The sequence below is a fragment of the Sesamum indicum genome, linkage group LG8 (assembly GCF_026168435.1).
Source record: "Sesamum indicum cultivar Baizhima isolate 11 linkage group LG8, ASM2616843v1, whole genome shotgun sequence".
NCBI lineage: Eukaryota > Viridiplantae > Streptophyta > Magnoliopsida > Lamiales > Pedaliaceae > Sesamum > Sesamum indicum.
The window spans coordinates 22,945,276-23,003,911 of record NC_142664.1 but is presented as its reverse complement, the minus strand read 5'-3'; the positions used below and the strand labels follow the sequence as shown (position 1 = coordinate 23,003,911).

Here is a 58,636-nt window from a genome sequence, read left to right as displayed (position 1 = left end):
TAAAATTATTAAAATTTAGAAAATTATAAGACTAGAAAATTATAATTACATGATAGATTTAAGCCTATGAAAGTCAATAGATAAAAGCTAGTCCTAACACTTTCAACAATTGGACATAAATGCGAGATTTTGAGTTTTTGAAGAATAAAGAATTAGACCATCAACTATACAAGAGTTGTAATAAACTATTATATAAATGTAAAATTCCTTCACCCTACTTTTATCTAAATTCAAAAAGAGATACCATATTCACTAGATAATATGACTTTTTGCAATCCCTAATATCATAATCACAAGTGAAAAATCATGATAAATAGTAATAAATTATAGCTGCACAAAATCTATTAACTGATGTTTCAATAATCACAACCAAAATATCGTTAAATTTAAAATTTGCGTTAAATAATTTTGGTCATAATTAGAACCATGATAAATATTTTGACTATAACTAAAATTATAGCATATATCGGTCAACCATAGACAACTTAAGTTGTAATGTCGGTTTGTTTTACCATAGTTGAAAATATTTAACATAATTATTAGGTGGGAAAAATACAATTTGGTCTATTAGGTATAGGGATGGCGTTTAATTCAATTCCATCTGATTTGAAAATTTCAATTGAAAACTGTAATAAATAAACAAAAAAAGACACATTTACTTCAAATCTCAATGCGGAAAAGCTAAATTGACTAAAAACTATCATATGCCTTGCACGTAATCTAATTAATTTTTAAATTAAATTTTTGACTACTTTTGCTGATTTACTATGAAGACATAAAGAAAAAATATAATTTTTATCTGATAATTATAAGAGATGACACATTTAGTCGAAATTAATGCCACTAGAGCAAAAATATTATATTAGCAAAACTAGCACCAAAATTAACCCCCCCCCCCCCCCAAATTTAAAGAGTCATGAGCCAAACATGTGTAATTTTGCAAATTTTAGCTAAAATCTGAATTAAATGTACTAATTATTATTTTTAATTAGAATTCTCAATTGCAAATTTAAAATCAGAGAGTAATTCCTCATAGTTATAAGGCCAAAACTATATATTTTTTTTTTCTTTTTAAGTTGCGATTATTTGTAAGGTGAGAAATAATCAATCTTCTGTAGTAAATTAATTTATATCAAAGTCCATATTTAATTTGAACTGGTATTATGTTGGTAGAGCCGAATAGGATATAATAAGTAATAATTTCGGGTATTTATTGAGTACGAGTCGCAATAAGACAATATCCACCCATTAACAGATTCACCGATATTATCATTAGTAGGTCCGAAGCACCAAGTCGAACCATAACTATACCAACCATATCTTGTAACATAGTCGACATCCCAAGGAATTTAGAGAACCACTTCCCCATCCAGAAATACTAAGGAAGATTGGGACTCAGAAATAAATCTAAGAAAATACTAAGAAGAAACAATTAAACATATATAGTATGATATTTTCGGTCACTGGAAACAAAAAAAACTTTCTGTATAGTATAGAACTAACCCAAAAATCGAGCCTTAAATTGCAGTAATTTAGTCAACAAAACCATCCTGTCAGCTTTCAGACATGGCATACAGACAAACCTAAAATAAGGTAGCAGAGTTTGAAGTCAAAGGTTATGTGCCGGGTCAATCACAACCCTTTCGCTCTTCCGTGTTACATTCCAGGGGTGTGCCCATTCCAAATTCTATCCTAATTTTATTTAACTTATGCATTATATATATAATTTCAATTTCAAATAAAATAAATGATTCTTTTTATGTAATAGTCACGTGAGGCTATTTGCCGAAGCTTTTTCGCCAAGTATTATGCATATAATTATAAAAATGGAGCTGCTATGAAATTGCCCCGGAGAGAGTTTTGCTATTAGTTTGGAAAAATGCAAGCAATCCCCTTGTGATATTATAAATGAACAAATTGTTTCTTTATGAAAAAATAAATAGCAATTTACCTTCCTGTATTTTTAAAAATACAAAAATTTACCTTCCTGTATAAGGAGGTAAATTGCTATTTATCCTCAGTTTTAACATACTGATTATTTTGTGATAATAAATTTAATTCAATTTGTTACAGTATTGAGATATATATACAGATTTTACAATGATAAGAATGTGTAGGAGATAAGTTGATATTATGTAGTAATAATAAAAATTGTCACAATAACGTTATGATTATACTTATGCTATATGCTACAAGAAAATGGTTTAATAGTAACATAAAAAGTTACTGTCTAGCTAATTAGCATTTCATTTTTAATCTACTTTATTTAATATAAGAAAATTGCTTGCTAATTAATTTAATAATGAAAATTTACTTACTAAAGATTAATTTAGCAACGAATTGTTTAAAATATATATGAAATAATATTGATTTGCAACGAAAGTTGCCAATTTACTCAATGTTGATTTTAGCATTAAATTTTTTTCATACGTGTTGAGCATTTTACGATGGCGTTGACTGAAAATATATAACTAGTTGTTGATAGTGATAATTTATGCATTACTAGTGTTTGTCATTATTAGATTTATCATTGATGCTTTTTTGTTCCTTGTAATAAGGATTAGTTTAAAATAAGGATTAAAGGCAATTTTCGTCTCCTAATTTCAGGTCATTCTCGTTTTAGTCCCCTAAGTTACTAGGGTTTCATTTTGGTCCGTAAAACTGAAAAAATCTCAATTTTGGTACAAATTTAATTGAAAAGTTGAGTCACTTGTCGGAAAAAATCACATGTCAGACATGCGATTTTTTAAATTGGAGTTTCCATTGTAATTTGCTGAAAATGGATGCATATATAGTGAATTAGAGTAGTGGATGGAGAAGTGAATCATCCCTGCAATGAGGATACATATATACATCAAATCAGGCGTTTGTATTCACAAATAATTGAGTTCAGGAATCTATGCCAACCATCTGCATCCATAATTGTGCCTCCCCCAAAAGAAAAGGAGGAAAAAATAAAATTTATTTTAAATTTATTTTTACTCAAATTAAATTTAATTAAATCATTTAAAGAGTAAATACAATATATACATCAAGTGATTGATCATTTTTTTTTAACTGTACATCAATCACACTGTCAATATATTGTACTTGTTATATAATTGGTTCAAATTTAATCAAATTTTTTATCTTGCAGTTTAAACTTTTAGATAATGTATCAGACGTTTAATCGGTAGCAAGTGAAAATTAATAATTTTCTACAAATTAATGTGAACAAATAAAAATATTAACTGACGCAACATCTGAAAATGCTAAAATGAGGATTTGTTTTGAAGTTTTAAGACAACTACACCTCTAAAAATTAAACGATATTTGCAAGAATCCCGTCATATTTCCCCCTACCCCACCCCCTTTTCTTTTGCCTAGTTAGCGCTTATGTGGCATAGATTTTTTCAGTTATGCCCAGTTACCAATTCCACCAATTTCAAAAGTCTTAGAAATATTCGTATCTGTGTGTGCGTTCATATGGCGGTGGGGTGGCTCCCATCCTCACACCCCACTTCCACCGTCCTTATGTATTTATTATTATTATTTTAAAATATTATTTATATTTTTTAATTTCTTAATTAATATAATTTGCTCCCAAATATTATAATGACTTTCAATTTAATTCATTCAAGTTTTAATATATTCCAATTTCAACCTATAATTTGTTGATATTTTAATTTCTTAAAATTACCGATTAGTCTGTCAATTATGTATAAAATTCTATTGATGTTACAATTCTTCTCTCCTAATAAAAATTTCGTCCGCCAAATTTAACTAACTTACCTATTTAATGGAATAAATAGGGGCATTAGGGAAAATAAGAGTTATTTTATCAGGTTAAATCGTTATTGCTTATATGATGAACTGTAACTACGGAGGGGGTGTCACACTAGAGGTGGCAACCGGTTGGGTTTGGTTGGACCGAGGACCCGCCCCGTCGACTCCAAAAGGATTTGGGACCCGCCCTAATTATTTTTTGTTTATTATAATTTAATTAACATATTAGTAAACCTAATTCAAATATTCAAGTTCACAATACAAATTTCAAGTATTGGTGAATAGTAATTTACCCCCCTGTGATATTAAAAATGAGTACATTACCGCCTTATGAAAAAAATATAGCAATTTACCTCCATGTGGTTTTTAAAATGAAGCAATTTACCTCCTTATACAGGGAGGTAAATTGCTTAATTTTTAAAACCATAAGGGGGTCAATTGTTATATTTTAAAAAATATAGGAAGGTAAATCGCTATTTATTTTTTCATAAGGGGATAATTTGCTCATTTGCAATATCACAAGGTGGTTGCTTGCATTTTTCCCCAAATGAAATTATTCATAACAAAACAGTTTATAGCAATTATACATTACTAGCAACTTCTTCATCTTCCTCTTTGTTAAGTATTGTGGAATAATATTTCATTTTATCAATTGTTAAACAAATACCTAATCATAAATAAATAAAATAATATAATATATTTAATTAGTATTTATTCTATCAAAATAAAGTAAAATAATATAAATGTATTAAATAATTATACTTGGACAGGTCCTTAAGGACCTAGGACCCGTTCCGAATCCGACCGGATCCTAATTCTTAAGGCCCTCTATACATCTTGCTTTTAAGTTTTTAAATTTGGACCGAAAACCGTCTATTAAAGACGGGTTCTATTGGGTTCGGGTCCAATTGCTATCTCTAATACAGACCCTTGCACTTATCTTAATCAATGCATCTAAAATATGATTCGTGATTTCAAACTTTCATAATTGGCCACCTATTCATTCCAACCATCGTTTATGAAATTATTTCAAGCATATATTTGAGTCTTCTTGACGTCTATACGTTGTTTCATCTATCCTCAAGCTAGGATTTAATAATAATTAATTCATACCCTTTCCATCCTATAGTCTTTGTTATGTTCTCCTCACATTCCCTCTAATAATTAGTGTCGTATTGAGCTTAGTGAAGGAAACTCCATAGCTCTCTCCACAACCGTAGGAAAAATGTTGACAAATGCTGATTTTAGATCATGTAGTTCATCATATTTGGTAGCTCATAAATAAGTTCCATTAAATCTTGGTCTTACAATACCAATGTATGATTGATATGTATTTTCTTAAAAACAAATATTACATTCAATTGATGTCCTGTGGCGTGGGACATTGTCCGTTCTATTTTCATATGAATTTTACGATTTTATCTTAAAAATACGCCTTGTTAGGAAAATGAGACCTTAGCTTGGACTTACAAGCCTCCATGCTCCTATCTGCAATTAATATGGGACGCTTGCCTACATCATCATGATAATTTTTTATTATAAATTCATTAGGCTTATATGATGTCAGAGCGGATAATATCTAACCCAAGGGGACACAAGCGCAAGTTACATCAAATTCAAACACGTAAAATCAGTGTGATACCAAAGTAGAAGATTTTCAGTCGAATATGTTAGATTAGCATTGTACTTCCCTCCCTCTCTCTCTAGAAAAGAAGAGAAAAGTTGCTGATAATTTAGATTATGAAATGAATTAGGATAGATTAAGTGAGAAATTTGTAGTTTAGCGTCATGAAAACAGAGAGGCCAAAACTAGATAGACTAAAAGATGCAGTGTGGAGGAGTCTTGTACATGTGATTCTGTCACCTTCAAGCACATGTAATAAGCGCGCACATGACTTCTACCCCACCCCCATAAGCTAAGGTCCTAAATTAAGTCCAAGTACCTTTCATCTAATTATGTGGAAGACCTACATTTATATATATATATATGAGATCGTGTATCTGGGATTGGAAATATTCTTTTCTTAGATTATATTCCCCACAAACAAGTGATTGATTGATTGGTGCAGAAATTAATTAATTGAATTAAATATTTCAGATGGAACATACTTGATATATATTTATATTGATATACAAAATAGATATATGTCATAGAATATTATAATGACTATGTGATTAATTAGATTTTATTGTTTGTGATTGTTAGTCAGCTGTAAGAATTTTTTAGTTGCTGCACACAATATAGGGCAATTTCCCTTCACAGGTTTGTGGGGTGGTAACTATATCGACTAGTTATGTATAATGTAATAATTCCCTCCGACGGTTTGTGAGTCGTTGATCGGCTAACGGCTATTGATCGAGACTCTTAAGTCACATGATATAACGCCATCTTTCTTGATAGGTGGGGTGGCAATTAACGATCAACTATACATAAAAACAATTTTCTGGAATAAATTTTTGGAATGGCGATTGTTAACTAACTATAAAAAGAACTCTAATTGCTGCACAATGTAAGCACAATCCTTTCTAACTTACTTTTGACTGATTATACATAAACACAATCCTCCATTATAAGTTTGTGACGATTGTAAGCCAACTATTACACTCTAGACATTATAAGATATCGATGAATTCAATACTCACTAACAGATTTGTGGGATGACAATTGTTATCAACTATAGAAATTCAATCGCCACATAACGGAAGCACAATATTTCATAACAAGTTTGTAGAGTGTTATAAATTTTTTTTTTTGGGCACAATTCTTGATAATAGGTATATAAAGTTTAATTTCTATTTTTCTATATTTAAAATGAAAAATAAAGATATATATATATATATATATATATATAGGTGGGGAGATTGGGAATCCAGAGAGAATGAGGGGCACAAGAATGAGATTATTAGACAAGATTGATGGATCTGTCTTGTACATAAAAGTCCTACTTGTCAGGTGTTGACATGTGACCTCAACACAATAATCTTAAGTTGAAGGATCTGAAGATGAAGAAGGGAGGGGGTCACTTCCTACATCTTATCTTTGCCACACCGCTCGAATCATGCCAATATCTTTGACTATGACTTTTAGCTACTTCCACTATGTTTCCATTATTCACGCCCTTCGAATCAAATTAATTATATGATAAATATAATATATTTTTTTATATAATTTAAAAAATTATATAATAAATATAATTTATTTATTATAAAAATAATAATTTTGTATAATATACTTACGATTTAATTCAATCAAATATGATTTGAATAAAAAAAAAATTCACGTACTATGTACTTAATTATACATCACCAACATTTTTAATATTTGAATGTATTTATAGTTTTGCAAAAGATAAAAAGTCTGACCTAAAAGAATGTCGTTGTACCTTACTCTAAATATTTTTGCAAGGTACTTTTCATTCTTATAGACGAAATAAAATTTGTCATACAAAAGTTTTTGCAAATAATTTTTTTTTTAAACTTGTATCCAATTCAAACTTTTCTTTTTATTTCACATTAAATGGTGATAAGACACTCAACACGATAATATCTGAATAAAGGTATTTAAAAAAAGCACATGACCACGTTTCCACAAAAGGAGTTAGCCGATGATGTTGGTGTACAATTATTTATGCATGGCAAATATTGCAACAACTTTTGTTAGATATTATTTACTTTAACAAAAAGCTATATATCTATATATATCTATATACATATATATGATTTTATCTTAAAAAGACATCTCACGTGAAAAACAGCTCATGAGGATTAATGCCTGGCTCGATTCTTCCTTCATCGTGCAATATGAACATGTATTGTAAGGTTTCGAATTCTTTGTATCATTACATGATCTAGAAAATGCATTATCATATGGTATAAAAAAGAAAAAAGATAACTTCGTACTAAAAAATTAAAAATTCATCAATTTTCATAAAATAAATTTAAAATAATATTAAAAATTATCCAAATAAATATAATGAATTTACTAATAACATTTTAAATTTTTTAATTTCGAATTTAGTAACTCAAACACAGGAAAGTCAAACTTTGTTATAAAGTTTGTCGGAGATTTATGTACATAATATTGGAAAGATCATCCAAATAACAAACTAATTAGTGAGACATGACCCTAAGAACTAGTCAATATATATATATATATATATATATATATATATTAGTATATATATAACACATGCGGAGTCAAAAAAAAAATGATTGCATATACATGAAAATTAATGATAAGCCATACGTGTGATTGTTGATGAATTAGTGTTAAATTAAAGAGTTAATTTCATTTATTAGAACCCTTTTAAAAAATATGAAATTACATTTTTTCCTAATATAATTTCAAAATTACACTTACACTCCCTCCTAAAATTCTCCTTTTCTTTCCATTAGAATTTGGACAAAAAATGCTGACTTTAGTAAAAAAAAAAAAAATACATAAAATTTAAATTTAACCCTCATTCAACATTCCCCTAATAATATTTTATACTTGAAATTGGATAAATGTAATATATATAAAATAAAAAATGTGTACTTGTAATAAAATATTACTTTCAAATTATGACCATTGAATATAAAATAGCCGTAATTGATTAATAGAAAAACTAGTTATCTTTTGGTACCTTTTGTACTTTCTATATATGGATTGAGGTGTATACCATTGCGGCATCTATTTCTTAAAACTATTTTGTCTTGTTCAGTTACTTCACGTAGTGCTTCAAGGAATAGATGCAATAATGGTATGCATCTCACTCCATACAAGAGAAGAAAATACAAAAAATAATACTAGTTTTTACATTAATAAACGGTTATTTCTATTCAATGGTGATAACTCGAATTATTATTTTTTATTATATATATGTTTATATTTATCCCATTATATAAAAAATATTATTAAGAGAATGTCGAATGACAATTGAAAATTTATGTAATATTTTATTGATGTCAATATTTTCTGTCTAGACCTAAAAAAAGAAATTCATTACATAGATAATCTTATAGGAAGTGTAACTATAATTTTAAAATTAAAAAAAAAATGTAAATTTATGTTTTTAGAAAGGATCGAAATATTAATTCTAAATTAGATGAGGGCAATTCACACTTTTTAATGTGAAAAGAAAAACAACAATAGTATCACAGAAACTCAACACTTCAATCATCAAATCACAAAAGGAAGTTCGAAATATTCTTTTAGGGCAAGATAAATGTTTCGGTCATGTTATTTTAAGAGTAAATTTAAAACTTTAACAGGACAAGAATTTAAGGGTTGATTTGGGCCAAGATCTTGAGTGATTTGGTTGATCTGAACTGCGAATGGGGTCATAAGGTTGTCAGATAGATTCTTAAGATGGGCTCCATAATAGGTCCTCAATATGAATAATCAGGTTGACTTGCAAAAATAGTCGTTACACTTGTTCGAATGTTCCCAAATTAAAATTTCTTTATATTTAAATTAGAATTTGTTCAAAAAAAAGTACAATTGTGTCTGAATCTCTTAAATACAAATATGTCTTATGGAGTCAGACATATCTTTTAAACTAGTGTGTGTGGCCACCAAAAGTTGTGTGCAATTAATTTAAAATATTAAAATATAATTATTATATTTTCAAAATTATATATTTTAGTTAAATAAATAAAAGTATTAAAAAAATAGAGGTTGTGAGTAGTTACTTCAAAAAAAAAAATAAGTGGGAGAAGAAAAAACATAAAAGTTGAGAGAGAGGAAAAACTGGAGGTTGAGAAAAAAGAAAAAGAAAATGCTGAAATAATTAAATAAAATAAAAAATAGCAGATTAAAAACCAAAAAAGTGCTCTCCCTAAATAATATAGTATAGATAATGTATGGAGTCACGAGCCATGCTGGTATTCTTTGATGGTTTAAGTATCAAGAACATATTGTGGATATTGTGTGATTTGTGTTTATAATTAAATTTCAGAATAATTTTGCTCAGAAAATATCAATAGATTGTATTATCACAATATTAAAGTTAGAAAATAAACTAATAAAGCTATAAATTAGAAGGTTCTCCGATAGAGAGTCACGACACTTGTCGTTGTCCTAAAATCATGATTACCTCTCTCCTTGCAGGTTTTAATGGTTGAACGTGACCTTAAGATAAAATCCTATTAGTTCTCAACAGTGTCTCTCATCCCAAATCGCAATTCCCACATCATTTCTGTTAAATAATTATGGCTCAAACCAAAGTTTGGGCCCTTGCACTGGACGACCAAACTACTTAAGGCCCACTGGGCCGCCTAATCCACTAACCCGACCCACTACCAGGTTTGACCCGGTTACCTAAATACTTATACCCTATCTCTGATTAACCCTAATCCATTCCCCCTCATTCTCTTCCCGACTGCTCTTCTCCTTCCCTAACCCTTAGGGTTCTCCCCATAACCTTTGGGCTTCTGTGTTCTTACCTTCCCCAATAATGACAGTTAACGTGCCATTAGTAGACAGCCTCTTTATATGGCTGGTTTATTATGGCTCAAGGTTAACAAGTTAATCAATCCTCTTCTTCTTCCTCTATTATGTGAAATACGCTAAAAGCCTTTGTGGATCAAACCTTTGTGGTTCTCTAATAAAACTTTTTGTTGCATTCCTCTATTGATTCTGGTGGAACCTTAGTGGTTCAGAAAGCCTTTGTGGCTTTAAGTTGTTTGAGCAACCGTGTAAGGGTTGTGGCCTTCCTGAGCCGTAAAATTGTCCCATGTCCCCTGCTCCTTTATCTTACAGTTTTTGGATTTATTCCTTGTATCAGTTTTTTTGTTTATTAGAAATCTTGTAATTTGTTACAGGAAGGCTTGTAATTATTTTTTAAGTTTCTGTAATCCTTTTATATTGTAATTTGCTGGAGGTCGATCTACTTCTTACAATTTCTAACTAGTGTGGAGTGTGCAAAATTAATCTAAATAACAATGTTATTTTAAAAAATATACTTCAATTCAATAAATTAAAATGAAAAAACGAAAAAAGGAGAGGAAGTTCTATATAAGCATTAAAAAAGTTAGAAGTGCATGAAAATTGAGAAAAAAAGATAGAAGAGTAAGATATTTGGTAAAATAATATATTAAAAATTAAAAGGATAAAAATATCACACCAAATTTTGAGGACAACATTTTTCAGTAATGATTAAGCAATAAAAGCACACCCCAATATTCCTTTTTTTTTTTCTACAATAATTTAAATTTTGAGATGAGTTCAGGCGAATGAGAAGACTTAAAAAAAGAAATATTTATTAAAAGATACACAAAAAAGTAAAATAAAAATAAAAGAGAGGATAGGGATAGAATATAGAGATAGGCACCGACAGAGAAAAAGAATATGCATTGTATGAGTATGATAAGAGTGGTGTGGCTGAGTTTTTGTGCCCATCCACCACATACAAACTAGGAACCTCCCAAGCAAGTAGCAGAATGCCCTCATTTGGGATGAAGCTCTGCCTATTTTTTATTATCATACTTGTATTATAAGCTTTTTGTTTCGATTTAATGAAATGGCTCAACACATTTTTATCCTTCACCTATAAAGTTTAACATACTGATTTTACTATTAAATTATTTGGAATACTTTTATTTCCTAACATACTATTTAAGAAATTCGAAGAATAAACTCTATAATTAATAAATAAATTGAATTAATTAAACTTTTGATTAGTTAATTCACGTACCAGATGCTCGCTTCAACCACATTTTTTAATTTATTCAGAGTGAAAGATTTTCTATTCCACTCAGATATTACACAATAATATCACATCTTCATGTATATGTTATCCTTTCATTTTTCGAATTACAAATTTAATCTAATTATGTTTTTTTAATATTTTTAAAATATATATGAAAAATTCCATTCAATTTTGTTTCTTTTCTTTCTTATTTTTTCTTTTATTTTATGGGTTTTTGTTTTTTTACTACAGTTAATTATGTATGCGTCTTTTATTAGTCTTAAAATGGGATTTGTTATGACCTGGGTCCATGAAATGGGCCCAAAATAGGCCCATGGCCACATTAGAGCTTCAAATGGGCCTAATTGAAATGAATTTGTTAATTTTGGATTCAATTAATAATTATTATAGAGATCCAAATCCTCGAATCATAAAAATAAATAAATAATGATGCACCTAATCTCATTACAAGAAAGGAATATGTTAGTGACCCAATATTAAGTGATATATATAAAAATATGATTTGATTGACATAAATGCCTACTGCATTTTAATATAAGTACATTATTTTTAAGATCTACTACATCAATCTAAAAATATTTAGGATGCCGCATTATCACTATTATCATAAATTATCTCCACAAAAAATAATAAATACCCATATATACATGAGCATCCGAATGTTAATGTCTATATATTCATAACACAAAAATTCATATTGCTCATATTCAATAAAAATTACAATTAATATATATTAAGGCATGCATATATTTAATGAGAGCACTTATTAGCATATTTAAATCACAAATAATCATATTGGCATAAATCGTAATCATAAAATATTGCAATAGACATAAATTTAAACCATTAAATATTGCAATAAAAATTAGGATAAATTATAAGGATTTCTTTTGAGGTTTATATTAATTATGAATACACTCCATTGTTTGAAAAATTATAAATACCTCCATAAAATTATAAATATCCTAACAAATCCCCCCTCCCCCCACAATGAGCTGTCAGAAGGAGGTATTTATTAGAGTATTTATAATTTTAGGGGGTGATTCGTGTGATTTTTAAATAACAATATATTTATAATTATGACAATCTTATAAGAATCTGTTATAATTTATTCTAAAAATTAAGCATATTTCTAAATCATTCTCAATTTTCTATGATAGAAAATGGAGAAAAACAAAAAAATATTTCGACTTAGAACACAAAATTAAATAAATTTTTCAACCACCCAGTATGGTTGCCCTATCAACTATAATTTTTCTAAAAAAAATCTCTTTTATCTATTTGGCTAAAAAAATAAATTTTTAGGGGAAAAAAGAAAAGCAACCAAACAGTGTCTTAGCCGTGTGTAGCCATGGCTCGCGGCTAGGCGCCGGCTTGAGTGCGCCCAAGTGGCAGCACATGGCCATTGACTCCACTTCAGCAACTCCATGCCCGCATGGCGCGTGACTCATGCCCAGCTGGCGCATGGCCAGCACTTTTTCACGGCGACCATTTTCGGCAAATTCATGGGTCGAATTTTTGTGATTGTGCATATTTTTCAGACATGCATACAGAAGACTGCAAACTCAATTCGATAAATTTATCTTAGAGAAGTCCTTATTTCAATATTAAATTATGAAAATTTCAAACTCTATATCAAATATGAATTCATATAGAATTTGGGTCCACAAATCAAAACTCAATGTCCAACAATATCAATTAAAACATATATTAAAAAAATTACGAGAATTTAGAATATTTTATCCTATTTGAGCATTTGTGAAATCTTTTCCCATGATCATTTTTAGTTCAATTAGTGATCAGTGTCACCCCAGTCACAATGCATGTTAAATCCTTCCTCCATAGAGCAAATAACCATTTCCCATCATTTAAAAAGGAGCAGCTTCTGGCATATTTTTTTATCTAATAGTATTCTTGGTTTTTCTACTTTCTATTTGTTTTGTTTCTTTATTATTATGCAAATTTTCAACTGTTTAAAAGTGTAAATGACAGGGTGCGTACTTAATCTGGTTCAAAAATAATTTTTTATGACACTTTTGCCCCTCCTTTCGATGAGTACATTGATATCAAAAGTGTATTCGGTCTAGTTTGTCAAGATAAATGTTTTTAGGGTGGATATTGAAATATTCTTTTTTAATCAGGGTGAAAATGCCTATTCGAGTTATTTCCGGGATGCAAAGTGTAATTTAGCCTGAAATGACGGACAAAATTGAATATTTATATTTGGGTCCCTTTTCTAGTTTTTGGCCGGCAAATACTGATAGTGCCATTAGTATAATTTTTTAAAAAGGAGTGGAGTTTCTGCAATTACAGAAAAGTTGGCAATATCTGTATAATTATCCACATTATTTAAACATATCACACAATAAATTATTCAGTAATATAGTTGAAGCTGGGCCTCCGCCCCATCGGCCATAGCTGGTGTCATTGTTGAGAAGAGAGAAAAGGAACGCAGATCAAGAATCTCCCCCACAGCCCCTCCTGAGATCCCCTTCGCTCTGTTCATTTCTTGTCAGTGCACTGTCTTTCTCCTTTTCTCGACTTTTTCCTGCAACTTTAGGAATTCCCCTGTTGTTATTTGTTAGATTCTTCAGTATAATTCTTCTTTCCCTAGCGAATTTTTTGGTCTTCTATGTGTTCTTGCTTTGCTTTGTTTCTCAATTTGATTTTACAAGTATTTCATTTTTGAGGTTTGATTGCTGAGATGCTTACACTAATGAACTGTGCTAAACAAGATTTTATTTCATTTTCAAGTATGTTGAGTTTTTCTTGCTCTTAAAGCATTTGAGCCACCACAAACGCAATTACTGCGACTGCGTTCACCTAAAGGGTAATTGGCATATGGGTTTTGTAATGGAAGCTGGTACGGGGTGGAAAATGCGTTAAAAATTGTACATTTTGTAACTTTGGCTATATTATCATGATTTTGGCAGGTGGATGAATTCGTAATGGAGGGTTGTTCTTATTTTGCTTGTAATTCTGTTTCTTTTCCCCCTTCTCTTTTTCGTTTCGCCATGAATTTGTCCTCTGTATTATTTTTACTAATAACTGAATCTACCTAGTTCACTTGCATAAAGTTTTAATTGATCGCGCGCAGTTCTGCTTTATCTTTTTCTATTTCTGAGGTCATTGTGAGACTTGCAACAGTCGAAGGATGTTGTATTGGTCGATATTCTGGTTTATGGAGACTTTTCTAAGAATGTAATGGACCATTTTCCACCTTTTCCTCACTGTGCAATGTCAATAATGTATAAGTCTGGAAGTAGGGAATCCTTCGTTAATATACAATGGAGTTTGAAGCCTTTTGCTCCATTCTGTCATTTGCATTTTCATGACTAATGATATTTCATGCAAATATTTCAGTGCTATCTGTGCTTTCTGGAGATACAAGTTGTTTTCGGGGTACACAGGTACAGGATTAGCCTGAAACATTAATTCTACTACCCAAGATTGTTGAGGAATATTAGATCATCTTCAAGCACTGCACTGAAGATGCAGAATCAGGATGGGCATGTGGTGGAGTCTGGAACAGAGACCATAACATCCACAAAAGCTTCTGAAATTGAGGACTGGGCAAATTTCAGGGATGATGATATTTTGCAGCAGCAATCTGCCATCCAGGCTGAGGAGGCTGGGAAAATTCCTTTCGTTGGTGATAAGGCAAGGATGCCTCTAACCAGTTTTCAGTAGATACGCACATATTATATGTTTATTATCTTATGGTTGCCTTCATTTTTCCTGTTTGTAGGTGATAACTGGTTTGTAATTTTCTATCAACTAGTGATTCAGTATTTTTTGTTCTGCGAATCCTAGTATAACTCGTACCTAGTATAGTATAACCTACCCTTCTAAGGATCAGAAAAGATTTATGGTCCTGCTCGGGAAACTATTTTCAGATTATAAATCATCAGTTTCTTGACGGAGTTGCATAAAATGGTCAGTAGAACTCTTTTTGTATGCTGTAGTCCACTGATTATATGAAGAAAATAGTTTTCTCTGGTTGATGAAGATTGCTATTGTTTAACTTCATTTTAGAGCATATTTTGAATGCCTTCAGACTAACCTCAGGTACTTCAGACTAGTTGGAAGGTTGAATATATTTTAGGGTAAATTACTATAACCTCCCCTGAGGCTTGGCATAATTACGAATACCCCTTGTTGTTTGAAAAATTACAAACACCCCCTTGATGCTTGATGAAATTATGTAATCCTTTTATGGAGGTATAAAATTGTTAACTTTGCCCTTACTATATCTTGTTGTTTTTTTAAAAAATTTAAAAACTTATAAAAAAATCAAATGGGATGGATGGAAAGTTTTTAAAAATTATCCACTTAGTCCATTAAAAAAATAAATAAATTATAATTTTTATTCCACAGTGGCATTTTGGTCAGTTCACCATAAAAATAGATGAAAACCTAACGGATTGGACTAATTGTTAGACGGCCGTTAAGATCAGGAGGATATTGGTAATTTTCAAACAACGAGGGGGTATTACCTCAGGGGAGGTTGTTGTAATTTACCCTATATTTTATGGTTTCTTTAAAATTGCTTTTGATTTAGTTTGTCCAATTAAGATGTAAATCTTTGTTGTATTGTGTTGAAAGTGTCATTGGATTGTCCGTCAGCTCACAGCAGCTTCTTATGGATTCACTTTAAAATAAGTCTTAGTTGCTGTGATGATTCTGGAAATTAAAAGTCATATCCATTTGTTAACTTCAATCTTGATTTTGTTGGCTTGTGTCCTGTGTGGGCTTTGGTAGTTAATTTTTCCTTTCAGATATTAAAGCTGTTATAGACCAGTTGTAGGGCCCTGAAAATTGCAATTCAACTCACTTCTAGTTGATTTTATTGATCAATAGGAATGATTTTGGTTGTGTTATTGCAGGAGCCACTATCTTCTTTAGCAGCCGAATACAAGTCAGGAAACCCAATTTTGGTGGAGAAAATCAATGTCTGTATGATTTTTAAACGCTATTTCTCTTGATGCTTTTCGTTTGTAGCGAATAATTTTTACAAGCTCTGCAGGTTCTGACTGAACAATATGCTGCAATCAGGCGTACACGGGGAGATGGGAATTGCTTCTTTCGTAGCTTCATGTTTGCTTACCTCGTATGTTTGGTTATTTGCATTCTTGGAACCTTCCAAACAACTTTTATCCATGTGACATTTGGAGATTGGGGTTACTACATTTGTACTTCAGCTACTGAAATGATCCAACAAATGTAGGAGCATATTCTGCAAACACAGGACCGTGCAGAAGTTGATCGGATCACAGCCAATGTGGAGCAATGCAGAAAGACACTTCTCAGCTTGGGCTATGCAGAATTTACTTTTGAAGATTTTTTCGCGGTACTGATATAGTTGTCTGGATATTAGTGGTTGCTCACTATGTCATCTTGAATGAGATTATAAAAGAGTCTGTTCCTAATAATTAATGCTATCAAATTTTCATTATAAAATCTCTCAGTGATAAACATTTACTTTTTACATAAACACTTTCAAAAGTTGCTTCTTTCATCAATGAGGGCATGATGTAGTGATGCCAATTGATTGCTTCCCAAACACATAATGCACACCAACACACATGCACAAGGTATAACATGACAAAAAATTCTGGAATTGTAATGGAGACAACTACACTTATGCAAATTCCATTTACCTGATTTGTGTAACTTCCTGAAGATTAACACTCTGATTCTACCTACTTATTTTCAGCTATTCCTTGAGCAACTTGAAAGTGTTCTGTCGGGGACTGAAGCTTCTATAAGGTTCAGAAAACTTGTTTCTTTGTTGATACTTTTTTTTCTTGACGAACTTGTACAGATGCAAATATTGCTAATATTTGTTATTATGGTCACAGCCATGACGAACTTGTACAGAGAAGTAGAGATCAGTCAATTTCTGATTATGGTGAGTGGTACAGATGAATATTTCTCTTATTCTGTCACTTATCTCTCAATAACGGTATTTGTTTGCCCTAGTTGTAATGTTCTTCAGATTTATTACCTCTGGCGAAATAAGAAAGCGTTCAGAGTTCTTCGAACCATTTGTTCAAGGATTAACAAATACCTCGGTGGAGCAGGTTGGTCCTCTGGAACTTCCATTTTAATGTATATCTGCTTTGTATACAATCTGCCGTTACAATGTCTGAAAAAATGAAATCATCGATGACGAGACCTCCTTTTCCTATGCGGCAATTTGCAAGTTCTAAGTTATGGTTATGGAGTAAGCTATTGAAAATTTTACAGAATGAATGCTTATATTAGAAATGTAAAATTACCTTTTCTCTAAAAAACTTTTGAAAGTACACTTACACCCTTTCAAGAATTCTATGTTTACAACTGTACCCCTTCTGTGAGGGTTTGCATGGAAAATGTTGCATCAGCAGAAAAGTTACATAGACTTTTATTTTATGCCTCATGTCAATTAGCATCCGTATAAATTATTAATAACACAGTAAGTTTTTCCTATCATCAACCGGTACCTTTTATCAGATGAAAATAATTCGGGAACAATATTTTATTACACTCAACTCTTTTGACTTTATATATATTTTAAGTTTATATAAATTTTTTGTCGACATCAAAGGAGTACACTTTTAAATGGAGAATTCTTGGGGTGGGGGGTGCGAGTGTAATTTTAAAAGCTTTTTGGCAAAAGTATAATTTCATATTTTTAGAGGGGCCTAAAGTATAATTAACCCTATAAAGACACCAGAACTTTGTGTTTCACAAAGATATACGCAAATATTCATGATATTCGCCGTAAAAATGAAAACAAACAAAACCAAGCTTGTGCCTTGAAAAATCTGAAATAACATGTTCATCATTAACATTATACCTAAATATTGAGATTATTAGAGTTTATGAAAGACCATTTCCTCATCAACCCATGTTGTCAGGGAGCATTAGTACTGTAATTCCGCTGCTTATATGCTGCTTCTGATGCAGTTTTGCAAGTCGTCTGTAGAACCTATGGGCGAAGAGAGCGATCATGTTCACATTACTGCTTTATCAGATGCACTGGGCGTACCAATCCGCATAGTGTATCTTGACCGAAGTTGTGATGATAAAGGTAGCGTCAGCGTAAACCATCACGATTTCACTCCTGCAGCTTGTCATGTCACCAATGCTAATAGCTGTGCTACTCAGGCGGCCAAACCGTTCATCAACTTGCTTTACCGACCAGGTCATTATGACATTTTGTACCCTAAATAACTGTTTTCGCACCAATAAGCCGGTGCTTGATGCTGATGAAAAGTTCTTATTTGGGTTGGGTGGTATGACATTCTGTCGAACGATGACTTTTAAGATACAGTGAAGTTGGATTACTGTTAGTTTTTCATCAGGATTCGGTTCATGATATGCAATGCTAGTTCTTGTCCTTCCACCGGACTGACCCCAGCTGAATCGGAGCAAATAGGCCTATTATCAATTCGTGTTTGGTTGGGCTGACTGTAAGTTCTAGAAAATTCATTTCATTTAGCGTAAATTACGATCTACCATGAGATTTGACATAATTATAAGTATCACTTTATTATTTGTCAGTATCTCTAATTTTAACGGCCATTTAACAATTAGCTCAATTTGTTAGGTTTCTATTATTTTTTTACGGTGAACTGATCAAAATGCATTTGTGAATTAAAAATTATAATATTATTTTTTTATCCACGAATTGAATAATTTTTTTATAAATTTTTTCATTTATTCCATTTGATTTTTTATAAGTTTTTATTTTTTTAAAAAAAATACAATAAGCGCAAAGTTGATAGGTTATATTTTCATTTAAAGATTATATAATTGTATCAAATATTAGGATGTATTTGTGATTTTTAAATAATGAAGAACATTCGTAATTATGTTAAATTTAAGATGGAGTTGTAATTTACTCTTTATTTGTACAAAAATTAACACGTGGTTTTCATTCTATCAGGCTTGTGTAGAAAACCTGAATTGTCTGCAAATAAATTAACCTCGACTATGTTTGGGTTTTGTATTTGTTTTGAAATCCTTCCAACAAAATTCCCATAAATCCAAAGGGAAAATTTTTTGTCCTTTGATTTTACTCTCCCGCCCCTGGCATCGCCCCCGTCCCCGCCCCCGTCCCCTCCGTCTTTCCTCCCCAACTCCCCGATATTCACGCAAAGGGCAACGGCCTCCGTCGCCCTCCACTCTAGGACAAACAAATTTATTTCAGTCGCCGTCCAAAAGTGGCGGTCACCCTCCGTTGCGGTGCAGCGGTCACCTAGATCTGAAATAGATCTGGGCGACGCGGTCGCTCAAAGGTGAGGAGGCAGCCCTCCTCTACAGCAACGGCAGCGACGATCGGCGCAAATTCAAAACAAAAAGTTAAATATTAACTAAATTTATAAGTATAGTTAATATTTTGTATAGTAAATAATATAATTATTAAAATAATTTAATTTTTATATTATAATTTTTTAATTTAAATTATAAAAAAATAATTTTATATAATTTTTTTGAAATTTTGATATTTAAATAATGTTCGGTCAACATTAATAGCTATGTGTTGCCAAAAAAATCAACAAATTACCTACCTGCCATATCGCAATTTTTAATTGATTTTCAAAAAATCTCGCCAAAAAAATATATAGAAAACTCTAATTTGGACTATTAGTCTTATAAGTATGCTTTTTATTTATTTAGTATTGTAAGTTATAAGACTAAAACTAATAGGGAGTAAAATTAAAAGATGAAAAGAATAACTTTTTGTAAACCCAAATAACAAATTTCAAATATGCAGATTTGAGATTAAAAAATCATATAATAACACGAAATCGATTTAGCTAAATCCAAAATTCATCGTTCAAAACGCTACCTAGAAGAATGTCTAATATGCATATGGTTTGGGTGAGAGTAAGTGTAAGACAGAAAGTGCAGTTGCTTCATAAAATAATAAATCATTTCCAAGAACAGAGCAGGAAGAACCACAACACAAAAGCGGCAGGGCAAGAAGGGCATCCAGAAATCAAATGAGAGCAACAAAAGCACAAATTGGCTCAAAAGTGATCCTCAAAATTAAAAAAGAAATGATACAACAGAGTGTCAATAATAACAACAAAAAAATTTCTTCTTAAGTTTTTCGACTTCTCCCAGCGAACTGCCCAAAAACAAGAGAAGATTGAAAAACAGGGCAGAAAGGAGGAACAAAAAGCGCCGAGAGAAAAAAGGGAACGGCAGGAGAAGCCTCCTCCATACAGCATAATTCCGCTGTCACTCAGAAACTCTATACAAACAGAATTCAAAATCATCGTCCAAAATTTTGAAGCTCCATGTGTTGCTCCTTTGTCACCTTTGCTATGGTAACCGTGCGACAAATGAACAATTCAATGTTTTTGGTCAGGCAATCAGTCGGTCTCTAGAGATTTTTCCAAATTCACCAGTAGTGCTTTTTCCTCACTCCCCCTGTCACTACCCCTGTCCGCTGTTCCGTTCACCACGCATTAATATACAAAAACAAAATTTTTCAGGTAAATTACTAGGCCATATTCGTTTCTAGAAAGGTTAGTAGCGATCGCAAAAAGGGGGCAACAACTCAATCTGAATCTTTGCCCGAACCAGAAGATGAATCTCCATTGGAGTATTCCTCCCCGACCAGAGAATTTGGTGGGTTATCTTGATTGTTTTCCTCAGAGGTGCTGCTTCGAATTTTACCAGGTCTTGGTCGAATATTAGTGCCCATTGGGAAGGGAACCTGCATTGGTCAGGTCAAAGATAAGAACTTTGACTTTTTTCTGTATCCTTGCAGAATGAAATCTCACATTCTACGTAAAATCACAGAAGCTATACACCCTATATCTTAAGTAATATAATTTATTTATAAAGGGTATTGTTTTGAGCTTTTGTGAGTTCAAATTGCGAACCAACCAACGCAAAGACCAGCTACTTGAGGGCTAACAAGTTTTATGAGATATGAATTGCACTGAAATGTAGAAAATCAGAGCCGCTAGTTCAGACAAAAATGGATAAGATTAATAAAACTTCGAAAGGAAAGGGATCTAAACACCTGAGACAACAAAAAACCAATCAATTGTAAGCAGCCTTACCTGATCGCCTGCATTAGGACCATCAGTATGGAAGAGTATAGGACGGCATCTCTTGTCTTCATTCATCAAACTTGAATTCTGGAAGTGCGCAATGAGCGCAGCCTTTCCCTGTATTCGAGCGTAAGCCAAAGATGCTACTTTTTCGCTGTTGAACTTTTCCCATTTCTTTCCATTGAATGTCTGCAAAAACAAAGAACTAAGTATACATGTATTTTCAAATTAATACAAGCAATAATAAGCATCTGAAGAACGTCACTGGGTATACCTGATAAAAAGGAACTATGAGAGATGGATCAGTCATGTTTATAAATGCATAGCCTACATTGCATTTGTTCTGCAAAAAAGGAATATCAAGCAATCACAACATGGAATATAATGTCAAATTTTCCAGAAACACCCAGCTAGAAAAGTAAAATAACTTCAGAAGTAAAGGGGAACTTACCTTGAAATCAATAGGTAAGTAGATAAAATCATAAGTCCCTCTATGGCGTTCATCAATTGCAGCCAGAAGCATCTTTGAGGTGTACCTAATAGTGCAACCACATTGAAATTAGTACGGAATAAAAGGTGTAGGAAGAAAGCAAATAATCAAGTGATTTGGAGATACAGGAGGTGCAGTATGGTCATGAAAGTCTTTTAAAACATGTGTAACACGAACAAAATATTTTGATGGTCTAAATAGTCCAGTTGAGAAGGTTAATTCGGAAGGTTAAAAAACACAGCAATTTTTGTATTCAGGTTATACTGGATGGGACAGAATACAGCTTAAGCATTTACGTGATGCAAATACACAAAGGATAATCAAATTATATATATTCAGGATATGACAAGATCAACATGTTTCTGATCAATAGAATGGGAGCAGCAGACTCAGGTGCACAAGTAACCTATTGTTGTCTGGGTAATGAGGTATCGGAACACATTAAAAGTGAATGACATGATAAAAACCTTAAAAATATGCATATTACAACAAATGTATGGAGCCAAGAGTATCATCAATTTGAATGTGTCTACCAGCTCAAGATATGCAAAATATATATCAGGAAAGGGATTTAGGAAAGAATTGTCAACACTAATACGAATATAAAACCTCAGAAAATGAAAGGATCACCACATACTTGTTAGGAATGTTCTTTATCATTAGTGTTGTCCGCTTATCTTCTCCTCGTACGATTCTGTCTATGTCAAGCTCAAACTGTTTCTTGTTGTCAGCTTGACTCGAGCTGCCTTCATTTCTGCGGCTTCTAGTCCGTTCATTAGGAGAATCAAATGAACTCATCATGGGTAGCATTTGGCCTCTTGCAGGAAAAATCATGCACCTCTGGTGATGGGGATGCAATCCAATGTTTTTGGAAGAAATTGGCACATCCATACAATTTCCACCAGCGTGCGGAAAGATGTTATGAGGGACAAATTCCAGTGGATGTGGCGAATTACCAGACATTCTCATGTTCCCAAGTGAACCTGGGTGAAATACAGTGGCATCAGGTGACTCCCCAGCATAAGCATGTCGCCTATCCCAGATAGAAGGATTGACTGATGGTGCTGATCCCACATGATGGTTATTTAGAGGTAGAAGAGCATTCAGCATATGAGATGGTGCTCTAGGAACTGCATGCAACTGTTGCGGATGAGCAGCACCAATCCCATTGACAAATGATGGTGAACTAGGCCACATAACCGCCTGAGGTTGTGGATGCTGCGAATTACTCCACATGTAGTGACGCCCAGGAGGTGGACAGCTCCCATTTCCAGAGGAACCAAAAACTGAAGAGAGCAAAATCACATGACTTGAGAAAGTGACAGCTTGAAAGATATAAAATAAACTGTCACAGCAAGAAAGCTAGGTCCATTTTCAGAAGAAAGGCTTGTATGTTGAGGACATATTCCTGAATATGGGAGGAGTGCACATAGTAAAATTATTGGTCAACACGGAAAACAAAGAGTTGCATATGGATGCAAAAATGCAGCATCCAAGCCCTGTCTCTTGTTCTCTGCTCCATTGGTCAAAACGAATGGCTAGATAACAAAAAAGAGAATCAGCACCAACTGGACTTCTTGAGTGTTCGTCCCTATAATAATTCTTTTTCTAAGGATTGTAGGCCTAGATACTCTGTTTGATAACCACTAAGTAGCTAACAAAACAGAAATTAGCAGGAAATGCATAAGAAAGAGAAAGCCACAAGATCTTGGCAATTATTACCTTCATTTAACTCGATTGACTGCCCATTAGAACCAACTCTGCGAAATTGTTGGCTATCAATCATATCTGGTGGTCGTGAACTCATACTTGCAGCGATGTTGCTTGGAGAACCAAAGGAAGGTCCATTTGCTAAACCATCATGATATTCAGGAAGTGAATGAGGATGAAGATTTGGTGTCCCCTGGACCTCAAATTTCAGGTGGCTCCGCAGGTGGCCAGATTCGGGAATACTGGATTGATTCCCAGGCTCAACTCTTACTAGAGATGGTAAGCCGTTGGGTACACTAGATGATACCCCAGGGTGAAGCACATTATCCAGGAGTGGATTAATTGGGCCTCCATTCGTTGAGAGAGGGCCTAGCATCGCTCCATTATCTGTACACGGTGCAGCACCCGCAAGTGAAAGTGGTCCTGGTATAATTATCACAACCAAGTCATAAATTATTAGTTAATTGAAACTTAAACAGCCATTGATACAATGTGAAATAAAACTACCAGAAAATCCAGTTGCCAAGTTGTTGGAAGGGCTATTCTGTTGCAACAGAAGACCAAATTCTTCCTGCTCGAGCTCTGAAGAAAAAGGCTGCATCAATCTACAAATGGGGCAGGTCAATTCATTAGATTTGGACAAAAACCAAGATCTGCTATAGAACCCATCAGCCAACTGACTCTAACTAAAATCCACTAAGAAATAATTGTCCAATTGTAAGGCTGGTTTCAGTAATGAACTCATCGAGAAAGAACCATAAGGATGACAGATATGGCAGTGAAATCATATAGAAAAAGCGAAACGGCTGATTCACCTTTTGGAACCACCAGGTCGGCCTGGTTCAAGCTTAATCTGCTTTCCAGCAATATCGCTCCTGTTCAATGCACGAAGTGCAGATTCTGCAGCTCTGACATCATAAAACTCCACAAATTTGTGATGAGATCTATGTGGAGTCTCACGAATCTGCACCCCAAAAGCAATAGTTAGTTTTTCCAGTTGAATCTAAACTAAGAGTTATTAATTAGCCAGGCACTGAAGCTCACTCATGAATCTGCTCACTAAATAGTAGTTAGTTTTCCATTTGAATGTGTAATAAAAGTTAGTAATTAAGCTGGCACTCCGGCTCACCTCCTTGATTTCACCATAGACGCCAAAAATCTCATGGAGTTCATCATTTGAAACTGAAGAATCCAGGTTGAAAACCACAAGGGTGCCCTGGTTGATATCCTTCTCTGATGGATTGTCCTGACAATTCAGAGAATATATTTAGTGGTTTAGATGAGCAATGGAAACGCAAAGAGGATTAAAGAATTTTGAGAGCAGCGTTGGTTAGTGTAACATAGCAGAAATTCACCTTAGGAATTGAGAAATGTATATCAAGTTTCCTACGCCTTAATGGTTTATTCTGGAGAGCTTTCATTGCATTGCGGGCTGCTCTTATATCATAATATGAGATCATAACAAACCCCCTGTGCTTGCATGCTGTATACAGAGTGCGGATGTCTCCATATTGCTATAATTAAAATATTTGATAATAAGAAAGCAAGATGAATATGCTTGAATTACAATTTGAAATACGGAAAGGCAATTACTGCTTACCTCAAAAAGTGTTCGCAATTCAGAATCTTCAACGTTGCTATTTATATTTCTAACAAAGAGCGTCCTAGAAGGATGCTCCCCAAAAGGGTGTTCCCCGCCATTCAGACCCCCAGATACTGCCAGCTGATTATTAGAACTTACATCAGAAAGTTCAGAATTCCTTTGCAAGCCATCTTCTCCAAGTTCCAGCCCTCCAACACTGCTAAATAGGTCTAGATCTTCCATGTCTTCCCCGTTATTATGTCGGATAATGTTGTCAAACCCATCAGTCACACCAGAAAGCAAGTCATCATCATCAGGGAGAAGATTACCAATAGTTTGGGCCTCAATTTCCTCAAGCGATTCGAAAGCCTCTTCTTCCTCATAATGGGAAGGAGCAGCAGCAGTAGCAACAGAGTGACTGTATGCAGCATTGTTTGATGATAATTTTACTGCAAGAAATTAAATCAGAGTGATTCCGGGAATTAAATGACATGGCTCTTACAATAATTATGCCACAACTTTCAGATATTGGAAAATTTTAACCATAAGCTGAATAACGGAAAAGACAGGAGTACATACAGTTCCTACTAAATAAATCCGACAATGAGCTTGAAAAGAGACCGTTTTCATACTGCGCACCCATGAGATTTATCTTATCTCCATCAAAAAGATAGGATGCAGTCTCGGTATTCAAATTAGTTCTAGACCCTAGATCATGGTCAACAGCACTCGGCAAGGAACGACTGGCTGCTCTTTCTGAAACAATATGCTTCCCTAGCAAAAGGTTAGCATTTTGACCACGGCTGAGATAATAGTCAGGAAGAGCAAAACCCTTTGCCATCTGCGAATCCAATGGGATTCTATTCTCAAGAGGGGATGAAGCAACACCTTCCGTTCTTAATATTCCATCTGGCTTTAAACCTGCACAACATCGAGAAAATATGAGACAAGAGCTTCAAAAAGGCTGAAGAAGCCTATGGGTATATATAATAATTTCATGAAAAGCGTTACAATTCGATATAACTAAACTTTTTCAAAAGGTTTACAGGCATTTATGATACACAAGCTGGACTTTGACTTTTCCTTACCAAATTGCAAATTGAATAATTCATGTGATCTAATTGAGAATTTTTTTGTAATTTGAACAGGAGTAATGAAGTCCATCAACAATCAACTTTCTAACATGTGAAAGAAACTCATGAGATCGAAGTCAATCAACAGAAGATGACACAAAAATGTGAATGAAGAGGCTTAGGCTGCCAAGTCATTCACCAACTTTCCTATCGCATTGAAAATTTAAGAATAGATTTTTGAGTAGATACTTCAGCTGCTTAATTATTAAAGTGCAATACCACAAAATGCTAGTCCTGAAATTACAATGTAGCCATTGTGTTGACGAACCTTTATAGGTGATTAATTATCATAACCTAAAGTCCCAAAAGAGCCACATGATTTAGGTTTATCAAACAGGTCAACTTTATAACTCAATCAAGTATAATGTAAGATGCATCCAATTGGAGCCTTTTGCTTTGCAGACCTTGGAATGCAACTTTGTCTCATGTCTCTTAACATTATCCCCAAATAATTTGCGCTACAATCTGGCAGACAAGTTATAAACCCGAAAAAAGGAGTTGTCAGGCAGTGCAACTACTATATTCGTGTGCTTCATACAGACAGTGGTTGTTTTCTTCCACAGCTTAACATCTTGTTTTGCTCATGTTGTACATTCTAATCAACAGAGGACTAAACTTAGAACTACACATTTTATTCTCTGTTTTTGTTGGTCGGAGCAACCACTATCAACTCATAGAACATGTATGGTGTCTCAAGCAGGAAGACCAAATTATATATTACAACCAAGAGATAAATTATTTAGTCTCCCAATGGAATATTATCAAGAAAAACGGTCACAATTGCAGGAATTGACGCGTAGGCATGAAATCACTCTTCCTATGATAGATGAAGGTGGAACAGTTGATATGTCAGGGACCAAATCTAATAAGATCGAATATGAATCCAATCTAAACATGAAAACTAAGATGCATATTCAATCAACTCTTAGCTTTTGAGGAGAAAAACTCTCATATCAAAATGTGACAGATTATTTTCCAAATGCAATTACACTTTTTATTAATTGATATCTGCCCCAGCACTAATAACACTATTATGTCCAAACTCAAAAGTCCAACTAACATAAAATGTGAGTAAATTTAACTGGTAACACTGGGTTATAAAAGTACAATTTTTCCCTATTTTGTTACCTATTGGAAGTATTTTAGTTCAAAACTACTTGTCAAAAAACTCTAGTATTCGCATAATTTACTCCAGATTGGACAATCATCTACCACAGTGATTGTCCGCAGTAGTTGGAAATATACATTTATGTGATCAATAAAGACCAAAAAGAATATATGTGCAGGTAGATGTTTCCCAAAAATCAGAGTAAAACTCCTGGTGCACCTTCATTCTAAGTTGTAAGTTAGTTCACTCTTACTATTCAGCTTTTCATCAGATCAATATCTTAGTTCACTTCCTTTACGATGCTTAGCATATCAAAGCTCAGCATCCCTCAATCCTGAGGATAATGGAAACTAGTGTTTAGACTGTCATCTGCATTCATGCTCTCTTTATTTCAGTTAAATTTAAAATCATTTCAGCCTCACTGCGTGTCAGCAGACTCAGCACCGCCGAAGGAAGCGGGAGACTTCATTCAGACCTTCTCAGTTTGATGAAGACTTGACTTCAGCAGATCTTGATCTCAGTTAAGTTTCAGAATTGATGAAAAATTATGACAACACAAAGCTACTAAAATACGAAAAGCAGACTGAGAAACCATTTTTTCAGTCTAATTCATATCTTCATACATCAACTAACCCCATCAATTATAACAGACTCAAGTTGATGAATAACATAAAAGAACCATGTCCAATATGAGGTGATAGAAGTAAATCAACAGAAGCTGATATCCATCAGTGTCCTACAGCAAATGGTACCAAAATGTACTAAGCATTTAGAAGAAAATTAAATTCCAAAAACCAAAATGCCAATTATACTAACAGATAATAAATTAGATCTCCTAGGTTGGTCAAAGTTAACTTTTTTTGGAAAATAGCAGCATGATGCGCTTAGCTGCCTTCTATTTCTCATTGGCCCGAAAAGCAAAGAAACCCCCAACCTCATTTCCCACTCTGTTATTTTCTCGTAAAAAAGAAAATTGACTAATTGGACTGTGTTCAATCTTCCCCTAAATAGAAGCCTTCACAAAAAAAAAAACTCTATCATGTCATGCACAAGCTTCACCAAATCAACCTGAAATCTAATATATCACGACTACTCACCAGCATAACTAGTAATGTGGTCCATCTTCCTTACAGCAACCTGTCTCTGCAAAGTATGGCAACAAGCAATCATCCAATCAATCACATAGCACAAATAAACAAAATAGAATGTCACAGTTTTTCATTATTTTCTTTGGGTATGCATGTATTGTGTAAGGTGGTAATTAATAGTGATACAAAATTATACCACCAAGTTACAGAATCTCCTTACTCTGGAGTTCTCAGAAAATTCATATTCAACATTGTTTGGCTATCATACCTCATCAGACAAGCACAACTCCTCGGAAAAGAAGGATGAAGGAGAAAAACCCCGTGGGTTCATCATGTCACGTATCTTGGCTGATCTTCTCAAAACAAAATCTAGTCCTTGGTTTCCACCAAAGCACAAACTCGTCAGTTCTGTAAAGAAGTTCCCGCCTCAAAGAAAACCTGCCAGACAATTAACAAAATGATACATGTGTTCCACAAAAAGAAAAGGGAAGAGTGGACACCTGAAGAACAGCCTGACAAGGCAGAGAGAAACAACAAGACAAAAAATCTGGTATTTATAACTCAAAAGACAGACAATATAAGCGTATATACTTCAACCAATTTTCAGTTACAAGTAGAGCAGATTCAATTGAGATTTTCAGTTTGATTAAGAGGTTGCCAAAATTTGGTGCTAACCCACACCTCTGTTTCAACAAAATTTACACAATAACAGTTGCATTTAAGATCTCCCAGCTGACAAGATAATTAAATTTCGGCATAAACATTTTATGCAGTCTGAAATAAGAAAAAAGCACATTCTGGAAATCCCTCGAGACCCCAAAAGAAAAATTTTGAATTGAGCAGATCGAACAGAAAGAAAGATCAGCTTAAACTCCAACCCAGAATCACAGAGAATCCCCCATCCCCCCTCAAAATTCAGGTGATTAACCCAAAATTCAACATCGGATCACACAGTCAGACCCCTTAAGACAACCAAAGTTGCTAGCTTTGGACTTAAAAATAAAATCCTCAAAGGATCAAAGTCCAGACAACTCAAATTCCACAAGAATTCAACAGAAAAAGTGCAACACAACGACTTACCTCCAAGATTACAGCACCATCTCTCAAAGCTCCGAACCAAACAAGAAAAACAGCAGAAAGAAAAACCAAAAAGGTTAACGAAAGGAAGAAAACAAAGAGCAGCAGGAAACAACAAAAGGATTTGAGGAAGACTAGACAGATTGAGGGAGAGAAGAAGAAGAGAGAATCAACTGAGAATTTAAGAATGACAAGAAAATGGAATAAATTGCGGCAAAAGGCAAGGGCAAGGGAGATTGGAGAAGAGATCTAGGTATCTGTGCCGTGCAAATAACCTCCTTCAAAGCTTCTTCGATGCCTTTCTCTCTCTTCATTTTTCCTTGCTGTTTTCCCTACATTGCACGTTAACCACATGTATCATCTATTCTCTCTCTTATTTGAATAATCTCTCTATAAAATATACACACCAATTCTCTCTCCCCCTCTCTCTATCTCCGCCTTCTGTCCCTGTCAGAAGAAATAGCCGGTTCTCTGCTTGATTTGTCTCTCGACTCCCCCACTTCCGACCGGATATGACGTCACTTTCCGGCCAGCCACGGCGGAGACCCTGATCTCCTCCGCTGCCTCTCCAACAACAACAAAAACCAAAGACAACAAAGAAATCAAACGTAAAAAACAAAGAAACAACACAAAAAAAGGTAGAGAGAGAAGGAGAAATGGAGATCGGTTTTTATGGAGGGTTTGAAGAGCCAAGAAAATTGAAAGAAACAACAAAGAAGAAATTAGACAAGAGAAGAACAAGAATTTAGCATCAATCACATTATACTCTCTTATATATTTTCTTCTCTTTTCTCTCTCTCTCTCTCTCTTTCTCTTTCTCTCTCTCTCTCTCTATATATATATATAAATAAAAAGACTCTTTTCCAAATAATTAGGCCCTGCGAGAAAAAACCATTACCGAGGGGTTCTTATCGTCTGGTCTCCCCCTACCTACACCACCTCCACCCAATTATTACTATTGGTTTTTATTTTATGGTATGTAGGACAATTTTTTCATGTAATGTGAATTATGATAAATTTTTAATTGAATTGTGTTGATTTCAATAGATAATGTAAATCACAATCCAATTTGCAAAAGATCAAATTATATGAATTTTTTATAATATGATTACGTGCCGAGAGTAAGTTGTTAGTTATTTAGATTACAGTATTGTTTACGTGGGATTTTCTATCAATTATGAATATTAAATGTTCATAACGTATAACTGAAAATTGACTGGTGTACAGAATATAAAAACTCACTCACGCGTATTATTAATGTGATTTTAAATTATTTGAAACAAAAATTTATTACATGATACATTCGACAAGTGACATGCCGATTAACATGGGTTGTCGTGTAATCAAAAATTGTTTCAACTGTTTGATAAGGATAATTATTTAATTGTTCAACTGTTTAAGCGAATAGTGAATCATTTAAACTCGCTCGCTCTATTTCCCTAATATTTCATAAATGCATTTTTTTCCCCAGAATATCACACTTGGGAAATAGAGCGTGGAATTAGAAATAATATCCCAAAAAGTGTTGTTAATTTATTAAAAGAAAAAATGGCATAACTCATTATTTTTGTCAATATCCAGTAATCATATTATTTGATATGAATTGTTAAAAAAAATTATAATCTAAAAAGTGATGAATCATATTCTACAAATCGCATCGATTATCCACAAAATCTATATTATAGAATAAATATTTTTTTAGCATATAAAACTCAATATTTCTTTTATTCATGTACATCTACTATTAATCTATTTTATCACTTTCGATCAATTATTTATTTTTTACTTTTTTCTATTTTATTTAATAAAATAAAATAAAATTTCATATATCTTATACATTTCGATCACTAATACACACATTGAATGAATTTCAATCACCGATACAAAAAAGAGATAAAAGATGAGAGAATCAAAGGACGATTGTACACATTCAAAGTTGATTTATTCTTTTTTCTATTCTAATTAGTTACTTTTCTTCTGTATTATATAATTTAATAAATAAAAAAGAAATTAAATATAATTACAAACAAATATCGAGTGTGCTTAAACACAACACACACAAAAATAAAAAGAATAAAAAAAAGGTGGTGTACATGGACCGGGTGTAGAGAAGTCTGCCAGTGGGGAAGGGGGTAGAGAAGCGGCCGGTCGCCGTTAAACGGCGTTAAGTGGAAGTGCAGCAACACCCGTTGTAATCGGGTAAGAAACACGCTGGCTGTTTGTTAGTTGGCCTGTTATCGTTTTCCGGGTTTATCTAATCTTCAGCATTTGAAAAGACCAAAAAGGGTCCCCCCATGATTTCACATTAATTAATAACATATATTCAAAGAAAGTGTTAATTTGGGGAAATGGTTTAGGTGGGAAGGGGCAATTTTGGAAATTCAGGTGAGGGGGTTTGGCTTTTTATTTGGGAGAGTGGGCCTTGGAGTCTGTGCTGTTTTATGAGATAAGGATTTGTTGGGGAGTACTCTAATATTAATTGTCTTTCCTTTTTTCTTTCATGGATGTGGTATTATTAATTAATTAATTAACATGGGGGTGCCCCCAAATTTAAATATATATATATAATTATAAAAATATTGAGATTTTAGGTGCTCATTAAGTAAAATAAAATTAAATCCAACTGAAATTTCAATAAATGAAAAACACAGTACGTTGAGATGTTGTATTGGAATTTTTAACGTATTATTGATTTTTTTATAATTGAATAATTACTCATTTTGATTTTATTATTTTCGTATCTCTATTTTTTTAATACTACAATAAGGGTATTCATTCAATAAAATGTAACTGAACTAGATTAAAATTTTGATAAATTGAAAATTCAGTACCTCAAATGTGGTACTAGAAATTTCTTTTTTTTTTTTTTGTCTTTTGGTAATTATTGGACTTTTTAAATATTTTGGTCGATGTTTTTGTAAATATAATTTTTTATTAAAACATAAATATGGTATTGATAGATGTACAAGTATGCACATAAAAAAATAAAAATATATGATTAAAGATAATATTTTTATTTTAGATACAAATCAAGTAAATTAAAATTAAAGAATCGAAATCCAACTTAATACGGACTTTTCCTAAATATAAAAATTGAACGCGTAGTCACATTTCTCAATTTAGTCTCAGCACTTACCTTTTTTTTATTTTTGATTTTTTGAGTTCTATTTGATTAGTTTATCGAACTTCGAATAGTCTGTTATAATATCAATTTTATTTAGTATAATATTTTTAAGGTTTTTCTTACTTGAAATTGTAGGAAATAATTACTCGATCATATTTTAATTATGTATTATTAAATTACTTAATACAAACGCCCCATTGTAAAATATATTTTTTTTATTTTGATATGTCTAATGCATGAAATTATCAAATTTATAGGACTCTTTATTTGAATAATAGGAAATTATTATTTTTCGATGCATATATATATATTTATATATGAGTGAAAAATACTATTTGTTGCATAAAATCATTGTCATATCTATAAACATCATTTCAGTGGAAGTGGGGACAAAAAATTGGAAAAAATTATTCTATTGGAAACAGCCAAGTCTCTGATTTTGAACTCATGACTTCAAGAAAGGACTCCAGCTTTTTATTTTTATAGTGCTATCATGTAATTGCTCAAAATAATCGTCTGCTCCATAAAGTACAATTTAGTTGGTGAAGTCGAGGTTTTATAATTATGAGATTATGGGTTTTGAATTCTATTAATACGTGGGTATTTATTTATTTTAATTTTTGTTATTTATCTATTATAATAGCAGTTATCTTGATTAGTTAGATATTTGATATTGATAATTAATATATTGATTATTGAAATTAATGATATAGTTGTAATTGATTTGCTGAAAAAAAAATGATAATCTCATTCACTTTTAAATTTAATATATGATGTAAAAATTTTATTTCGAATTCAACCCTTTTGAGAGTAATAATATGATGTTGCAAACTCGTATTATTTTAAGGAGAATTATATGACTACAGTTCACAATTTTTGTTTTTAAACCATTTATGTTTCTGTTTGATTCTGTGATTGAGCAAATTAAACTTGAATTTTGAATGCAAATATAATTTTTTTTGTCCGTTGGCACTTTTTCTAATAATCACTTTTGGGATTAAATTCTGTCAAAATCCATTTTGGTATAAGCTACAATTTGTAGCTTACTAATTAATAGTATTTTTCATTTGATTATCGATTATGCCCATTAAAAATATTTTTAAATTTTTTTCTTTATTAACCTAAAGAATGAAGTTAGTTTTAAAATTTAACTACAATCTGAAATTGCATGATCAATTTATGAAATTGTTAACTTAATCGTCATAATCTCATATTCTAAAACATATTATCTTGTAATTAATTATATCACTGTCGAGCCAAATTAGACTTAAATTAAATTCTTTTAAACCAAAAGTTATAAGCTTCTCTCCATCAATTTTTGTAACTTTTTTTTTGCTAAAATTGAAGTATTTTTAAATTTGTTTTTAATCATTTCATCCTCCTACGTTCCAACTTCAACTTTTCTTTTATGTCGTTTTTCTTTTCCCGTACTTTTTTTATTGATCGTGTGAGGGTTTTAGAATAACTAACTTTGGTTTGAAAATGTCTGTTGATTAAAATACCCTCAAATATATTATTTATTTTCACAAATGAAACAACTTCTCTTTGATCATCGATTTAATCAATAGTTCCTATTCAAGCACGTTTAAAGTTTAAAACAATAGTAGTTATTATAAGTTATTTATTTTGGGGTAAATTACATTAACATCCCTTCAGTGTAGTGTACTTGCGAAATTGCAGGTATTGGTATCAGTGTAGTGTACTTTAGACGGTATTTGTGTAAATTTTTTGCTACTTGAATATGGAATATGTACTTATAATCACAAGTACAATATCAAGAAGTGTATTGTAATTTTATAAGGGACTTTAGTATTTAAATTTAATCTCACGAGATTGCAGTATAATTTATTTTTTATTATCATTCTTTTATTAAATTAAATAAATATAATAAAAATTTAAATTATACAAACATATCGAACATGCTGAAATCACTAAGACGTATTAGAAGCGTTTACAAATACCCTACATCTTTAGATGTTGAGTCAATCTGACCCGGATCAAAATGGCAGGATCAGGGTCGTGAATTGGGAATGGATGGACCCGGTTTGAGATTTGGAATTGGTGGCTTGGGGGGGGGGGGTCCAAATGGTACGACACGTGTCGAGATACTAATGGAGGTGTATAATTATCTGGTTGGCACTTTTGGCAGTGGGTAGAGCAGAGTGCAGCCAATACCAACAAGATTCTCTACCTTATAATTACCTGCCAAACAATCATTAATCTTTTGTTACTTTCCTAATTTTATACATTATTATTCCTTTTTCATTCTCAATTATTTTTCCTCTTTATTATTGCTTAATTTACTTTCAGACCAAAGTAATCAGTATAACCAGACATTCTATGTTGATTGCAGACGATGAATTTTAATAACTTGTAAATTTCAAGGTATCCTCTTCATAGTAATGTACATTTGAAATAAAATTGCAAGATGTATACAAATTCGGAACATGAGATGTCAATTGCACAGCAGGTTGTATTAGAATTTTGATTTATTTTGAAAAAATTTAGTCCGAATGCAATTTGATTACATCCAATTTAGTCATATAATGAATGTATTGTAGTTGTAATTTGATTAATTTAAAATTTTTTAAAAAACCTTTTTTTTTATGGAGTGTAATAGTATTTGTTTTGTGATTGATTCAGTATTACCAAATTTTATTTGATTATAATATTTTTATATACTAATTAAATTTCATATATAGTGTGCCTTAATTAGTTTGGTTAAATTTTTAGTTGACGAAACGAAATCGAGCAATTCTTTAAAAAAAAGAAAAAAGAAAAAATATAGCAGCAAACTATTGTGTCATTTAATACATGGAAGATAGTAAAAATTAAGAGTATGTTTGGAAAAGCTTATAAACTTTTCAAAACATCTTATAAGATATTCAAAAACTTATATTATTTGAAAAAATATTTGATGATTTTTTTATAAAAATATGATTATAAAATCCCAAAATAAGATATTATGAACTTATAAGCTATTTCAAAAAAATAAAATTAAACATCTCATAAACTTCAAAACTATCTTACATCTGTATGAGCTTATAAGATGTAATAAATAAATTTAGCCAAACACCACTTAAACAAATACACAGTTAAATTAGAAACTGCTCTTGTTAAAAAATTACAAAATAGAACACAACAAAAATACGACAAACAAAAAAGTTACTATAAAAATACAAAAATATACCCACGTACATAAAACTCGAACCCAAAAAAATTTTATTAAATAAAATATTTTAAATCCCATTTATATATTACTCAATTAAAGTTTGGAATTTGTTGCTATTAAATATTTTATAATAATAACAGTATCTTATTTTATTTCATAATAATACAATATTATTATGTAGACACCTAATACTCATCATATCAGCACGGAATTTCCTCTCTTTACCAACTTTTTAGATCTTCTCTCAATAGTCCAAAATATATCTCAATTTTCAATAAACCTACTACCTTTCTTTATACTATTTTATCTTTCTTCATAAATAATTATGCCACTCTTATTCATAATAATAATAATAATAATAATAATAATAATAATAATAATAATAATAATAATAATAATAATAATAATAATAATAATAATTATTATTATTATTATTATTATTATTCGAATTTAAAAAATAACTTCATGTCAAGTGATTTTATTCGAATTTAAGGGTATAATAGGTAATTAGATAAAAGGATAATTACACTCCCCCTTCATGAGGTTTTGTATAATTACACGTAAATTATTTGTGATTTAAAAATTACGTCTAGCATCCCTGAGATTTTTTAATCTTCATAAAATTATAAATACATCCTTAAAATTATAATCTTCACGGGGAGAAGGACATCAATAAAAAAAAAGAGTAAATTAATCGTCACTCTCAAATTTTAAGTCTAATTATATAAATATCTTTTAATCTTTATAAAATTATAAATACATCCCTTAAAATAATAGTTGTAATTATAAGTACACCTCTTATTTAGAAGTAAAATTTCACATACACCTCATGAGTTAATTTACATCGACGTTCTTCAAGGGGTTTACATAATTTTGTAAGAAATATGAAATATTTGTGTAATTACTTTTAAATTTAGGGGTGTAAATGTAATTACCCGAAAAATAAATGACGTGAAACCATGTGACAAGGAAATGTGATAGGCGTCACAATAAACAAAAGAAAAGGTCAAAGTGTTATAAGAAAATACGAGGAATAACAATTTAAAATTTTAATATTATAAGAGAATATTCAGAATATTCTTTTAGGGTTAGTCCGTAACAGCAAGTGAAAATTTAATATATTTAAAAATATAAAAAGAGTAGTCAATGTGTATAAACTACAAAGAAAACTGCGTATTTGGTACAAATGTTTGGTAAGTCGGACTAATTGGTAATTGAAGCATTGCTAAAAAAAAATTGGGGTTAATTGTATTTTTTGTTCTATAATTTAGATTATTTAGTTTTTTAGAGTAGTAATTTGATTTTGTATTTTCTTAATTTTTATGATTTCAGTCATATTTTTCACTGGAGTTCACCATTCTCATCTGAAAAATACATGTGCATTTCACGGGGTCTTTTAAATTGGGGTTACTACTGCTATTGACTCATTTTTTGTAGTATTTTTGTCCTTCAACTTTTAGGGTAGCATTTTCATCCTGATCTTTTTAATTTTTGCAATTTTAATCTTTTTTTTCATCGAAGTTCACTATTTTCGCCGGAAAAAAGCATGTACATTTGACTCGGCTTTTTAAAATTGGGGCTACTATTGTTATTGACTCATTTTTTTTTCAATATTTTTGTCCTTTAACTTTGTAGGTTAGCATTTTGGTTCTATATCTTTTTAGTTTTTACCATTTCATACTTTTTTTCCTGCTGGAGTTTACCCTTCTTGCTGGTAGAGGTGAATTGCAACGAAAAAATTTGACTGAAATTACGACAGTTAAGATGTATAACTAAATGCTATCAAAAGAAATTAAAGGACAAAAACATCAAATGCTAAAATTACGAGACCTACAATGCATTTTAGCCCTAAAATTAGTTTCTATATTATAAATTATTACAGTTGGAAAAAAATATGGTAAATTAATGCTCTCGATCCAAATAAATTAGTGTAAAAACTTGAGTTTTGATTATGATTAATCAATATTTGCTACGATTTTAGTTATGATTGAAGTATTTATCATAGTTTTTAGTTGCGGCTAGAGCATTTCCCGTACTTTTTAACTATGGATAATATTTTCGCTACCTGAAACAATAGCTAATAGTTGTTATGCATATGTAGATAATTATAGTTTGCCATAATATTTTGCTTTTAACCAAGATGTTTGATCATAATAATAGTTATGTTTCTTCTACTGCATGAGCAAACAAGGTTGTTGTAACTAAATCACAATGTGGTGATTTTAGGTCTAAGACTGAGATTTTTTAGGTTGGAATAGAGGTATTGTCCGTTTTAGTTTTGATTGAAACCTTAAAAATTGGTTTGTAAAAGAGTGTCTTACTAGGAAAATAAGATTTTAGAGTTTATAAATCATGGCTACATCATCAGCCGACATCTCCCTTAAACAAGGGACGTGGGATGAGCCTATGCCCTTGTTTTGTGGGATAAGGTATTAATAGTACTAGCAAGAGTTTTACGGGTTTGTCATTAAAAAAACATCTTAGTAGGGAGAAAAAAATTAGGACTTATAAATTTGCAAGCTCCTCATTTATGATCGATACAGGATGTACGCCAAAATCAATACTTATTTTGACAACATTTAAAGAAGATCGAGACGATTCTTTTCTTTTTTTTCTTTAATCTTTTGAAGAGTAGAAAATTTTGAAGAATTATTATCTACAAATTTATAATAAAAGTTCACATAAAAATATTAATCAAAATATGTAATTACTATTGCTGTGCGGACTGCATATTCTTTACCTCAGTATTTTCTATAAACTCTTTATAAAAAAGGTAAGGAGTTCTCAACTCATCATAAAAAATTTAAAAAAATATTCAATTTTTTTGAAATTATTTACAAAATTATCATTTGTAACATATTATAAATTGATCCATAATTTTATTTTTTCCAAACATTTCAAGTGCTAAATATTAAAATAAGATTTAGTATCTTATAAGTTCAAAAATATCATATAAAATATTGGAATATTTTTTCTTGAAATATATATTTAGCATATGTTTTAATGTATAATTAATAGTTACATTTAATCATTTTTTTCAATATAGAAAAAATTGATTAAACTAAAAAAAGGTGAATATTCTTTTCCTTAAATATTTCTTTTCTTTCAATTAATTTATTTATTGGAGTCAGTGGTAGGTCAAATCTTTTTCTTATCCAACAGTTTCTTCAGTCTTAACCTGACATTATTGTATGATATGAACATGGGCTGCTGTCCTTCGGAGGTTGGCAAGAAAGTACACACACACACACATATATATATATGTATATATAATTTCTTTTTTCTGCTTAGAAGTTTTTGATGATATTATAATATGCAATCAGATCTTGGCCTATAATTCTAACTTAATTATAATCTAAATCACATGTAGAATATTTATTATCAACCTTCTTGATAGGGGTTAAATCACAAAACAACCTCCACATATAAAGACTATTATACCCTCAACAACTATGAAAATGACCAAATATGATGGAAGTCTGCATCTTTTTATTCGGGTCGTGTGTCGTCTGGTCCAATTCAACTCAATGGCCCGATTTATCAATCATTTATCCTGAAAAGCATTTAATGGATCAAACTATTATGTATACCAGTTAGTGTCGTCTGCAGATATATATACATTTTATGTTATTGAGATCTATCTTTTCGATCCCATCTTATTTATTTTAAAACTCTATTGAACTTAATGTACTTTTGTCTTTAGACCAGTCAAGCCCCTCTAGCTCGAGGTCCTCGGGGACGTAGATGTGTAGCCTCCGTCCGAAACATTTTTAAGTTATAAGTATTTTGGATTGAAAGATGTTAAAGCACATATTTCAAATTGATTGATTTCATTGGATGGTTTCTCAAATTGCAATAGACTTTAAATTATTTTACACCCAATTTGAAATGATTTTTTAATTATCACATAAAGTTTCAAATCTCATAATATTAAAGGCATTTAAAATACTACCTTCAATCAAATTCAAATCCCTTAATCCATGCAAATCCTTACACATTAAGGATAGTTTGACTACATTGCTGGGGTTAATTACATAAACGTCAGTGGACTACGTTTAATCATACAAACACTTTTTAAAATTAAGTTTAATTATACAAATACTCTATATCTTTCAAAAAAATTACAAGTATACTCCCTAATATTGTTATTATAATTTACGTTAATACCTCCTTAAACGCAAAACTTACACAAACACCCTCAAACAAGAATTGCATCAACAATCTCCCGAGGAAGGTACTTGTAATTTTATGTGTAGTTATCTATTTAATTAGTAATTGGTCATAAGTTATTATTTAATATTGATAATTAATAGGTAAATTACGTTGACACCCTTAAAATTTATGGTAATAAGAAAAAACTCCCCCTTAAATTCATAAAATCTCACACACTTAGTTCAAAATTGGGTAAAGACATAATGCCCCCACAAAATATTGATCCAACAGGAAGATGTAAATATAAGACGGAACAAATTTAATGGGAAAGCAAATATAATAATTCAATACGGAGTTATTTATAATTAGGACAAACTAGAGGGATGTAAATATAATTTATTCTTGATGTGTAGAGTGTTATAATTGTTACTCATAAAAATTCGTATTAAAGAGAATGAGTTATTGAAATTAGGATTGAAAAAACAACCAAATCACTCGATATTCGACGATTGATTAGTAAAACCTCGTTTGAGATCGATTTGTTAATTTAACAAACAAAATTTGAAGTTAATTTTTCATTTGATAAATTTTCAAGCTAATAATACAATTACATTTAAGACATCAAATTATTATAGTTCCGTCCGTATTCGATTTAATTAAAGCTGGTTCAAAAACAAGTGAAATTAAATTCAAAATAAATTTTCAAGTTCGATAATAATTTAAATAATAATACGTGGGCACTGATTTGACTTAGTTTAGGAGCCTAGTAGGATTGGGAGTGTCGCATTGACCATAGTGGAAAATTTCCTTTTGCAATTAATTATGTAAAAATATAGCGTACAGAAATAATTTCCAGGTGAGGGAAAATTCATTACAGAGAAGAAGAAAGTTGGTTACGTACTTTAATCGGAGTTGGAGATCCGTTTTAGATTTTATTCCATCACTACGCCAACCCTAAGATAATGCTAATTTATTCCTACACCACTCCTATTACGCCACTTATTTTCCTTTTTTTTGCTTGGAAATGTGAAATGGCGAAATTAACCTTATTGAGCTTGATAGATTAACCAACTATACAAGACAAAAATTAGCATGGATCTGGTCCGATAAAAATTTGATTTTAATTTTTTAATATTTACGATCCAACTGCGGTACCTTCTAAATTCTAATATAAATGAGATTATTGTGACCATTCCATCATTTTTGCGTCAATGGTTCACGTAAAATAATTAGGACCTTAAACACTTTTCTCTCTGCAATCTATTTGATTTTAGTATTGAGGGTCATTATCGAGATTTTTCCGACATGGTTATGAGGGATTTGAGGAGTTCCTCGCACTTTAAAGGCAACATAATCATAAACTCACTACAAATACGATATCTTCATGCTCGATTTACAACTTTTGCTACTTGATATTCTTTTATGATCTTCATTATTTATTCTTGACGACCTTACTAACTTGGGTATCAAAAGATTATAATCAAAGTTTTTTGGTACGGTTCTTATAATTTCTTGCTTTGCAGATCATGTTATAAGATTTTCAATTTAATCTAACTGTACGGACATATTTTTTTATTCGGATTGGATGCATGTGTACTTATCAAAATGAACACACATCTTATATATATATATATGTATATTTAAGATCCAAATCCAATTTTATTGAGGTGCAAATCAATTCAATTTCCATAAAGTGAAAAGGTTTGTTTGGAGGAAGCAATAAAATAATCCTAATATTAGAGTTTAGAAATGCATACATCCAAACAATTTTTCTTTAATTCGAATCCTCCCAATCCCCAACGCAACCTAACAAGAAAAAAATAAAGAAAAAAAGCCCTATCTTTCCTAAGTTTTAATTTCTTTGTTTGACTGATCGCCTTTTTTTGGCATAATAATGTCAAAAAGTAGAATAAGCGGAAAGCAGACCCCAATTTCAATTTTTTTAAATTCCTTGTCTTGTATGAAACTTATTCCTTTCTAATAATTAGGGTAATTACAGGGATCTCTTATGAAATTGAAATTCAGTATAATTATAAATAATTTTTTGTTATTTAAAAAGTTATTAATATCCCATGATTTTAACAGTTGCTGACAATTAGCTCAACCCGTTAGGTTTTCATCCGTTTTTTGTGTAATTATAAAAAGGAATAATTATACCTCCTTCTCATGAGTTTGGTACAATTATACGTATATCTTTGTGATTTGAAAAATTAAATTTAATACTCATGTGGTATGCTTTCTTGTAATAAATAGGTTCCTCCATTAGTCAAAATCATTGAACTTTGTGGTATTAAAAAGAAAACTTAATGAAAACTTGATATTTATCATCGATTGATTTACTACTCACTTATTGTAGATCAAATAATTTTTTTTTTAAGTAAATTACCCTTATAACGTAGAAAATATACCTCCTCAAATGCATTAATGTGTGAAGAAGTATAAAAATAATTTGATCATAAAAAGATTTATTTGACCTGCAATAAAAATCAAGAATAAGTAAATTGGGTGTAAATATGAATTTTTGTGCGATTTTTTTTGTTAATATTAGCAAGTTCGGTGAATTTTGACTAACGGATGGATTTATTTATTAAACTGAATCAAACCTCAAGAGTACTGGATATAATTTTTCAAACCACAAGGGGTTTACGTGTAATTACATCAAATTATCCCTTATAAAAATCGCCTTAATGTTTATGAGGATGTATGCATAAGTTTTAAAAAATAATAATGGTTTGTGTAAATGATATTAACATTTCTGGTAAGTACATATGTAGTTTTTCAAAATACTAGTTCAGAGAATGTATGTATAGTTATCTCTAAATGTTATCTCTTTTTACTTGGTTTTAGGTTGACAAGGTGATTTGGGTGTACCTATGCTTACAAAGATTAACAAGAACAAGAGTAGGTAGGTTGTAGTTATAATTCCATGATGTTTAAGTCAGTGATGTTAATGCAAGAAATTGCTCGAGAGCATTAAATATGGTAAAAGAATATACTTAATACTTGAGGCTCATGAAATTTAAGGTAATGGGCAAATTGTAAGACCTGATATGAACTTTATTCAAAGATGTTAATAAGGCTACGGAGATTGGGTATGTTTTTGTATTGAGTTCAAGTCGAATGAATCCGAGGGAGAAGTGTTTGGTCATCTAGAATCCTAGACAATGCCTGAAGGACGTTTTAACCATTCAGGACAATTTAGTTGTTGTCCCATATTTAATAACGTGCATGTTTTTTTTGTAACATTTAAATTAATTTATGGATACTTATGCTCAAAAGTAAATCAACGCAAATTCAAAATGTTAAAGAGTGAAAACTGTACTATCGGAGCTAGCTCAAACCTATGATACTATTTGATGTGTATAGGATAGAGGATATTTGGATTTTATTCACAAAAAGATTAATAAAAATGCCGATGAGGCCTACTCAAAGGGTATGATTAAAGCATCAAAGATAATTACAATGAGCTCTCCTAAAACTTATTAAAATTATAAGTGCTTTTTGTTACCTAAAAAATTGCAAATACTTTATGTAATTAATGACCATTCAAAAAATACTCCTTATAATGTGGGTTGTCACGACTCACGATAAAGGATTTGATAGACGGCCATTAGTTTCAAGAAGACATTTATCATTTTTTAAATAATAGAAGCAGTTATAATTATAATAATTTTTACGAGAATTTATTATAATTTTAATTTTTTTATTATTATCCGTAAAGAACTAAAATAGAAATAAACAAAGTGATTAAATTTGCCCGAGTGAGAAGCAACACCACTGTCAACGACTGACACTTGAAAAATTAATAATTGGTGACAGTACAACACACACAAAAAAAAAAGAAATGAAGAACAAGTGAAGATGGATCAACCAATCATAAAATTACAAGAAAAAAGAAAAGGAGAATGATTGGAGAGAGGCATGTGGGGGGTAATCATAGGATGTTTCAGCTCCTTGTTCCTATTTGCTCGGCGCCCCTACGCTGCACTCCCAGATTCTCTCCTATACCTCTCTATTCCTATACACACACACATATATATATATATATATTTTAGAGGTCTTATCCTTTTCTTTAGGGGAGGCCTTATTCATATATTTTAGGTGCTGTTAACGAAGCCTAATTTTAATTGATAAATTTAAAAGTTTATAAATAAAAAGTTATGATGAATCTCACCATATTTGAATTATTATTTTACTTTAATAATAACTATTTTATATTGAGATAATTACATGAGTTTTTTTTATGAAAATTAGATATAATTATGTGTAAATTTTTTATGTTTTGAAAAATTATATCTAATTTTATTGATAATAATTTTCGTCTATTTATTAGTAAAATTCACGAAATATATTGAAATAAGCAAAAAAGTTGAATGGTTATCCATATTTTTTCTTGATTGACTTATAAATTTTTCTTTATAAGGGTGAAAATGTGCATACTCACATGCATTAGCATGTAAAGCTGTATAAGAATAGTTTTATTAGAAAAGATTTGTTTCACCTGTAATAAGTCGAGAACGAGTCAGTCGGGGGTACATATGGGTTTTCATTTATTTTTTTTGCTAACATTAGCAAAAAGTTGTGAATTTTGCCTCATGAATGAATCTCTTAGTAGATAAAAACAAACATTAGGGATACTCATGTAATTTTTCAAATAACAGGATGTCTACGTATTATTACACAAAATCTCAAGAGAGGGCGGTATAGTTGTCCCTTTAATATTTTTTATATTGTTAATGAACCTAAATAACTGACAAAATTTTTGTAAGTCCCGTTTAAAAAAAATTATTATTAAGGTAATGAGTTCGAACCCAACGTACTAACAGATTGTTATTATCATATATTCATATACTGTTAATGAAATCTAGATTAGTTGACGAAATTGAGACACTGTTTCTATAAGGTTGTGCTCGAATCCAACTAACGAGTGAGTTCTTATTCTACTTTAATAGTAGTTATTGATTAGTTATAAAAAAGTCGATACTATAAAAGCAGTTGTCCTACAAGTCGAGTGAGGAATAGTTGAACTTCTACGTCAAGTAATTCAATGTATCGGATTATAAATATTTAATATTGATGATTAGAATTATCAATGATTAAGATCATAATGTGATTATAGTACGTTTACTCAATATATATACATATATTATATACTAATATTTATTTCAAAATATTATAATGTCACCACTATACTCCATATGCTTTTACCTTCACGTGTGTCTTTTTTATTCAAATCCTCCTCATTATTATTTCCTCATTTTCCGGACTTTGAGATCTCTACTTTAAAAAAAAAAAAAAAAATACGTTTTCTCGATTTATTTATTTTATTTTATTTTTTGTAAAATAGGGATTTGGATCTCATAAGAGAAGGAGTAGAAAAGAGGGTAATTTACATAAATTTTATTTTTTATTTTTACTTATAAAGTACTTAAATTTGTAAAATGATAGTATCAATGCATCGCAACAGGAAAGATAATATTCATGATAAAATACTAATTAATAGTTTTAAAATTGTCATCGTTTAAGATATATATTAAGTGATAGAACAAATATTTTAACAATTATATTTTGATATATTGTATTATACTGTCATTATATATAAACCAGTATTTTTTTTGTTATTAATTATTGCAAGCGACAATTTTTTACGTAAATATTGTCACTAATGAAATTATGAAATTTTTTTATCGTTTCTTAAATTTATTTTGCTAATATTCTTTCTTTCCATTTTTGTAACTTTTGTAATTAGTAATATTAATCCAACACACATATATATAAGGTCAAATTACAGTTGCCTCCGTTGAGATTTGTTATAATTAGAAATACCTTCATATTGTTTGAAAAATCACAAACAACTTCGTTAATTTTAATGTCCATCACTCTATTAAGTTATCATCTACTTTTTATAGTGAATAAATTAAAATATCCTTTTGAATTATAAATTAATATATATATATATTTAGAATTTTGTAAAAATATTTTATTTATAGACTAATATACACTATGAATTATTTATTTTACCCACTCTTAGACTTTTTTTTATATTTCTTAGGAGGTAGAACAGATAAAGATTTCTTTTTCAATCATCCATGGTCTCATTCAAGAATGGTTTTTGATCCAATCCGTAGGAATCAATAGAAATGGCAAATTCCTTATGATACACCAGATCCGCCTCGGTTATTGATAGAGTGAATAGTTTTGCCATTTCTTGAAATCTCTATTTTGATTCAAAATTACGGTGTAACGTGTATCTTCTCCTATTTTGGTAATGGAATAGATGAAATAAATCAAAAAATGAATTTTTGTTCAAGAATGAAATCTTATGAGAACTGTCCGTATCTGGTTCATCCTTCAGAACCCTATCACATCCCGGATCTGATGAAATAGGATGGATTGAGACAGTATTTTGTAAATACGCAAATATCTTGAATATATTAACCAAACAACCTTCTTTAAAAAGTTCCAAAAAGAGTAAAGTACGTAATTTTCACTCATCATTTAGAGTTTACACAATTATTTCTATTTAAGAAAGTATTTATATTTTTTAAATAATAATAGAATATTCGTAATTATACTAAATTTTATGAAATGTATCTGTAGTTTACCCTATTTATAATTCACGGCTTTTATACAATAAAGTGTATTTTTTTTCTATAGAAAAAATGTAAACTTTATCACTACTTACGATAGGTAGGTATTATGGTCCACTAAAGTATAAGTCATCAGTAATATTTTCAAATTTCACTTTTGAAGTTTGAAATTTGCAACTTTTACGAGTATCAATTAATTCTTTGAAAGGGACCTTTTTTTATTGGTTAAAGATGAACATCACATGAATTTCATTGTAAATTCAAAATAATCAAGATTATGGGCTTAGCTTTTTATATAGTAATATAATAAATGATGTGAAATGTCATACATTAATATCATGAAAAATATGACTTCTTGTTATAAATTAATTATCACATAAAAAATAAACAATTATGACGAACATTAAATATACAACAACTATTAGATGTTTTTGAAAGTACAATCGAAATATCAACCATAACTGAATTCATGGTTAACATTTTTACTATAGTCAAAATAAGAGAAAAAATATTGAATAATTTTGGTGAAAAATGTTTGTGTTTTCATTCTCAGTGAAAAATATATATTTTTAATTTTATATAAATTTTTGTGTGAATTGAGAATATATTTGGATTAATTAACGATATTGTATTTTATATTAAACTGGGGTGTCTTTAAGCTGAATTTATTTATAATATTAGGAATATATATATATATATATATTCATATTATGACAAAACATCTCTCTCTCTCTCTCTCCCTCACACATCACATGGATATGTGCATATATTAGGCCTTCACTCCAACTCTAGAAATTGGGTGGTGAGGGGATAGACTGATGTTTTAAGTACTATTAAGAATGGGATGATCCAAATTTGTATTATAATGTGTCTACTTAAAGAAGAAGCATTTAGAGTTGGGCTGGGCCACATGGATTTCACTTTAATTTCTCAAATTTTAAGTTTGTTAGACCAATAAACTTTATTAATTTTTGAGAAAATCGTATATTTGATCTAATATGGTATTTTTTTTTTTAAAATTTAATTTTATATAAGTTAAAAACATCTTTAATATTAGTCCTCACACGCATTTTCATCCAATAATTAACAGATTATTGTACGAAAATTGTTAAGAAGTCTATTAGTTATAGGACGAAAAATGCACGTAAAGACTAAAATTCAAAATATTTTTAATTTATGAGATATAATGTGAAAAATCATAACAAATTAGACTAGATTAAATACATGTAGGACAAAAAAATGCAATTTCTCTTTCATATAAAAGAATTACAGGGTTAATGCTACCTTTGATCCCTTAAGTTTTGGTACAGAAACACTTTAGTCCTCAAGTTCATTTTTCTTAATTTTAACATTCTTAAACTTTAATTTTTATCTTAGTTTGGCTCCTCTGATAATTTCTAGGCAGAAATGTGGCCAAATTTTGACCATTTGGAGGGTGAAATGGTCGATAAATTTGATTTTATCACTTTAGTTCCTTAATTTTGTAAAACTATTAAATTAGTCTTGTTTTAAACAAAAATGACAACTTTTTTATATTTTTTTTCTGCTGATATGTTCTAATTATCTTATGTGAATAATGAAAATTTTGAACTCTTGTGAACATAATAATAATATGTTACTTAACTTAAAACAACAGTCTCTTTTACAATAGTTAAAAAAAATCAAAATTATGAATAAATTTTATAAAATTTATCTAATCTAAAAATATAATAAAAAAAATAAGCCAATAAACTTTTATTTTAAGAGTTAATTAAAGATAGGTTAAAAAAATGTTAAACCTTAAAAACATTTATTAAATGTTTGAGTTTTTGAATAAAAAGTTAGATTATACTTTTTAATTGAATTTTTTTGATGGATTTCATATGTATATATATATATATATATTATATAATTAAATATTTTAGAGGTTTTCTAGATATATAGTTCTATTTTATAAAAACAATTCTATAAGAACCTCTTTAAATGAATTTTATATATATTTGAAATATACCAAATAATTTAGTTAAAAGTACATACCATCAATTTTTTCTTCAAAATCGCAGCTGTTAGTATTTAATAAATATTGTTAAGATTTAATTTAATTAGACTTATTTTTAACTTATAAGATTATAATAGACTTAGATTTTTTAATTATATTTTTAAATTAGATAAATTTTATAAAATTTATTCATAATTTTGATTTTTTGTCACTTTTATTAATTGTTAAATAAGCAATATATTATTATATTTACAAAAGTTCAAAGTTTTTATTTTTCATACAAGATAATTACATCGTATTCACCATTTAAAAAAATTAAAAAAATAAATTTCTTTTTTTTAAAAAGGACTAATTTGATAATTGTACAAAATTAAATGATTAAAATGATAAAATCAAACGTAATTAGCTATTTTACCTTCTAAAAAGTCAAACTCTGACCGCATTTTCACCGACAAATGGTCAAATACCAAATTGAGAAAAAAATTAAAGTTTAGGGATGCTAAAATTAAAGAATAAACTCGAAGGATTAAAATAATTTTAAATAAAAACTTAAACAATCGAATATAGCATTTATCCTTAATTAAATCCTCAAATTTTAATGAGTAATTAATTTAATGCATTCATTAATAACAATAAAAGCAAATCTATAAGGGGAGATACGTACTCATGTGCCATTCTCAGGAGATCTTAACTCAGTTTAATTTTGATATCGTTGACATTATAGTTTTGAAACAAATTATCAATTAAAAAGCTCAAATTAATTGATTAATAATTAAGTTTCAAATTAAAATTCATCGCAAATCGAGACTTTACATATTTTTTAAGATAATAAATATGCAATAAGCTCATACCAAATTGGGTCTTATACATTTTCCCAGATTGATTTATGATAAATAGATTTGTTTATTTATTTTTATTTTATTTAATTGAGCCAAAGTGTGTTCAAATATGATCTGTTAGAAGACTAATTCAGGACACTACAAACACACACCAAATTTACATCGAAGTACTTTTTCTAACAACAAAGCTCCGCGTAAGGTTCCACGTCTTTCTTTGCATCAACTTTTCAAAGTATTTCAAGATGATGCGTAGGTTGCTCCACAAGAATGAAGGAGAGCACGCAACGGATTGATCAAGAACAGACGCCAGCCGTTAGATCGGCACTGGGAGAGATGAATTAAGAGATAATCTGCAAAGCAAATATTATAATCCTTTCAATTTAAATTTATAAAATTGTATATAATGTATATTTTTCAAGTCATAATTTTTTGCAAAAATCAAAATTTAGGAACTGCATCAGTCTTCTAACTATATAGAATTTGATCACACCATACCCACCATGATACGGCTAAATCTAATGGTCCTAAGGCTTTCCATTTTGAGGAGATGTGGTTAAGGGGAAGAGCTTCACTATCATTATGATATGATAAGATTCATCAACATTAATTGGAGAGAGAAACTACAATAATCAAGAGATATAATTCCCGACATTAGTGTCGATAAAAAACCATTAATCAAGGGAAATATTGATGGGATGGGTATCATCAAGTTTAACTACTCCCGGAGATACCCCTCACAAATAAAAGTTTGTCCAAGACCCAAAATGAAGATTACTTTCTTTACTTACATATCACTATAAATATGTCCTCCTTAACTTATTTGAGAGGAGATTGGAATTAGAGACAAAGAAGAGATTTGCATAGCTTTAGCCCATTTGCCAAATACTTTGTACTCTATGTTATAAATAAATAAAATTATTAATTTTGTGCAATATAATTGACGTTGTCCGTTGGGAGAATTTAAGTATTGAGAATGCAAATGAAATCTAAGGTAAGAGAACTAGTGGTGATGAATGACAAATATGGTCTTGAAGAAAATCATCCTGGAGCGGACTCTGCCAATAGAAAAATATAAACTCGGACTCCCCTCCAGCGCATGACCAAGGACATGGACCAATTGGCAGTGGAGAGGTCCGTAGCCTAGTTTCGACTAATCATCCTCGAGAGCCTTATCCCCTTTGCTGAGGTTGAGGCTCATCCTTGACCCTCAAAGGTGAATAATCAAGGGAAGAGAGTCTTTATGACATGTCAGTAAATGTTGGGAATTCTCGGATAAAAGGCACTGGTTGATCACAGAGAAGCAGAGGACAAAACAGAGAAATGGTTGATCACAGAGAAGCATAACAGAGAAGCAGAGCTCCTTTCCTTACGAAGTCGCGTTTTTGTGGAATGGGAAACACGTTTTTCACTTGTCCTATTAGTTTTACGTTTATGTCAGCTGATTGGTTAGTTTGTTATTTTTGTTAGTCGTCTCTTTCATCTGCATTTTCCTCTGTATTTTAACAGAGAGTATTGTACAGCAATTCATATATGAAAATTGGCCAAAGTTCTGCCTTTGCAATGGCAGTTAATTCAATTTCTCCATTGATTTCCTTTTTCTACATGGTATCAGAGCCTTCCTCGTGAAGGTCTCTCGATATCCATTGTTCTTTTCCTTCATTTTCTCTGCCATGGAGTATAGCACCTCTATCGGACATGACGCCACTTCAAGTGGCGTTTCAGAACCTGAGTTTATGCAACTGCAATCGTCTGACCATCCGGGAATGGTGATGGTATCAGCATTATTCACCGGGAACAATTACTTCGCTTGGAGTAGGGCTATTAAGAGAGCCCTTACAGCGAAAATGAAGCTCGATTTCATCGAAGGGACTGCTATACGACCTCCAGTTAGCAGTGATGAGTTCAAACGCTGGAATCGCATTGATTCCATGGTCACTACCTGGGTTCTAAACTGCATGACAAAGGAATTGGCGGAGTCTTTCATGTACGTGGGATCTTCACGTGAACTTTGGATTGAGCTAGAAGCGCGGTATGGAGAAAGTAATAGCCCTCTGATTTATCAATTGCAAAGGGATATTGGGCAAGTTACACAAGAAAATTTGTCTATTACTGAATATTATACAAAATTGAAAAGGTTGTGGGATGAGCTCTTTTGCCTATCACCTACACCTCGATGCATTTGTACAGGATGCACCTGTAACGTTAACAAAGCAGTGGACGACTTGAATGCCTCTAATCATTTGATGCAATTTCTGGTTGGGTTAAATCCAATTTATGAGCAAGCTCGCAGTCAGATTTTACTTCTGGAACCATTACCTACAGTGACTAAAGCATACTCTATGTTGCTCAGAATGGAGAAGCAGATGCAAGTTAACATAAGTAATGTGGACAATGGTGCCGCATTCCAAGCTAGGGGGCAGAATTATAGAAAGAAAAACTTTGCTGATAAGAAAACCATGGTGTGCGATCATTGCCAGAAGGCAGGGCATACAAGAGACTCATGTTTTAAACTGCTTGGAGTACCAGATTGGTACAGAGACATGACTGAACAGAGAAAGAAAGCTGGAGGAAGGGGGAAAGGTTTCATTGCTCAAATGACTGATGAGGCTAGTTCGACGATGGATGAAAGCAAGCACTCTAACCTGGCTGACTTAGTGCGTATGGAGATGAAGAAGTATATGAAGGAGGAAATACCACTTGATCCTTTAAAGATCAACTATGCACAACTCGACAATTTTGCAGGTAGTAGTGCAATTTCTGCCTCTGATCTTTCTAGTTCTTGGATAATAGATAGTGGTGCAACACATCACATATGTGCAGATTTCAAACTGTTCCATTCTTACACTAAACTCACTAATCCAATGATCATACACCTGCCTAATGGACACTCACAATCAGTTTCACACATTGGCTCATTGCATCTTTGTTCCAAAATCGAATTGACCCAAGTCCTTCATATTCCTTCATTCTCAGTAAATTTACTCTCTGTCAGACAACTATGTGCTTCGTTATCTATCCAATTTAGTTTTCTAACCTTTACTTGCACTCTGCAGGACCAGAAGACTAATAGAGTTCTCGCTACGGCACACTTGATTAGAAACCTTTACATTTTAGAATCAGTTTCTGCACCTACAAAATCTGCGTCTCTTACCTGTACTCCTTACTCTTGCATTGCTGATTTGAATCAATCTGACCTTTGGCATCAGAGACTTGGACATTTGTCCCATAATTCCATAAAACATATTGGTGATTTGTCACAGTTGAGTCACAATATAAAACCTTGTGATATATGTCCACTTGCAAAAATGTGTAAATTGCCTTTTGAATCCAGCAAAATACGAACAAAATCTGTGTTCTCTCTCATTCATCTTGACATTTGGGGGCCTTATAGGGAACCTACTACGTCTGGGTGCCAATATTTTTTAACTATCGTTGATGATTTTAGTCGTTCGACTTGGACATTCCTCATGAAGTTCAAATCACAAACTCTGGAAATATTTCAAAACTTTTACAAGTTAATTACTACTCAATTCAATAAGCAAGTGCAGTCCATTCGAACCGATAACGGGAGTGAATTTCTTAGTTCTTCTTTCCAGCATTTCCTTCGAAATTCTGGGATCGTTCATCAACGTAGTTGTGCTTATACTCCACAACAAAATGGAGTCGTGGAGCGTAAGCACAGGTCGTTGCTTGAAATAGCCCGTTCCATCATGTTTCAAGCCTCTTTTCCTCGGCATTTTTGGGGTGATGCTATCTTGGGAGCTACATACTTAATCAATAGGTACCCAACAGCAGTTTTAAACTGGAAAACTCCATATGAACTGTTATATGACAAGCCTCCCACATATTCTCATCTCCGTACTATTGGCTGTTTGTGTTTCGCTATTAAACCCGAACCTCATATTTCGAAATTTGATAAGAGGGCATCTAGATGTGTATTCTTGGGTTACCCTAGTGGGCAAAAGGCATATAGACTTTATGATCTTGACACTAAATCCACCTTTGTTTCCAGAAATGTTCAGTTTCGTGAAAATTGTTTCCCTTTTGCTACAATCCAGACATCCACTCCACCTATACCATTGGCAGTCATCCCCTTAACTGATGATGATCTTGAGGATAGTACTTCAATTCCTAAAACATCTTCTCCTCCCTCGTCTTCCATCCCTCCTGACTAGCATTCGTCTACTCCTTCCCCTGCACTTCGCAGGTCCATGCGAAGCCACAATAAGCCTGCGTGGCTTAACGATTTCATTTGTCATCTTCCTTCACTTGATCAATCTCCTATCATCACTTCTTATGATTCTGCATATATGGGATTTGTGTCTTCACTTTCTATCTTGCAGGAGCCTAGAACGTACAGGGCAGCAGCTTCCATTCCCCATTGGACTGAGGCCATGCGACAGGAAATTGCTGCTTTGGAACAAAATCATACGTGGGAAGTAGTTCCCTTGCCGCCTGATAAATCACCCATTGGATGCAAATGGGTTTATAAGACTAAACTTCGGGAAGATGGAACTGTTGAACGACATAAGGCGAGGCTTGTGGCAAAGGGATACACGCAGATAGAGGGTGTGGATTACACAGAGAGATTTTCACCTGTGGCCAAATCTGTAACGGTACGTTTGTTTCTAGCTTTGGCTACAGCTTTTCAATGGCCTCTTCACCAAGTTGATATCAACAACGCTTTCCTCCACGGGTATCTCGATGAAGAAATATTCATGACAGCTCCTGAAGGATACTCTGTTCCCCCTGGCCACGCTTGTTTACTCAAGCGTTCCTTGTATGGTTTGAAGCAAGCGTCGAGACAATGGAATGCCGAATTTACACGAGGTCTTGAAAAATTTGGATTTCGACAGTCTGGGCATGATCACTGCCTTTTCTTTAAGGCGTTGCCTTCCGGATTTATTGGTCTTCTCGTTTACGTTGATGACGTTCTTCTTATGGCTCCATCACTTGACCTCATTTCTCAAGTCAAGGTGTATCTTGATGGCCTATTCAGTATCAAGGACTTAGGTTGTGCACGCTATTTTCTTGGCTTACAAATTGCACGCTCTGCAGCTGGCACATCCATTACACAGTCGAAATATATTCATGACATTATTCGTGACTGCGGTCTCCAATCGGCCAAGCCTGTGGCTACTCCCTTGCCCTCTGGAATTAAACTCCATTCTACTTCTGGTGCTCCTCTTGCTGATCCAGAACGATACAGACGTTTAGTTGGGCGTTTGTTGTACTTATGTTTCACTCGACCGGATATATCACATAGCGTACAACAACTCAGTCAGTTCATTCAGACTCCTTGCCAGTCTCATTGGCGTGCTGTGCTGCACTTAGTTCGTTATTTAAGCAGCTGTCCAAATCTTGGACTAGTTTTCCCTTCCTCAAATTCGCTTCAACTGCAGGCTTTTTGCGATGCTGATTGGGGTGCCTGTCTCGACTCACGTTGCTCTCTCACTGGCTTCGCCATCTTCCTTGGACCGGCCTTGATCTCTTGGAAAACGAAGAAGCAAAGCACCGTCTCACGCTCCTCTGCCGAGGCCGAATACCGTAGTATGGCAGCCACCTCTTGTGAGCTTCAATGGATAGCTTATTTGCTGAAGGATTTTGGTGTTTCTGTTACCGTTCCTATTCCATTTCACTGCGACAATCAAGCTGCCATTCACATCATGGCCAATCCGGTGTTTCATGAGCGCACGAAACACCTCGACATTGACTGCCATGTCGTGCGAAATTGCTACAAGTCAGGTTTTATTCAGCCCGTTTTTGTTCGAAGCCGTGATCAAGTTGCTGACTTGTTTACTAAATCTCTTCCCAAGCTCTCATTTTCTGGTCTCTTGGGCAAGTTGGGCTTGTTTGCTGTCACCCCAAGTCCCACTTGTGGGGGAGGGGGTGTTGGGAATTCTCGGATAAAAGGCACTGGTTGATCACAGAGAAGCAGAGGACAAAACAGAGAAATGGTTGATCACAGAGAAGCATAACAGAGAAGCAGAGCTCCTTTCCTTACGAAGTCGCGTTTTTGTGGAATGGGAAACACGTTTTTCACTTGTCCTATTAGTTTTACGTTTATGTCAGCTGATTGGTTAGTTTGTTATTTTTGTTAGTCGTCTCTTTCATCTGCATTTTCCTCTGTATTTTAACAGAGAGTATTGTACAGCAATTCATATATGAAAATTGGCCAAAGTTCTGCCTTTGCAATGGCAGTTAATTCAATTTCTCCATTGATTTCCTTTTTCTACAGTAAAATACAAATGAAGTCAACAGTTAAGTTTCTCCCTCAATGGCTCCCCACATTAAAGGAAGAGAGCAAGAGAATAGCGAGTAGTTGGTAGGCATGAATCACATAAGGAACTCCCCACAAGTAGCTGGAGGGAATATGCATCCCACGATCATTGCCTTTGGTTGTAGCTCCTCCAAGGAGAAGTCCTTTCTCATGAGGATTCTAACATAAGTGCTTCGCTAAGAAGTGTGCATCCCGTACTTAATTTGAATATAGTGGCATAGGTGATATCGAGGATCACCAGGACAAATTATGTCAAGAACTAACTTACTAGACTTGAGCTATGTTGGATACTGTAAGATCTCCCGCACCGCATTGGCAAGGAAAGCCATGGTATGGTTCAATCAATTATGCATGCTTGACAAAGAATTTTGCATAATTGTCTCAGAGGTTCTTACACCGTTTTTCTATCAGCAAAAGGTACCCCAAACTGCATCCTACCTCTTCGTAATAGTCCAGTGTGACTAGCTAGGAGGGTCTAAAAGAATGTGCAAAGATTCTCAGAAGCAGTGTTGGAAATATCCTATTTGAACTATGATCTATTGGTCTGCATCTTGCAACAAATCTACGAAAAGGAAGGTTCCCAGAGTCAATTACTGGAAAGCCTCTAGCAATTCTCAAATGACAAATTTTATCTCTTGCATTCTATATTCACATATACATATTTTCTATCTGTTCTTGATAAAAGTCTTTATTGAACTGCTTCTTTCCCTTTTATCATGTACCTTCTACGTATATTGTCATTTCTTCTTCATTACACAAGACATCATTCTCTATTGCTTTCCTACTATGATTTTTGGATTGGTTGCCAGGTCGCCATACATAAAATATAATGCAATTTGCAATTCTATCGGTATCCTACTATATGAGATATTGTCCACTCTACTTCTACAAACCTCACGTTTTTATCATGAAAAAGTGTATTGCAGGAGAAATGAGGCCTTATGATTCATAAGCCTATCAAATTTCTAGTTTGCAATCGATATGGAACGTTTGCCTACATCAAAATACAACTACTTTTCTCATTTCCAACAAATGTCTTTCATCCAACTTCTATAATCTTAGAGTAATATTTTCATATATTTACCTCCTTCAAATTATTATATAACACATCTACAAGTTTTAAAATCTCACCAAATGTATCTTAATTAATTAGTAATATATAGGAACTATTGGGTGAAAAACAAAATTGATTTCCCCCTCATATTTTCACGTAAAACTCTAATGATAGAAGGAATTTGTAAATACGATTATTTAAAAAAGGTGTAGCTATAATTTTAAAAATTAACAAAATTGAACAATATATGTTGTACATATTCTAGTATGGATTGAAATTGAATAAGTGATATAGCCCATATCCAAATGGAAAACATTTTAAATGATTTTTTTTAAAAAAGAATTAATCACATTGAGATTCTCTTCAAAAATACGAAATTATATTTTTCCTCCAAAAAATTCAAAAATTACAATTTCACTGTTTTTAGAATTATCAATTTACCACTGTACGTTAGAATTTGAATAGAAAATATTCAAGCCAACAAAAATTTACATAAATTTTTTATTTTATCCCTCATTTGGTATCCCGTATAATTTATTCCTAGAAATACTATGAAAACAGTTTGATACTTGTGAGGGGGTATGCATAACATATATAAAGTTAAAAAGAGTATAATTTGTAATAACTATTGTTCCTAAATCATTATCATTGAATAAAAAGTAGTCATTGATAAATAAAAAAATTAGTCATATAGTGAATAATTTATACAAAACGTTGAATGTGGCATAAAATTATATATTTCTTTCCTGAGGTCGTCATTTTCTGTATGACGATGTATTCTAGCCTAGGAAAAAATATAATTTCATATTTTTAAAGGGATTTAGGCGGAATTACCTCATAGATTAATTATATAGTCCATATATATCTTATTAAATTAATATTTTGTAGTCTAAATGAACATGTATACACTTATAAATATTTTTGTAATTATGTAAGTTATGGAATTTGGCAAGTGCAACATGTGTACATGAAATAATCAGAAAAATAAAATATATCAAATTGAAATAGAGTATGGAATTGCAAAGGCGAAGTCCACAAAAACAAAGTACAGCCATCACAGAGTCAATAATAATTCCTAAGGGAGATGGTGTACAAAAGTTGGCAAGCCATTTGGTAGGTTGGTCCCCACAGTTTCACAAGGAGAATATGACATCCTACTAACCCCCTACCCCTTACTGACAAAACTTGTGAACACACACCTCCAAAACTCCCTTTCTCTTTCAAAACCTCCAATTTCTCATTATTATTATTTGTATGCTCGTTGGTTCAGTTAGTGAAAATAAATTATTTTTAATTGTATAATTGTGAGTTTAATTTTTTCTATTAATATAAGGGTTATTTATAATAAATGCCCTTATAAGTATTTTATGATTTTTTAGAGTATGTTCTGACATGTAGTAGTGATTAGAGTCAAAACCATTCAATTCTATTTGTGCTAGGAAAAAAATATCTAAGTGCTATACTTTTAACAATAATAATAATATGATGTAATATACACTATTTCCTGGGGTGAGGGGCATATGGGCACCTTCCGATCATATGGTTGTAGATTTGATTCTTTCTGTTAATATCAGGATTGCTTACAATAAGTATCCCTATAAGAATTTTATGATTTCAAGAGTATGTTTTGGCTTGTAATAGCGATTGGCGTCAAAATCATTTAAATTTTTTTATATTAAAAAAAAAGAAAGAATAATATGTAATATACACTACTTTCGTAGGGCCAAGGGCATATGGGTATTTGT

At 31.8% G+C, this 58,636-nt stretch overlaps 2 protein-coding genes across 3 annotated transcripts; one reads left to right on the top strand and one right to left on the bottom strand.

The window, feature by feature from the left end:
* The first annotated feature begins 13,807 nt into the window (after positions 1–13,807).
* LOC105168481 (ubiquitin thioesterase otubain-like protein) lies at positions 13,808–18,804 on the top strand. The gene is made up of 10 exons (XM_088884274.1): positions 13,808–13,967; positions 14,820–14,866; positions 14,949–15,116; positions 16,343–16,408; positions 16,483–16,566; positions 16,684–16,806; positions 17,173–17,225; positions 17,318–17,367; positions 17,439–17,539; positions 18,408–18,804. Exons 3-10 carry the CDS (start codon positions 14,949–14,951, stop codon positions 18,672–18,674), a joined length of 912 nt encoding a protein of 303 aa, XP_088740400.1. The 5' UTR covers positions 13,808–13,967; positions 14,820–14,866; the 3' UTR covers positions 18,675–18,804.
* Positions 18,805–20,471: 1,667 nt separating this feature from the next.
* On the bottom strand, positions 20,472–30,555 carry LOC105168480 (protein MEI2-like 4). Of its 2 annotated transcripts, XM_088883452.1 has the most exons (16): positions 30,110–30,555; positions 29,706–30,034; positions 28,894–29,063; positions 28,635–28,680; positions 25,876–26,217; positions 25,315–25,745; positions 25,070–25,228; positions 24,844–24,960; positions 24,530–24,678; positions 24,222–24,319; positions 23,727–24,137; positions 22,642–23,290; positions 21,966–22,050; positions 21,789–21,857; positions 21,524–21,703; positions 20,472–21,171 (listed from the first exon to the last, which is right to left on the bottom strand). In XM_088883452.1, the coding sequence occupies exons 3-16, from the start codon at positions 28,957–28,959 to the stop codon at positions 21,013–21,015; spliced, it is 2,961 nt and encodes a 986-aa protein (XP_088739578.1). In that variant the 5' UTR covers positions 28,960–29,063; positions 29,706–30,034; positions 30,110–30,555; the 3' UTR covers positions 20,472–21,012. The 2 variants fall into 2 exon arrangements, with proteins under 2 accessions (XP_088739578.1, XP_011086881.2); XM_011088579.3 differs by having other exon boundaries at positions 29,706–30,555.
* Between the last annotated feature and the right edge of the window lie 28,081 nt (positions 30,556–58,636).

What these genes read in the sequence shown, in the direction of transcription:
- LOC105168481 (XM_088884274.1), top strand. Translation starts at nt 14,949, where the DNA reads ATGCAGAATCAGGATGGGCATGTGGTGGAGTCTGGAACAGAGACCATA. An exon ending in TTCCTTTCGTTGGTGATAAG is followed by an intron (nt 15,117 to 16,342) that starts GCAAGGATGCCT and finishes GTGTTATTGCAG; the next exon opens with GAGCCACTATCTTCTTTAGC. An exon ending in CAAATACCTCGGTGGAGCAG is followed by an intron (nt 17,540 to 18,407) that starts GTTGGTCCTCTG and finishes CTTCTGATGCAG; the next exon opens with TTTTGCAAGTCGTCTGTAGA.
- LOC105168480 (XM_011088579.3), bottom strand. Translation starts at nt 28,959, where the DNA reads ATGATGAACCCACGGGGTTTTTCTCCTTCATCCTTCTTTTCCGAGGAG. An exon ending in TCTATGGTGAAATCAAGGAG is followed by an intron (nt 24,679 to 24,843) that starts GTGAGCCGGAGT and finishes TTTGGGGTGCAG; the next exon opens with ATTCGTGAGACTCCACATAG. An exon ending in CGACCTGGTGGTTCCAAAAG is followed by an intron (nt 24,320 to 24,529) that starts GTGAATCAGCCG and finishes CCCCATTTGTAG; the next exon opens with ATTGATGCAGCCTTTTTCTT.